Genomic DNA, 65,575 nt, shown 5'->3' with positions numbered 1-65,575 from the left:
GATTAAGTGATTACTCAAATGAATAACACATCCTTTTGCAAGTGTGATGGTTTCTAATCCCTTAACAAATCTTAGGGATATGGAAAAATTGTGACAAAGATTTGGCAAAATGCCATTCATTTATTTGTGTAAAAAGTTCTTTGGTACCTACCTATAATAATAAAATATAGGAGTAGAATTGTTGATGATCTCTATTTCACTTTACCAAAAAATGAATCATCTAGTGATCTAGTCATCTAATTACATTAAATGATATAATTTAAAATGTTTTTAAAGCTCCATCCATCTATTAAGAGGTACAGTCCAATAAAGTTTTACTTTTTATGTAGGTAGTGATTCATCAAAATCTAATTTATAGTTATATTGTTTTCATATCCCAGTTCAATAATTATTTCCCTGATCTCCCTGACTTGATCAGTTCCCCCATCATGTCTCAGGTCCTGTATCTTACAGAGCTTAGATAGCTGCAATTTTGCATATGTTTATAAAATTATTTCATTACTGTCTATATCACCAGTAGATGGTAAGCCCCATCAGAAAGGAGTATCTTTTTTACTTTTTTTCCCCTGTGTCATTATATTTTCAGAATAGCTTAGTACCTGAAACACTGTAAGAATTTGGTAGAATTTATTTGCATAAATAAATAAATAATGAGTGAGACACTCATGAATCTTGGGCCTGAGCTGCTATTTCTCCCCTTAGGCAGTAGCAGTGACTGACTCATCCAGTAAGTTCCAGTTCCTTCACCCCTCAACCCTCCCCAGTGTCCTGCAGTTGTCACCAGAGACACCACCCAACAGGATGCTAGCAAAGCTCATCCCTTTCCTAATCACGGCCTTGATTCTGGGAAGCTGCCTCGGAAGCAACAAGCCCAGCAGTGAATTCAGAAACCAGGACTGGAAACAGAGTCCTGCCATTACTTTATCAGAGTTTACTAAGATAGTGAGACTATGAATTAGCTTCTTCCTCTCCTTTCCTTTCTTTCCTTCCTTTCTTACCAGTGGTTCTCAAGTCACCCTGAGGACTTGTTAGACATGCAAATTTCTAGACCCTATCCTAGACCTATCAACTCATATCTCTGAGAATGAGGCATGGGAATCTGCATTTTCCAAGCAGATTCTCACTGTTTGATAAATACTGCTTTGTTATAACCATACTAATTCTAAACACCCAGGTGGTGCTTGTTTCACAGGCTAAAATTATACTCATAGCAGGGGCAGTGAAGCTTAATAGTGCTAGCCAATTCAAGTGTTCTTTCAGATGATATGTGCCAGGCCCTGAACTAGGTGCTAGGGAGACAAAGATGAGTAAAACTAGACATGGTCTCTTTTCTGGTGGCGCTTAGGGTCTAGCGAAGAGCACAGGCATTAACCAGAGACTCACAAATGTAACATTACAACTGGGATGTATGCTATGAGGGGAAAACACATGACGCGCTAAAAGCATATGTTAGAGGGACTTGACTTAGTCTAGGGAGTTATGTTACACAGGGAAAGTGGCATTTGAAATAAGATCTGAAAGATAAGAGTTAATTAAGCTAAGTCGGATGGGGAGCAGCAGAAGGGGTAAGGGAAGCAGAACTTTCTGGACAAAGAGACCGTCATATTGCAAAAGTCCTGTAGTGAGAGGCTTAAGCCAGTGTTTGGGGTAGAGGAAGCATAGATTGAGATGCAGCCTGGGAGGTGAATTAGGGGCCAGACCATGAAAGGCTTTGAAAGTCATGTTAAGGGTATCAATTTATATATCTTAAGAACAATGGGATCTCATTTTGAGTTGAAATTAGATAACATGGTCAATTTTGCATTTTGAAAACTTCTCTCTGGCTGCTGTGGAGAAAGATTGAGGGCAGCAACCCTAGAAGTGTTGTCATTATTGTTATCTTATGGATAAGAAAATGAGCTTTAACGAAAATAACTTCCTCAAGGTCACGCAGCTAGTAAGTTGTGAAAACAGCTTTCAAACACTTATCTCCCTGACATCAGAGTATAAACTTAACTACACAGTGCTGTCTCTCCAGATCAAGGTAATAAACCCCAAAATAGAGTTAGTTACAATGATTTAAGGAAGGAAGAAACAAAGAGACTTATCTCTGACTCATTCTGACATTGCCTTGGTCATGACTGTCAGAGATCAAGGAGGGAAGCATAGGGTAGCTGAAGTTCCATGACTTAATCCAAACTTCAGTTACCTAATCTGTAAAATGGTAATAGTAATAATATGTACTTCATTGCATTGTTTCAGGATTCAATCAGAAAAAGAAGGTTAAATTCTTACCATACTATAGGTTAGTTAGAAGCCAACAAATGTTGATTATTATTACTATTATTATTATTACCTATTTTTCTTTATGACTGTCCACCCACCCACTGCAGAAATCGATGGCATCATGTTACCTAACTGCCAATCAAGAAACAAAGATGCCCATGACTAGTTACTGTCCTTTGCTTCTTTGCACAATCAACTTGTTTCTAGACTAGCACACCAAATTTGGGATATCTCACAAATAAGCCTGACAATAATATCCTGACCTCAGATCCATGGCATGTATGACTTCAATTACTGTATGAGCTTTGTATCATAAAGAGTAGATTTAAATATTTTTAATTTCTTAAGTAAAATTGCAAAACTTTCCTTGAATATTATCAAAGACTGTAATGGTCTGTTGTCTTTGACATACAAAGAAGATAAGCTATTAGCAGGGAATGACACTTGGGTTATTTATCTAAGTAGATGTCATGTATTTTTAATGCTCTGTGGTATTGAATCCTTTATAAATATGGGATATCTTCTCAAAGCAACTAGCCAGAGTTACGGAGGCAAAAAACATTATCAACATCATCATTAGCAAAAAACAGCAGATGTGGGCCTCAAAACCATGAAGCTTGAAGCCCTGAATTATATGTGTAATTTTCCTGGCTGTTCTCCAGGTCCAATTCCCATTTTTACTCTTTTTATTACAGGTACATCCCTGACCGTCTTACCTGGTACTCTGCCTTATCCAATGTGCATTTCTTCATTGCCTCCTTTTAGTCAACCAAGTCTTCCCTTTCCACCCCTTGGCCTTTACAGCTTAGTCATTACAAACTAGCATATAAAAGTCCAAGCATTTACATTAACTGCACCAAAAGGTAGTCAAATATTTTAGGAAATGGAAAGTTATCCTCACGGTGACAAAGGGAAATTGTTTCACCTTCGGATTTAACTCCCTCTTTGAGAGTTACTTACTGGGCTTCTGTTGTATGTGTGCCCAGCACTATGCTAAAGGGCTGAGAGGGCTGAGGAGAGGCAGAGAGTGCAAAAACGGGAATGAGCTGCAGTCCTTTTCAAGAAGATTGCAACTGTTGGTGAAAAGGACATGCGTGCATTTACACAACAACAGTTATAACAGCTAACTTTTATGAAGGGCTTACTCCTGTGCCAGGCAAGGTATATATTCTTTCTTTTAATCCTCTTCGGTTGTATATTAGTCATCTACTGCTCAGTGAACAAATTACTATAAAACACAGTGGCTTAAAACAGCAATAAACATTCACTATCAGTTTCTGCAGGTGAGGGATTTGATAGTGGCTTAGATGAGTGGTTATGGTGTAGGTTATCTCATGAAGTTGCAGTCAAGATGTTGGCTGGGGCTGCAGATATCTGAAGGCTTGACTGGGATTGGAGGATCCACTTCCACAATGGCTCACTTACACAGCTGTCAAGTTGTTGCTGGCTGTTGGCAGGAGGCCTCAGATGTTCTCCTTGTGGGTTTCTCCAGAGAGCTGCTTAAGGGTCCTTATGACATAGCAGCACATTGTACCACATTCTTGGCAAATTATTTTCTGCCTTTTTGCCTATAGCCATACTAGTGGGTATACAGTAGCATCTCATTGTAGTTGTTTTTTTGTTTGTTTGTTTTGCAGTACGCGGGCCTCTCACTGTTGTGGCCTCTCCCGTTGCGGAGCACAGGCTCCGGATGCGCAGGCTCAGTGGCTATGGCTCACGGGACCAGCCGCTCCGCGGCATGTGGGATCTTCCCAGACCGGGGCACGAACCTGCATCCCCTGCATCGGCAGGTGGACTCCCAACCACTGCGCCACCAGGGAAGCCCCTCATTGTAGTTTTAATTTGCATTTCCCTAGTGACTAATGATGTTGAACACCTCATTTGCTTATTTGCCATCTGTATATCTTTTTTGATGAGGTGTGTAAATCTTTTGTCCATTTATAAATGTGTTTTTTTTGTTGTTGTTTTATTATTTAGTTTTGAGGATTGTTTTTATATTCTGGATACAAGTCCATTAACAGATAGATTATTTGCAAATATTTTCTCTGCCAGTGTGTAGCCCATCTTTTCATTTTTTTCAGTGTCTCTTGAAGAACAGTTCTTAGTTTTAGTGAGTACCAATTTATTAAGTTTTTCTTTTGTAGATCATGCTTTTGCTGCTGAATATAAGAAATCTTTGCTAAGCTCAAGGTCACTAAGATTTTCATCTAGTTTTTTCTTTTACAAGTTTTATAGTTTCACCACTTACATTTAGGACTATGATCTATTTCAAGTTAATTTTCATATGTGATATGAGGTTTTTTGTTAGCTGTCAGTTTTTCATTTCACAATATTTCTTAGAGATCTTCTCATATCTGTACATAAAGAGCTTCTTTATTCATTTTTTGAGCCAAATTCCTGCTCTGATGGAGCTTATATTCTAGTTGCAGGAAGATAGACAATAAAACATATTGTATGTAAAATGGTGATATAGGAAGTGTGGGTGGGAAGGACAGTTATAATTAGGGTGGTTAAGTGAGTCTCACTGAGAAGTTGATATTTTAATAAAGACTGAAGGAGGAAAGGGTCTGGGTAAAGCACTGGGTAGGGAGAACAGATGCATAAAAACTCTGGCAAAGGGAACACTAATTACAAAAATCTTAAATCAAGACAGGGCCTGTCATAAGGTAGAAACTGTAAGGAGGCCCCTGTGGCTGAAGTAAAGTGAGTGAAGGGAATAACAGTGAGAAGTGAAGTTAGAGAGGTAAGAGGTATGTGACTTGTAGGCTATTGTGAGGACTAGGGCTTTTCCTCTGAGATGAGAAGCTACTAGAGAGTTTGGAGGAGTGACAAGATCTGGCTTATACTTGAAAGGATCCCACTGATTGCAGTGTTCAGAATAGACTATAAGGGGCAAGGGTAGAGACAGAAAGACCAGGAAGAAGGCTACTGCAATAATTCAGTAAGAAATGGTATAGACATTTCTCCAAAGAAGATATACAGATTGCCAACAAACACATGAAAGGATGCTCAACCTCACTAATCATTAGAGAAATGCAAATCAAAACTACAATGAGGTATCACCTCACACCGGTCAGAATGGCCATCGTCAAAAAATCTACAAACAATAAATGCTGGAGAGGGTGTGGAGAAAAGGGAACCCTCTTGCACTATTGGTGCGAGTGTAAATTGATACAGCCACTATGGAGAACAGTATGGAGGTTCCTTAAAAAACTAAAAATAGAACTACCATATGACCCAGCAATCCCACTACTGGGCATATACAGTAAGAAAACCATAATTAAAAAAGAGACATGTTCCACAATGTTCATTGCAGCACTATTTACAATAGCCAGGACATGGAACGAACCTAAGTGTCCATCAACAGAGAAACGGATAAAGAAGATGTGGCACATATATACGTTGGAATATTATTCAGCCATAAAACGAAACGAAATTGAGTTATTTGTAGTGAGGTGGATGGACCTAGAGTCTGTCGTACAGAGTGAAGTAAGTCAGAAGGAGAAAAACAAATGCCGTATGCTAATGCATATTTACGGAATCTAAAAAAAAAAATAGTAGTGATGAACCTAGGTACAGGACAGGAATAAAGACACAGGCGTAGAGAATGGATTTGACGACATGGGGAGGGGGAAGGGTAAGCTGGGATGAAGTGAGAGAGTGGCATGGACATATATACACTACTAGATGTAAAATAGATAGCTAGTGGGAAGCAGCCGCATAGCACAGGGAGATCAGCTTGGTGCTTTGTGACCACCTAGAGAGGTGGGATAGGGAGTGTAGGAGGGAGACGCAAGAGAGAGGAGATATGGGGATATAGGTATACATAAAGCTGATTCACGTTGTTATACAGCAGAAACTAACACAGCAATGTAAAGCAATTATGCTCCAATAAAGATGTTAAAAAAAAATGGTAGTAGTTTAGACCAGTGTGGCAGCAATGAGGTTAGTGAGAAATGGCTGGCTTTTGGATGCATTCTTAAGGTAGCGCTAATGGGCTTTGCTCATGGTCTTGATGGAGGGTGGGGAGTGGGTATGGGAGCAAGAGAAGGGTTAGGGCAACTCCAAGATTTTGGGCCTGAGCATCTGGAAGAATGGAGTGTTTCTTACTCCTTTACTACCATAGTGTGTCATCAAACATTTTAATCTTTGCCAGGTTGGGAGCTGAAAAAATGGTATCTAATGTAGTTTTTTCCCTATATTTTAATTGTGAAAATTGTCAAACATACAAAAAATTGAAAGAATAGTACCCACTTCACACTGACTTAATAAAGGATATTTATTAGCTCAAATAATTGGCTATCCAGAGATACAATGGAATTCAGGTTTCATTTGACTCAGTAACTTAACCATGTCATCAAGAATTTAGGAAGGAGGGGAAAGAGAGAGAGACAGACAGACAGAGACAGAGAGAGAGAGAGGCTCCCTCATTACACTCCGTAAGAAAAGCGAATAAACGTTTTATTTGCCCCAGCAAATATGTCTCTTTATCTGGAATTGGACTATATGCCCACTCCTGAAAACACAGCTGTGGCCAAGGGATAGGATTTTGCCCAATACCTTAGACCTGGCTTGCGTGTTCCACTCCTAGAGCCAGGGTGAAAGAATCCTCAAGTACACACGGCCTATGCCTGGGGAAGGTGCCCACACTCAAAATCGGAATGGATGCCAAGAGAAAGGGATCAATATCTTCCCCATGCCTTCGTCCCAAGTACTATGGGAATTTTAAACTTTGCCATACTGCACCCCACCTCCCCAGCTGGAATCTCTGAAGAGTGGCCTTTCATTTCTCTAAATGACCTATGGCATTGATTTCCTGCGTTTGTCAAATTTTCAATCATCCTACTTGTTAATTCACTTCCTACAGTTGCTGTCATCTTTTTTGCACTGCTATGCCATCATTTCTCAAGATACTCCGACACATGGCAGTAGTGTTATCAGACTTTTACTGAAGGTTTAGGGTCATGGAGAGGATTATAGCATAGCGCAGAATTCAAAATTGAACCCTGGATGTCAATGCTATTACCTGAAATTTCCCTGACCACCGTGTCTTGGGGACTAGTGATTTTAAAATATGTCTGCAAATTGTTTGATACTTCTCTCTTCAAAAAGTGGAGCCTAATTGCCCTACCCTTGAATGTGGACTGAGAGTTAGTGACTCGCTTTTAACAAATAATATGTGGCATAAGTGAAGACATGGCTTCTGAGGCTAGGTCATCAAAAGAATAAAGCTTCTGGGCTTCCCTGGTGGTGCAGTGGTTGAGAGTCCACCTGCCGATGCAGGGGACACGGGTTCGTGCCCTGGTCCGGGAAGATCCCACATGCCGTGGAGCGGCTGGGCCCGTGAGCCATGGCCACTGAGCCTGCGCGTCCGGAGCCTGTGCTCTGCAACAGGATAGGCCACAGCAGTGAGAGGCCCGCGTACCGCAAAAAAAAAAAAAAAAAAAAAAAAAAAAAGAATAAAGCTTCTACCTGGCACTCACACTCTCCCTCTCTCTCATATCACTCTGGGAGAAGCCAGCTTCCACGTCATGAAGACACTCAAGGATCCCTGGAAAAGTCCCACATGAGAAGGCACAGAGGCCTCCCACCAATAGACAGCATCAACTTGCCAGCCATCACTTAGCAGTGCATACTTTAGTGCCAGTTAAGATGTTAGATGACTAGAACCCCAGCTGACATCTTTTTTTTTTTTTAATGTTTATTTGGTTGCACCAGATCTTAGTTGAGGCATGTGAACTCTTAGCTGTGGCATGCATGTGGGATCTAGTTCCCTGACCAGGGATCGAACCCAGGGCCCCTGCATTGGGAGCATGGAGTCTTATCCACTGTGCCACCAGGGAAATCCCCCCAGCTGACATTTTTTTTAATATTTATTTTTATTTTTAAAAATTCATGTATTTATTTTTTTGGTTGTGTTGGGTCTTCGTTGCTGCGCGTGGGCTTTCTCTAGTTGCGGCAAGCTGGGGCTACTCTTCGTTGTGGTGTGCGGGCTTCTCATTGCAGTGGCTTCTCTTGTTGTGGAGCAGGAGCTATAGAGCGCAGGCTCAGTCGTGTGGCATACAGGCTTAGCTGCCCTGAGGCATGTGGGATCTTCCTGGACCGGGGATCAAACCCATGTCCCCTGCATTGGTAGGTGGATTTTCAACCACTGTGCCACCAGGGAAGTCCCCCAGCTGACATCTTGATTGCAACCTCATGAGAGACACTGAGCCAAGCTGCTCCTAAATTCCTGACCCACGAAAACTGGGAGAGATAATAATTTGTTATGCAACTATAGACAAAGAATACAGGGACTCTCTCATGTGCTCTTCTCTCCAGTCAAAACTGTCACCATCTTGCAGAGGTCCCTCATCTTTCTTTTATCTCATTTGTTTTTTCCTTTACCAGAGCTCCCTGAACCTAGTTTCTAGAGGGAATGCTCAAAATTCCTGTATTTTATTTGGAGAGTAATTGAAGTCTTCTTGGTCTAAACCTCTCCCATCTAGACTAAGCCCAGGGGATCCCACTCTCCCTGACCAAACATACCCATTATGGTCCAAAACCTAGATATTCTGTCTTCCTACCTGGCCAGCTGGTACCAGGTCCACTCAAACAGCTGCCAGCTTTTAGAACAAGTATTCTTGCCCTAATAGAAGAATGCGTGAGCAAAGTGCTACAAGAGCAGAGAGGAAGCACCTAAGCTGACTGGGGGAGCTCATAGAGAGAAGGTGACATTTGAGCTGAGTTTGGAAGGATAAGTAGGAGTTCATTTGGTAGAGAAGTGAAAGAAAGTCATTTAAGCAGAAGTAATAACAAGTACAAGGGCTCAGAGGTAAGAAAAGGCATAATTCTGAGACCTGTAAATATGTCAGGGTTGTGCATGAGAATACCTGTTGAGGAGCTTGGTTGACGTTGGGGGCTAGATCATATCAGGCATTGTAAGCCACATCTATCAGTTAGGAGACCAAAGCTAACAGAATCCCCTGATTCAACTGACTTAAAAATAAGGACAATAATGAATTTAGTATCTCACATAATAAGTCCGTAAGTAGGGCTGCTCCCACGTTGGTTACTTTCACAGCGTAATGATGTTATCAAGGACCCAGGTTTTTTCCATATTTCTATTCTGTTATTCCCAGGCTTGTCCCCTATCCCCCACCCCAACCCTACCCCCGTGGTTGTAAGATGACTAAAGCAGCTCCAGGTACCCATAAGATTACTTCTGGAGGTAGAAAAGGGGCCTTTTCTTCTCTCTCATTATGTAAACTTTTGATTGACATACTCCTTTTAAGATGGAGAAAGCCTTTCCCAGAAATGTCTTCCCTCCTCCTCCCATTCCTCCCAACAGCTGACTTCCCTTTAGTATCATTGGCTAGAATTGCATCATATGCCCAGGCTCAGTATTTGGTAAGGGAATAGGCCACCATGATTGATATAGACCAGTCACAGTTTACTCCCTAGGGCTGAGGTGGGAGCTAGCACTCTTGAAGCACATGGTGAAGCATAGCAGTGTGGTTACTAGAATAAAATTGGGATTCTGTTAACAAGGTGGAAGAGAGATCGTTGGCGTTTTGGCTAGGCAGTCAGCAGAATCTGCCACACCATGCCAAGGAATTTGAACTATCTCCCACTGGGATGGGAAACCACAGAAGATTTTAAAACAGGAAATAGCATGATTATATTTCACTATGTCAGAATAGAGGGGTACTCAAGAGGGGCATGGGTCTGGAGGTAGGGCCACCAGTTAGAAGATTTCATCAGAAGATATTAGAGAGGATTTTAGGCATTTGAATTAAGAACACCTAGTGACTAATTGGAATAGGAAAAGGAAGTAGAAGGGATAGATTCAAGAATGACTTGCATGTAAACTAGACAGCTACATGTCAAAGAATGAAATTAGAACACTACCTAACACCATACACAAAAATAAACTCCAAATGGATTGACCTAAATGTAAGACCAGACACTCTAAAACTCTTAGAGGAAAACATAGGAAAAACACTCTTTGACATAAACCACAGCAAGATCTTTTTGACCCACCTCCTAGAGTAATGAAAATAAAAACAAAAGTAAACAAATGGGACCTAATTAAACTGAAAAGCTTTTGCACAGCAAAGGAAACCATAAACAAGATGAAAAGACAACCCTCAGAATGGGAGAAAATATTTGCAAATAAAACAAGGGACAAAGGATTAATCTCCAAAATATACAAACAGCTCATGGAGCTCAATATCAAAAAAAACAAACAATCCAGTTAAAAAATGGGTAGAAGACCTAAATAGACATTTCACCAAAGAAGACATACAGATGGCCAAGAGACACATGAAAAGATGCTCAACATCACTATTAGAATCAAAACTACAATGAGGTATCACCTCACACCGGTCAGAATGGCCATTATCAAAAAATCTAGAAACAGTGTTGGAAAGGGTGTGGTGATAAGGGAACCCTCCTGCACTGTTGGTGGAAATGTAAGTTGATACAGCCACTATGGAGAACAGTATGGAGGTTCCTTAAAAAACTAAAAATAGAACTACCATATGACCCAGCAATCCCACTACTGGGCATATACCCTGAGAAAACCATAATTCAAAAAGAGACATGTACCACAATGCTCATTGCAGCACTGTTTACAATAGCCAGGACATGGAATCAACCTAAATGTCCATCAACAGATGAATGAATAAAGAAGATGTGGCATGTATATACAATGGAATATTACTGAGCCATAAAAAGAAACGAAATTGGGGCTTCCCTGGTGGCGCAGTGGTTGAGAGTCCGCCTGCCGTTGCAGGGGACATGGGTTCGTGCCTTGGTCCGGGAAGATCCCACATGCTGCGGAGCGGCTGGGCCTGTGAGCCATGGCCACTGAGCCTGCGCGTCCGGAGCCTGTGCTCCACAACGGGAGAGGCCACAATAGTGAGAGGCCCGCATACCGAAAAAAAAAAAAAAAAAAAAAAACGAAATTGAGTTATTCGTAGTGAGGTGGATGGACCTAGAGTCTGTCATACAGAGTGAAGTCAGAAAGCAAAACAAATACCGTATGCTAACGCATATTTATGGAATCTGAAAAATAAAAAATGGTACTGATGAACCTAGTGGCAGGGCAGGAATAAAGATGTAGACATAGAGAATGGACTTGAGGACACTGTGGTGGGGAGCGGGGAGCTGGGGCAAAGTGAGAGTAGCATTGACATATATACACTACCAAATGTAAAATAGTTAGCTAGTGGGAAGCCGCAGCATAGCACAGGGAGATCAGCTTGGTGCTTTGCAACGACCTAGAGGGGTGGGATAGGGAGGGTGGGAGGGAGGGTCAAGAAGGAGGGGATATGGGGATATATGTATGCATATGGCTGATTTACTTTGCTGTACAACAAAAACGAACACAGTATTGTGAAGCAATTATACTCCAATAAAGATCTATTAAAAAAATTAAAAAAAAAATAACTTGCAGAAACCTGCTTGGGTGAATCACAGGGTATTTTGTCAAAGTTGGGAATATGCATGGAGGAGGTTTGGGTGAATAAGGTGAGAATGGAGAGACAGTGAATTTGGTCTTCGACAGTGAGGTACCTACAGGACACATGAAGAGAGATCAGTAAACTTGTAGGGGAGAGCAAAGACCACATTAAATTCCATTAGAGGTTAGGGCAGGATGGAGTGTGGAATGAAGGAGAATTGATGAGGAGAAATAAAGCGATGCAGACAATGGACACCTAGTGTGGGACTGGTTTGACTGATTTTGCTCAGGGTGGGTAGAGTCAAGGATGCCTTGAGAAAATTGCAAATGTAATTGTAGACAAGCCTTTAAAAAGCAGTTAAAAACCTGTTTTGAAATATGGATTTCTGTAATTTGTTTCAACATGTTGAATTACAGCAAATGAGATGGAGAAATGATCTCAACCCATTTTTTTTGGCCTCCTAACTGGAAACCTCAGAACTTAGCCCTGTAGGCTGTTAATCAGATAAGCACTGCAGGCTTTACCATGCCTGAGAGCATATGGAGTGATTGAAGTAATTATTGTCCAAACCAGATGGACAAAGAAGGTATAATGAGAAAGTGTTGGGATTAAAATGTAGGTTTCTTTTCTGTTTTATAACAGTAGTTACAAAATATAAATTAGATGTTTCAATGCACCTTCAAGTTCTAAGTTAATATAGTTCATAAACCATATGAAACAAGTACTATTTAAAACATAAATAGGAATTTTATTTCCACTCAAAAACACTCATTTAGTGGAACACTGGAGTTTGAAATATACATAGATTAGATTTAGAACTGCACAGTTGGCAGGCAACTTCAAGAATTAAAAAAAAAAAACAAAGCCAAAACATTTGTTGAGCTTTTCCTATGTCTACCTTGTTCCAGGCACTGAACTGGGCTCTAGAATAAAATCACCTGGTATTTTGTAATTTTTTGTGGTTAATCCTAAATTTATGCAACTATTATACTCGATGTGGTTTCTGGGGCCTGGATAAAATATAACACTTGAAGCAGAGTAGGGACTGAGGGACAAAAAGAAAATTGAGAATTGAAGGAGAAAAGCAACCTAGGAAACCCAAGATTGGGAAGGTAATGGAGGAAAAAAGAAACAGTCATGAGAGACTGAATACGCAAACTGGATAATGGCCAGACCGTATATGACAATTAAAACTGACCCACAGCCTCTGCAGCAATCAGCCCAGAACCCTCATGACTGGTCAATAACTGTCAGCTTCCCTAATTTTTGCCCCTGCCCTTCCAACTCAGGACCAACTGGTGAAGGTCAAATATGCTCCCCCAAAACAATCACATTAGATGCCTGGCTTCTAGTTAGCCTGCCTCCAGCTTCCCCATGCCATTCGGTGCATACATGAAATCTTCCCTTTTTGTTTTTCCACCTTAAACTTCCCCACTCCCTTGACAGCCTTTGATTCTCTGCCAGATGCCAAGTGATAGCGGTTGACTGCCCTGTTATAGCAGGAATAGAATAAATAGCCTCTTTGTTCTCATTTGGGTGGTCTTCATTTATTTCCACAGTCATTCATTCACATATTTAAAATATATTAGTTGTATTTTATGTGCCAGGCAGTACCCAACATTGCTATGCAAGCAGATAGTCCTTGCCCTCAAGGATATTCTGTCTACTGGGATAGACAGATACGTAAATATAATTGTAATTCAATGTGGTAAGTGAAACAACATATAAAGGAGGTGTAGATCAAGTAAGGCTTTTAGGGGAAGTGACCCTTAAATCGAGTGGTAAGGGTTGAGGACGAGTTGACCCGGTAAAGAGGCAGGGAAGGATACTTAAGGCAGGTGGAGGGGAGGGGTGGAGAAGGCAGAGTGCGAGCAAAGCCCAAGAGGGCAGAAACCACAGAGGTGCGTTGCTGGAGCATGATAAGGGAGGTGCGGAGCAGCAGCAGATGCTGCATGGGCAGGTCGTGGACGGCCATGTGTGTGCCAAGTTTGTAAGGACTTGGATTTCACCCTGTCCAAGCGGCTCCCGCCTGGACATGAGAGAAGGGGCTGGTGTAAGCAAGGTACAAAAACAACATTCAGGAAACATTACCTTTTGTGTATCACCGTTAAGGTCCGGGAGGGCAGGGACACAGCCGCTCTTAATGTTTGGCTCACAGTAGACATTAAATGAATGTTGAATGAATGGATATAAGCGCTGCGGTGTAGTCGTCATTACCCCCCAACTTGTGTTTTTTTCTCATGGGACAACACAGTGGATCCGGGGCATCTGTTTGGGAGGCTGTAGGGAAGGTTTGTGGTGGGAGAACTGCCATTCTGCAGGGCAGGATTTGTGGACACAAAACCTCCGACTGGCTTTAGGCAAGGGATGCACTTGTGTCGCGAACACCCCGAGACCCACGCACCCGAGCCGCTCCGTCCTGAAAACGACCGCAGAGAAAACAGCCAGCAGAGAACTAGCGCCACCGAGAGGGTAGCAGCCGCAAAGTACCTGGACGCCGCTCCGTACTGCTCACCTGTGAGCCACAGCCGGCCCCATCAGGCGGAGCCCCGCACGACGCCCTTCCGGATTGGACGCGCTCGAAATCCCGGGGCGGGCATTAAGGCCTAGCGCTCTAGGGGACTGGCCACCCTGGCGGACCGACGTGCGGCCGACGGAGCTGGTTCGCCCGCGGCCCCAGCTGGGCGGAAGGCGGGCCCCTCTCCGCGGGTCCCCTGTCAGTCATTGGCTCCCTGCGGTTTCCTTGGGGACGTGGCGCCGCCGGCGGCCCAGGCCTCCTTCCGGCTCGGTTAGAGGCCGCGGGGAGCATCTCCGGACCTAGCAGAGCGGAGCTGAGGGAGCCGGCGGGCCGCTCGACCCGTGAGTGTGAGCTCGGGAGGGCTGCGGGGCCGGGAGGGGCGGACCGCGGGTTCCTCGAGGATGTCGCTGGCCCTCTAGAATACCCCGCACCCAGGGAGCCTGGGTAGGGTCCACTGAGCCCCAGGAACAAGAGCATACGGATCTGGAGTGGGAGCCCGGGGAGTGGGTGGACGCCATGAGCTTCTCGTGGTGGGGTATGGGGTCTAGTCTCGTGGGTACTGCTGGAGGTGAGCCGGAACCCCAACCAGCTCTTTCCAGACTGCAGACTTCGGAGATGACTGGGACGAGGAGACCACCTTCTCAAGGCAAAAGGAAAAGGAGGTGACAGGCCTTGAGACCACTGAAGGGAACCCATGGCTAGGTAAGGTTGCAGACTTTATCCTCAGCTGGGAGCTCGGTGGGGGGTGGCTGGGAGACTGTTACGAGTGAGGTTTGCTCTAGGGCTGCATATGGACTTCGCAGCCTGGTCAGCTGGATGCAAAGATCAAAGCTGCATTCTTTTGAAGGCAGATTCAACAATACCTTACAGCTCAGAGCCCCCGGGGTGATAGAGTGAGTGCTTGCTCAGCTCTGGTAAGTGCTAGATTGTAATGTTCTTTCAAGTTTCCACTTGAGTGAAGCTAGGTACCCCTTGAGGAGGTTAAAAAAAACCCAAAAAACAAAAACAAAACAAAAAAAATTTTTTTAATGAACTTTGAAAACAGACCGAGGTCCTTCTGAATTACTAGGGAAAGTGAACTTGACAGTTGAGTATGCTTATCCATACATTATAACACTCTGAAGCTTTCAGAAAAGATTAATGTGGATCTGTGGAGCAACAGGTACCAAATGAGACAGTTGTCAAATAGAGTAAGTGGAGAAAGATGCAGAACAGTAGGTATGGTGTAAAACCAAAGGAATGGAGACACACACACAGACACACACACAGATATATTACCTATATGGTATGTATTTATGCTTGTGTATACAAGAATATCCCTGGGTAACAGTGGTTGCCTCTGAGAGGGAAATGATGGGGTTAAGGCACAAGACTCACTTTCCACTATATATCCTTTAAACTGTTTGATTTTTTTTTTATTGTGTGCGTATGTTACGTATTAAAATATTTTTAAAAATCAGTTGAATAAATTTTCTGACTATCCAGTTTTTTTGACAGCATTCTTGATGGGAATATTACAAGTGCTCTGATTCTTCAGCGTTATGAGATTGCACAGGGAGACTGGTGATCTTTTCATTAACATGAAGTTGGTTCTTTGAACTGCAATCCCAAAGTGCACTCTGAAAAAAGAGCAGAGAAGCCTTTTTTTATTTATATAGTAGAAGCTCCATGAACTATATATGTCCTTTTCTAAAATTCGAGACTAAATGAACATTTAGACTTCTGGGGGCATAAATTTTTTGCCTTTATCAGGAAGCGCTTTAATTCAGCTTAAAAACCATTTTTTAGCACTGGATTGTAGAGACTTTTCTTACTAATGTTTGTCTCATTTCAGGATCAGTTTTTCCTACCTCTGCCCAGCCTCTTGGTACTTCACTGTGCCCACAGTGAGCCCATTTCCCCGGCAGCGGGTGGCATTCCTAGGACTCTTCTTCATATCCTGTCTCCTTTTGCTTATGTTAATCATGGACTTTAGACATTGGGGTGCTTCATTACCACGAGACAGGCAATATGAAAGGTGAGTCAGCTTTACATCACTTCGATTGGCTTTGGTGTTGAAGTCATAAATATTTTGATAAGCTGTTTAACACACTACCACCTTTGACTCTTTTGGGGAATACCGCACTTTTATTAGTAAAACTGCATGCCACTTATTACATAAAGAAGATCTTAAGCCCCATTTAGGCAATGTTCAGTTTTGATTCAGGAATGCTGTTGCTGCATTTTAACCATGAAAGACATCTTTCTGTTTTTTTGTCTTGGTGGGCTGACTTACTGGGTGCATAAATGTTTAGGATTGTTATGTACTCTTGATGAATTGACCCTTTTATCATTATTAAATGACTCTTTATCTTTGACTATATTCTTTGCTCTGAAATCTACTAGTCTGGTATTAATATATCAATAGCAACTTCAGCTTTCTTGTGTCAGTTTTAGCATGATAGATGTTTTTCCATTCTTTTAGTTTTAGCCTATTTGTGTCTTTATGTTTAAAGTGAGCTTCTTGTAGGCAGAGTTTAGTTGAGTCTTTCTTTCTACCCAATCTGGCAATGTCTGCCTTTTATTTGGGCCCTTCAGGCTATTTACATTTATCAATTGTTTAGATTTTAATCTGTCTTGCTATTTGTTTTCTGCTTGTCACATCTGTTCTTTGTTTGTCTTTCCTCTTTTTTTCCCTTCTTTTGAATTGAGTACATTTTTTATGATTCCATTTTAGCCCCTTTCTTGGCTTATTAGATATAACTCTGTTTTTATTTTTTCAGTGGTTGCTTTAGGGTTTAGAGTATACATCTTTAACTTATTACTTCAAGTAATATTATACCTCTTCACACACAGTGTAAGAACCTAACAACAGTGTACTTTCATTCCTCTCTTTCCCCTTGGCCTTGGTGCTATTGTTGTCATATCTTTTACTTCTACATATGTTATAAGCTCCACCATGTGTTATTATTTTTGCTTTAAGCATTCAGTTATTTTTTAAAGAGGTTTTTAAAAATAAGAAAAAAAGACTTGTATATTTACCATTTCTGGGCTTCTTCATTCCTTTGTGTAGATTTCATATTTCCATCTGGTATCATTTTCCTTTTGCCTAAAGGTCTTCCTTTAACATTTCTAGTAGTGTGAGTTTGTGGTTGGTGAATTCTTTAAACTTTTATGTGACTGGAAAAGTCTTTATTTTGTTTTCCCTTTAAAAGAAATGTTCACTGAGTATGGAACTCTAGGTTGATCGTTTTCGTCTTTCATTACTTTATAGATGATGCTTCACTGTCTCCTGGCTTGTCTTAGGAGAAGTCTGCTGTCATTTTTATCTTTGTTCTCTCTGTACATAATATGTCTTCCTCTGGCTGCTTTTAAGGTTTTCTCTTTATCACTGGTTTTAAACAATTCGATTATGATGTGCCTTGGTGTAGTTTTCTTCATGATTCTTTTTTCTTTTTTTAAAGATTTTTTAAAAAATAATTTTTATTTTTTAAAATTTATTTATTTTATTTTATTTTTGGTTGTGTTGGGTCTTCGTTGCTGCGCACAGGCTTTTCTCTGGTTGTGGCGAGTGGGGGCTACTCTTCATTGGGGTGCACAGGCTTCTCATTGCAGTGGCTTGTCTTGTTGTGGAACATGGGCTCTAGGCACGTGGGCTTCAGTAGTTGTGGCATGTGGGCTCAGTAGTTGTGGCTCACGGGCTCCAGAGTGCAGGTTCAGTAGTTGTGACACACAGACTTAGTTGCTCCATGGCATGTGGAGTCTTCCTGGACCAGTGCTCAAACCCATGTCCCCTACACTGGCAGGCAGATTCTTAACCACTGCGCCACCAGGGAAGCCCTAAAGATTTTTTTGATGTGAACCATTTTTAAAGTCTTTATTGAATTTGTTACAATATCGTTTCTGTTTTATATTTTGGTTTTTTGGCCCTGAGGCATGTGGGACCTTAGCTCCCAGACCAGGGATCGAACCCACACCCCCTGCATTGGAAGGCAAAGTCTTAATCACTGGACCACCAGGGAATTCCCTCTTCATGATTCTTATGTTTGTGATTTGTTGATTCTTGGATCTATGGATTGTAATTTTTCATCAAATTTGGAAAAATTTTAACCATTATTTCTTCAAATATTTTTCTATCCTCTCCCACTTTTCCTTTGGTGTCTCCAGTGACATACTGAGCCGTGTGACGTTTTCTTACAGCCCACTGATGCTCTATTCATTTCTTTTTTTTTTCAGTCTTTTTTCTCTCTGTTTTTTCTGGATATTTTATTAATATATTGCCGTGCCTTCCGGTTCATTAGTATTTTCTTCTGTAGAGTCTACTCTCCTGTTAGTTCAGTGTGAACTGAATACCTTTTTTCACAGAAAATATATTTGAATTATTTGATATAGTTTTAATGCCTTGCCAGTTGCATAGAAGTTGCTATTTTTTAAAGGTTAGTTTCTGATTAGGCTACAGAATGAAATGATGACATGTGTTTATCATCTTCAACATAATTTTCTCTTTATTGCTTCCCAGAAAGTATCAGTTAGGAGGCTTTGGGCTGCAAGTAACAGTCAGACCAACTTAAATAATAACAAAGTTTATTGGCTCACATAACAAGAAGTCCAGGGATAGAGGGACCACAAGTTCAACATTGGCTGTCAGGATGGGAGTCTCTGTCTCAGTTGCCCATTTTGTCAGCTTACTAAATGGTTGCATAATAGCAGCCAGGACTACCTGCATCCTCACTCATGTCCTGCAGGAGAGAAATGGGTCTTGCATGCTTTCTTATAAGAGTGAAGACCCTTCCTGGAAACCTCTAGCAACCCTTTCCTTAAATCTTTTTGGTCAGAATTGGGACACATACCTCCTCCCCTTAATATTTCTGGGTTGTTCTGTCCCCAGAATTTCTCATTTCCTATTCACTTTGGTCATTCATTCATTCAACAAACATTTATTTAGCAGCTACTATGTGCTGGGTGATAGGAACTAGGGCATGGAGACTTGGTACTTTTTCTCAAGAAGTTTATATTTTCAAACTTTTCTCATCTAGCAGCACTATTCCTTTGTATTTTTCTTTCTTCCTTTTCGAAGAGGGAACACTTATTTAGATAGATGACTAGAGTTGTCAACAGTTGGTCTTAAGAAGCCTGTAGCTTTGGAAAACTGAGCCCATAATTTGAGTTTTTTAAATGCTTATTGAGATTTTCTTGACATACCTGAGCACAGTTTCTCACTGGAACATAGCATGGTCTAATTATGGAATTCTATGTAGGATAATATGGCTAGAGTAAAGACTGCTAGGCAGTGAGTGGTGATCTATATAGCTGGAGAGGTAGATCAGGCTGGGCCTATTAAGCCATTTTAGGGGGTTTAGACTTAAGGGCAGAGGGAAGACTTTGAAAGGCTTTGAAGAGTGATATGATCAGAAATGCTTTTTACAGAAAGGTCATTTTGATGGCATGGTGGAGAATGAATTGGAATCCTCCAGTAGAGAGATGATGGTGGCCTAGACTTGGGTGGCAGCAATGATGATGAAGAGAAGTAAATGCATCTGAGGGATACTGGGAGGTAGAGTGATCTGATACTTCTTATCTACCACTAAACGCAGGTGGCCAGATTCAATAAATACTTATGCTGAATTAATTGAAACAAGTTAGCCACAGAGCTAAGGAACACACAGACTGTGCCTGTGTAATGAGCTTAACAAAATCCTCACACCCTGTAATGCTCTGGCTGAGCAGCCAGCAGCCATATAGCCTAGAGCTCCTTGTTCTTTAATGAAGTGTTATGTGCATATGGCCACAAATTACTATGTGTCCTTAAACTTCAGTCATGGCTGCCTACATGAGTCATTTAGGAAGCAAACATCTGTTGAGAGCTTGCTGTGTGTGTGACTGTGCTAGGCGCTAGGGTACGAAGATGAATAAAACGTGGCCCCTGAACTCATGCAGTTAATAATCTAGGTAGAGAGGCAGATGTGAAGGAATAATTGTTTCCTGATGAGATAGTAGTTTAAGTATAACTATGTAGAATCAGGAATAAAGAATCAGGAACTGTACATAGTCAAGAATGAGGAATAAAGTTAAGAATCAGAACTTAATAAGAAGAGGCTCATGAGTAACCAATTTTGATATCACTGCGTTCATGTACTAAGAGCTTATGTACTATACTGATAAGAAAGGCTCTCACATAGAGGCTGTTTACTTTTGTTTTACATACTGTTTTTTTTTTGTTTTTTTCAACTTTTTATTTTATATTGTAGTCTGTTAACAATGTTGTGTTAATTTCAGGTGTACAGCAAAGCGATTCAGTTATTCATATACATATATCTATTCTTTTTCAAATTCTTGCCCCATTTAGGTTGTTACATAATATTGAGGAGAGTTTCTTGTGCTGTATAGTAGGTCCTTGTTGGTTATCCATTTTATTTTATTTATTTATTTTATTTGTTTATTTTTGGCTGCGTTGGGTCTTTGTTGCCGCACGTGGACTTTCTCTAGTTGCAGGGAGCGGGGGCTACTCTTTGTTGTGGTGCGCAGGCTTCTCATTGCGGTGGCTTCTCTTGTTGTAGAGCACGGGCTCTAGGGTGCGCAGGCTTCAGTAGTTGTGACACACGGCCTCAGTGGTTGTGGCTCACAGGCTCTAGAGCGCAGGCTCAGTAGTTGTGGCGCATGGGCTTAGTCGCTCCGCGGCATGTGGGATTCTCCCAGACCAGGGCTCGAACCCATGTCCCCCGCATTGGCAGGCGGATTCTTAACCACTATGCCACCAGGGAAGTCCCTATCCATTTTAAATATAGTACTGTGTACTTGTGCATACTGTTGTAATTAGCTCGGTTCTCTCTGGTCTCAGGACACAGCAAATAATAGCAAGTTAGAATGGTGGTAGTGGGAGGGGTGTGATGGTCATTAGATGCGGGCACACTGATGACAGTAATTAATAACGTACTGACATCTTGACAGTGAGGCAAGAGAGAGGAAATTTATTAAAAGTAGACTCGGGGGCTTCCCTGGTGGCACAGTGGTTAAGAATCTGCCTGCCAATGCAGGGGACCTGGGTTCGAGCCCTGGTCTGGGAAGATCCCACATGCCGCAGAGCAACTAAGCCCATGCACCACAACTACTGAGCCTGAGCTCTAGAGCCTGCAAGCCACAACTACTAAGCCTGCGTGCCACAACTACTGAAGCCCGCACATCTAGAGCCAGTGCTCCGCAACAAGACAAGCCACCACAGTGAGAAGCCTGTGCACCTCAACGAAGAGTAGGCCTTGCTCGCCGCAACTAGAGAAAGCCCCTGCTCAGCAGCGAAGACCCAACACAGCCAAAAAAAAAAAAGTAGACTCAGTAACTCAGAATTTCTACAGACCATTTCTATAGTGCTAAACAGTTCTACACATTTTGTTTAAACTATTTTATTATACAGTCTAATTATTTGTGTTAACGATGACCTTAAGTCAGTGGTTTTCACTTTATGTATCCGAATTACTTGGGGACCTTTAAAAAATGCAAATAACTGGACTTTTTCTCAAGGTGATTCTAATATGCAGCCTAAGTTGGGAACCATTGCTCTACAGTTTAGTTATATTTATCTGGGAACGAAGTATTGTGGTATAGGGGAAAGAGATTGATTTTAGAGCCAATCAGCCCATCATTCTCTAGTTGGGTTATCTCAGACAGGTGCTCTATTCTGGGATCTCATTTCTTTAAGTATAAAGTGGAGGTAAAATGCCTGCCTTGTCTTGTCATTTGGATTAAAAAAGAAAAACACCTAGCACTGCCTGGTACATCACAGATATTAGTCTTATTAGTATTATTTGGAATAATCTTGATTTTTCTGTTCTCTAATTCTGTTTTGTGCCCTGCAAATATGCAGTGAAGATAAGGGGAAGCATTATCTCCATTTAAATTTTTTCCTTCCAGAATTTCTTTTCTGTGGCAGCTGTTACTACTTAGGCACTGGTAAGCACTAGCTGATGATAAAATGATTAAACAAATAATTAGGAATTGATGAAAACACCTAACACTCAAGTTCAACAGCTTATTAAAAATTAGGACAAGTGCTTGTGGTTGTGATTTTTATATTACATACATTGAATATAGTCATATTTTTTCCAACTTAAATTGTTCTTAATTCACATGATGAAATTATATCAATATTTTATATAGAAAAAATGTTTTTTTTTTTTTTTTTTTTTGCGGTATGCGGGCCTCTCACTGTTGCGGAGCACAGGCTCCGGACGCGCAGGCTCAGCCGCTCCGCGGTATGTGGGATCTTCCCAGACCGGGGCACGAACCCGTGTCCCCAGCATCGGCAGGCAGACTCTCAACCACTGTGCCACCAGGGAAGCCCAGAAAAAATGTTTTAATTTGAATTTTTTCAGCCATTGGTAGAACCTAGCATATCACTTCTTTTTTTTAATTTTTAAATTTTATTTTATTTATTTTTTTATACAGCAGGTTCTTATTAGTTATCTATTTTATACATATTAGTATATATATAGCATATCACTTCTGAGGTGATATGGCCCAGGATTTTAGAAGCCTGCATGGGGGTTTTCCCTCAGTAGTTTCAAAACTGAAGAGCTGTTGTTTTACAAACATATGCCCACATGGCTTCTGGAAGGAGAAAGCAGAAGGTTTGCATCAGAACTAGAATTTAGGAAAAGGTAAATTTACAGATTGATGGGTGTCAGTAAGGATAGAATCCAGAATTTTTTTTTTAATTTATATTTCTAAAACAAACTTTATTTTTTAGAGCAGTTTTAGGTTCACAGCTAAATTGAGCAGAAGGACAGAGAGGTTTCCCATATACCTCTTGCCTTCTCCCCACAACACGCACAGCAAAGCTGTTTTTAAGAATAATTTTTGTTAGATGTGTTTTAATCAACTATTTGTCTAGCATGTGGCATATAAGATGGGCTCCAACAACTTCATCGTACTTAATTCATATTTTACACCCATTTATTCATTCATCTATTCACTTACTCAACAAACACTGTCTACACTGTGGTATCCAATAGGGTAGCCACTACCCACAGAGGCTATTTAAATATAAATTAATTTAAATTAAATAAAATAAAAATTCAGTTCCTTATTTGTACTAGTCACATTTCGAATGTTCACTGGCCACATGTGGCTAGTAGCTATCCTATCAGACAGTGCAGAAAGGGAATATTTCCATCATATCAGAAAGTTCTGCTGCAAAGTGCTAGTCCTGGATACTGGGTAAATTGTTAAAATTTATTAATAATTTTTAGTATAAGGGGTGCTTTTAGCATGTATTCATACATGTTGTGCAAGACAAACAGTGAACCGTTCTTAAGTGTTCTGTATATTCAGTACATTTCTTTTTCACCTTAATGTTTAATATTGTTCACTTTTTGGTAACCCCACTACTGTCTTTATTAGTGGGGAAATATTTGTCTGGTTGACTTATTGTCCTGAAGAATGTAGCTATTGAAAGGTGGTGCCTCACGTTCCTTTGCCATCTGGGAATAACTGAATGAGCGCTACTGTGTCAGCAATCAGCTCAATACTGACCTTCCTTAGGAGTTTTAATTCTGTTTAAAGCAAGTGAAAAAGAGCCATTACTTATGGTTAGAATAAAAATGATAAACAGATATACAGGTGAAGTTAAGGGAAAAATTCAGAGATTTTGCTGGTGAAATTGAAGGCATTTATTTGCATTTATTCATTTATTCATTTACTTGTCCTTAATGGTGTTTATAATGTTTATAAGCAGAGCTTTAAATTATAAATGTTCCTGACTGATCTGATTAATCTTGTTAGGAGATAAGTAGTAACCTTACAAGATCCTTTTCTGGGTATGTATTGCTATCATCAGTCATGCACAGCTACTTTGGCTATAATGTCATTATATTTGGTTTTGAGCCTTGAACAGAGTTGGGATATGATGACATTCATCAAAGAGGTGGTAGCTCCATGCTGATGGGGGACCACTTTAATGGACTTCTGGCATATTACTGAGTTTTTTTTGAACTCTAGAAGCAGTAATTAGTGTTGATTTTGTAAGCTAGGTAATGGTTTGGTTAGTTATAGCTCTAATGCTGTTAATGTCTTGAGGATAATGGCAACGAAAAGCAATCTCTTCCGTTTCTACCTTGGGTGATGTATATGTGGGTATCTTTCTTTTCATTGACTCAGCAGTGACCAGAGGGAAATCATGTTTCTCAAATAGAGAGGATATATGTGTGTGAGGCGGGGGTAAGTGCATGTGATGGTGAATCAGATCTCTCCTGGGACGGTGGATGTGAGGGATCCAAAGCTTTTGGAACTTTTCTATTGGGCTTTAGGTCTTCTTTAGGGGTTGACTTAGTGCAGTATCAGCAAAGCAGAAGGACCCAGCAATGCAAGTAATTAACCATGATGGCTAAGGCTGGGACTGCAAATCAGAAATGAAAATATCCGAGAAAGGACCAGTGATCCATCCGCATTAGGAGCCTAGACAGAGGAAGACCTTTAGGTGGTTGAAAAGTGTTAAGAAGCCTGATTAGGTGATAAGAGATCAGAATTCCAGAACTTTCTGCGGCCTGAAGCAACTGATCAAGGATTCAAGTGGGAAATGTAACATAAATGTCATCTGGTCCTATCTTTCTCCCTTGTATTCTAGTGTCAGCTGACTTTTTTCTGCCAATACACACATGGCGACTTCTGAGAGAAGAGAAAGCAAAGTTGAGTTGTACCCAAATGAGAGCTGTAAAGTTGCTTATCTTGACAGGAACCAAAGAGGATGACAGGATGCTTTGGAAAGCCATTGAAATTTTCTAAGGAGAACAACTGATTTTGAATATAGCTATACAAAGACACAGATGAATTATTAACAAACTAGCGGCTTCATATTGTGAGCTCTAGGCCCAAGCCAATCAGGATTGATTGATATGTATCAGAGAAATGTGAGGAACATTGTGTCTGTATTGAGGTATGCAGATAAGGTAATAGCTCTTGAGAAGCTGAGAGTCTAAATGGAGAGGTGGAGCAAACAAATATGAAAGAACTCTTAGGGCTCATACTGAAATGTAAGCAAACTGCTTAAAGAGAATGACACTCCACATGTTAGAACAGAAGGGGGAGGCCTTTTTTAGATCATTACAAGAATCAACTTGTTGAGGGGAGGCTTCTTGAGAACCGGCAAGCCATATCAAAGAAGGGAAAGGGGGAGGAATAGGTAGAGAAGCCAAACGGGTGTTAGAAAAAAGGTCACGTTAGAGTAGTGGTTCTCAAAGTGCTTACTGACGCTTGGGAGTCTCTGAGACCCTTTCAGGGAGTGTGTGAGGCCAAAGCTATTTTGATGATAATACTAAGATGTTGTTTGCCCTTTTAAAAAATTGTGTTTAAAAACGCATAACACAATTTACCCATCTTAACCATTTTTAAGTGTATAGTTCAGTACCGTTAAGTATATTCACATGGCTATGAAGCCAATCTCCAGAACTTTTTCATCTTGCAAATCTGAAACTCTATACCCATTAGACAACAACCCCTAATTTTTCCCTATCCCCAGCCCCTGGTAACCACTATTCCATTTTCTGTTTCTATGAATTTGCTTACTTTACAAACTTCATATACAAATACTAGAATTATCTAGTATTTGTCTTTTGTGACTGGCTTATTTCACTTAGCATAATGTCCTCAAGGTTCACCCATGTTGTAGCGTATGGCAGGATTTCCTTCTTTTTTTTTTAAGGCTGAATCATATTCCATTGTATGTATATACCACATTTTGTTTATCCATTCATCTGTCATGGACATCCGAGTTCCTTCTACCTTTTGGCTATGGTGATACTATTTGCCTTTTTCACTGAGTTGACATTTACACTGATGATGCAAAAGCGATGGTGGGTAAAACTGCTGGTGCCTTAGCACAAATCAAGATAGAGCACCAAATTATACTAGTAGTTACGGCAGTCTTCATTGTCACACAATTGCAGTGGGAAGAAAAGTCTAATTCCACTTAAGAATACCTTTTTAATATTCTGTGTGACAAAATGGGAAATAGGAATTAAGCACTTCTGTTGCATACTCAGGTTGTCTCAAGGAAAAGCACTTAGTGTGAATTGTGAGCTGAACACAGTCATGGAATACTAGTTTTCACTTGAAAGAGTAACTGTCAGAAAAACTGTAGATTTCAGATGTGGGTATTTCATAGACATTTTCTTGAAAATGAATGAAGTAAAAACCTGTCACTTTAAGGAAAATAACTGTCAGTATTTATTGCCAGTGATAAAATTTGAGCTTTTAAGTGAAAATTAGAAGTTTGGGAAGTTTGTATCTGCCACTGTGAGTTTGATAGCTTCCCAATACTTAAAAGACTTTTTTGATAAAATTGGTAGTGATATTCATTAATGTGTGTGGTTTTTTGGTAGAATGAAATGTGTCAACATTAAGAAGATTTGCATAGCTCAGCGAACCAGTATTTTCCAGTATACGATGTGACAACATTACGCATGGGTAAAAGCAATTTAAAGTGAAAGACCAGTGCATTTTAATGTAACAGTATGAAAAGTTCTTAGAGTTTAGATTCCACATTGCAACCAACCTTTAAGAAACTCCACTTGTCAAGTTTCAGTGTAGTACCAATGATCTAAAAAGTACTCTTCCCTTTTCCAACAACATACCTGGGTGAAGCTTGATTTTCTTCATATACTTCAATCAAAACAACTTATCGTAACAGATTGAATACAGAAGCAAATATGAGAATCTAGTTACCTTCTATTAATCCAGACACAAAAGAGATTTGCAGAACTCTAAAACAATGCCACTCTTCTAACTTTTTTGTTTTAGAAAATAGTTGTTTTTCATAAAATATGTTAATATGTAATGAGTTTGCTATTGTGTCTAAATAAATAAATAAGTATTTTTAAATGTTCTGTTTTATTTTCTAACATGGTAAATATAGATAGATGTACCACAAAAGCTCTTTGGGGTCCAGTAATTTTTTTAAGGCTATAAGGGGTCCTGAGCCCCAAAATTTTGAGAACCAATGTACTGGAAAAAGTTATTCATTAAGCAGGAGGGGACAGGATCCAGAATCTTGTCAAAGAGAAGTAGAAGGGGTGGTTTTCAGAGAAGGAAAGCAGATAAAGATCTGTGAAGTAGAAAGATTGCTGATGAGAAATGAAAAGTCACTTCGGGCTGGAGATGGATTATCTTGCCTATTTCTTTTCTATCTGTGGCACACAGATGTCTGCCCAGCTTTCCTGTGATAGAAGTGAGCTGTTATGAGTTGACTGGTGGATTGTGAGCCCATTTCAGCCCAATCATTTGATTAGAATGGGAAAGTCTGTGGTGGAATGGAATCTTTAGGACTGTAACCTTTCTAGTGTGTAACAGACTTTTACCATCTGCTTCACTTCCTGCAACTCACTCTCATATCAGATCCAGAAAAAAGTTCTACCTGACCCTATCCTAAGCAATAATTTACAGCATTGTATTGAAGCTCAAATATATGTTCTCCTCTTTTTAAAATAATGCATTGTGTGTTATAGAATAGGAAAGGTACTCAGCTTTACTTTTTTGATTTCAGAACTGTTTCTACACAGTCTTCTTTTCATCAAGTTTGCTTTTCTGTCCAAAGTAAGGAACTCTGTAGTCTGTGTAGCAATGTGAAATCACCAGTAAACACAGGCTAGATTGTTCTGAGAGGTATGACACATGGCTTACTTTTCTGGATTTACTGTGAAGGGAATGTTACCTGCAATGCAAGACCCCTCACTTGCATGGGCCCCTTTTGTATTTGTAATGTTGAATATTTTGTGTAAAAGAACCTTCCTCTCCCATTATATTAGTTTCAGGCTTCACAAAAGCTAGTTCTAAAGGGTTCTATGTAAGGGTCTTGGGGATCTGGGCATTACCTCTAAAGACAATGTTGGATGATAGGGCAGAAGGGAGTTTAGGTGTATTACTTGAAAAAATTCACAACATTACTTTCAGAATATTCGTTCAATTATTAGCTCAACCTATGGTAATATTTATTCAAATTTAAAAGAATCTAGAAGGCAAAATTTTAGTCTGCCTACCATGCATTATATATTAGCATCAAGAAAGAGCTCTCCGGGCTTCCCTGGTGGCGCAGTGGTTGGGAGTCCGCCTGCCAATGCAGGGGACACGGGTTCGTGCCCCGGTCCGGGAAGATCCCACATGACGCGGAGCGGCTGGGCCCATGAGCCATGGCCGCTGAGCCTGCGCGTCCGGAGCTCCGCAACGGGAGAGGCCACAACAGTGAGAGACCCGCGTACCGCAAAAAAAAAAAAAAAAAAAAAAAGAAAAAGAAAAAGAAAGAAAGAGCTCTCCTTTTTTGAGTAATAAGCTAAAAGCCATTCTCATTCTCACCGGGCTCCTCTTCAGGTGAAGCCTTTGAAGAGGAGTCATCAGTGACGTTTGTACTTTTCAGACCCGTACGCTCTGAGGAAACTTTAATATTATTTAAAGCCTCATCACTCAGAAGAAGGGTTTTATCAGCTTTTAGCCTTCTTTTCTTTCTGGATATTTCAGCCCTTTTCTCCAGAGAGTCTTCTGCTATTTGTTCTCCCAATAGTTATGTAACAAGCACAGCACTGTGCTAACTGCTCAACATACATTTTTGCCTCTCTGAGAGTAGAGACTCCTAACTACCCTCATTTCACAGATGAGGGAACAGCTTGAGAGAAGTAATTTCCTGAAGGTCACAAAACATAGAAAGTGCTAGAGCTGAGACTCAAACCTTGGGATTTTGGTGGTAACATCTTTACTTGTTCCGTCTTCCTGCTGTCAGCCAGATATCATTCCGCCATATTCTTCATGTTTATATACAGAAAGGATAGATAAATAGAGAAGAAATTATTAGAATTACTTTAGTTATCTAGTGTGCATAGCAAACCACCCTCAAATTTAGTGGCTCAGTATTTACTCAGGCCTAGAAGCCCTTTAATGCTTAGTAAAAGATTTGCTACCCTGGCCAGTTTCAGAACTAACCCCAAACTTAGGGGAGTCTTTTGGTTACCTAATTTCAGTATAAACCAGCTGTTGCCTCATATACATCAGTAAATATGGTCAATATTGTTTCATTCCTTTGTTAGGATGTGTAGTCCCGTGTGCCTGGCACATGTAGGCACTTAATGAAGACTCACGAACAGATGAATTAACTGGTGGTGCTATTTGCTTAACACTAGTTTCTCTTTTTGCCCGGCTTAGGTATTTGGCTCGAGTAGGAGATCTTGAAGCTACTGACACTGAAGACCCAAATCTAAATTATGGACTTGTTGTGGACTGTGGCAGCAGTGGCTCTCGGATTTTTGTTTATTTCTGGCCAAGACATAATGGGAATCCTCATGACTTGTTGGACATCAAACAGATGAGAGACCGTAACAGCCAACCAGTGGTTAAAAAAATCAAGCCAGGTACTAAATGGAATATATTTCATTGTCAGTCTCTTTTATCTGCTACAGAAATGAGAGGACAGAAGAGAAGAGGGGGAAAGAAAGCTACCCTTTTCTTCCGGAGGTTCTGGATAATGGGAGGGATTCATTGCTACCCTTCTCTTATGAAAGAAATGTTTAGGACCTTAAACAGAACCTTATGGGGTATCAGTCTTCTGAGTCTATGTGATCTGCTCTTTAAAGAAAGTATTTTATCTTACTTAAGGAATCTCTGCAATGGCAGACACTCCAGAACATGCCAGCGATTACCTTCGTCCTCTGCTGAGCTTTGCTGCTGCTCATGTGCCTGTGAGGAAGCACAGGGAGACCCCCCTTTACATCCTATGCACAGCAGGCATGAGGCTTCTCTCCGAGAGGTGAGATGCAGGAGAGTGGGTGGCCCAAGAGTTGAAAGTGCAGTTTCATACATTATTCTCTGTGGTTCCCTGGTCTGAAGGCAGGATGTGGGTAACAGCACACAGAGTTGCCAGGTGGCACTAAAAGACTTCTTGCTCAAAATAGAGCAGAGCCACTCCTACACCCCGTTATTTCACAGTCAGTTGATCACACCTTCATGTCGTTTGCTTCTTTGGGATCAATATCTATTTGGGATGGTTGTAATGATTCTTAGTTTTGATTGAGGGTTGGGAGCAGTGGTGATGTAATAAATTTGGATCATGAGGCCCCTAGAAGGGGAGCATAATTTCAGAAGGGTAGTAGGAGGGTCACCTGAGGGGCTGGGTACCTGGGGTCTAGTAGGAGGGCTCTGGTACGAATGGGGTTTTCTCTATAACTTTGCCTGGCTCCCTGATGATAGTTGGTGCTACTTGCAAAGCTTAGTCTCCATTGCTTTAGACCACTTTTTTCAACCCCTGCTGGTTAAGTCTTTTCCACTTGACCTTGGCAGTTTAGCCTGGCTTTTTGCCACCTGATCCTTCTTCCTTCACTGAAAGAGGAGGAAGACGAAGAGGCAGCAGCTATGCTTAGGTCAGACCCCTCCTTGTTTGTGATTTCTCCCTTTTGACACCTCCCTGACCCCTCCATACTTATTATGGTCTTGAGGTAGGAATGAGCTCCCTTAACTTGAGCACCCATCCTTCTGCAATGTTCACAGTCTCATAGTCATAGGGTATTTTTTATTAGCTTAAATGTTTTTCCTTGATAAATAGCAGTTCCCTTTTCCACAAAGTTTCATTTCATGTACTTGGCCAACAGCAAGGAAAACCTCTGCCATGTGTGTAGGGCTCCATTCTGCTTGTGCCAGACATGTATGTCAACACTTCTTCCAGTTGACTACTTTCCTTCTGCTCAGACACAGAGTTACTGGTTTACTGTTGAGAAGCAGATTATTTTATGTAGCCATTTGTCAATCTGAAAGGCCTTCTAGCTCCTTGTTTTCCCATACATCTTGATCTTTAAATTTTTTTTTTTTGGTTTGTTTTTACTTATTTTTAAAACTAAAGTTTAAAATGTTATTGCTAGAACCTTACATCATTAAAGGAAATCTTAAAATCAAAACAAAGAAGTTATAATTCTACTGCCCTATCAAAACTGTTTCATTTTGTCCTATTCCTTTCTCTCTGTATATATCTATGTGTAACTTCTACAAAATTGTAATCATACTACACGTGAAATTTAGAATTTTTGTTTTTGACATAAGTAATACATCATTCAAACTTTTAGAAACCATGTGAAGAGTATGGATGACATAGGTGGTGCCACATCACAGGGCTGTGAGTGGACTAAGGTCTCAAAAACAAGGAAGGAGGGTGGAGGGCCAGAGAAAAAGCTGACTCGGAGGTCAAAAAGGCAGAGCCAACCAGCAGGGTGATGAAATGGCCACATTTTGTGTGTCTGGAGCAAAGGAGAGGATTGCCTCATCTCCTGGCACTGCCCAGCCTTTCCTCTGTTTGTCAAAGAAGTTTCTATTTAAACAAAATCAACTATGTAGCTCCACCCCATTTGTCTAAGATGTTCCCTGTCATCGTGGAAGCTCTGAATATTAGTATTTATTTTATCTTAAGAATTTTTAAAGAACTTGCCTTTAACTTTTTTTTTTTTTTTTTTTTGCGGTATGCGGGCCTCTTACTGCTGTGGCCTCTCCCATTGCGGAGTACAGGCTCCGGACGCGCAGGCTCAGCGGCCATGGCTCACGGGCCCAGCCGCTCTGCAGCATGTGGGATCTTCCCGGACCGGGGCACAAACCCGTGTCCCCTGTATCGGCAGGCGGACTCTCAACCACTGCGCCACCAGGGAAGCCCTAACTTGTTTTTTGATCAGCTCTTTTAATAATGCCTAGATCTACCCTGGGCTTATGAAATCATTGCTACTTCTAAGGTAGCTATAGTTGTTGACGTAAGTGTAACAATCACTGCAAGACCCTGTTTTGTATAATTAATGCTTTGTTAATTTATTAGCATTTGTGAGCAATATTCAAAATGGGTTTGAATCCCCTGGACTGTATTTTGGATTTATTAGCACTAGGTTTTATTTTTTTGCCGAAGGCCTAGACTAACAGAATTTGTTCCACTGCCTTTTTAGTTTGTGATGGAAATACCTTTAAAGAATTACAAAGTGATAATTTAAGAAAAAAAACTTTATTATGGGAAATTTCAAATGCATATAGAAGTAGAGAGAATGATGTAATGAATCCGCATTTACTTGCCACCCAGCTTCAACAATTGTCAATGTTTTGCCATAAAATGTTTTTTTTAATAAAGAAACAATATTGAATTTTAGAAAATGAAAGTTCTGTCCTATCCTGTGTAATACATGAAGAGTGTTTTGTTTATTAACATAAATTGGGATCATATTATATGTACTGTTTTGTAACCTGTTGGAACTCAAAATATATTGGGCATCTTTTCATGTCAATACATATAGATATAAATTGACCTCATTTCTTTTAATATCTGTGTACTATTACATTGCGTGACTATCCCATAAATTATTTAGCCAGTCACTACTGATATACGTGCATTTAGGTTATTTCCAGTTTTTCATTGTTATAAATAATGCTGTAGTATTTTTTCTCTCTGTATTCTTGGGGTTTTTTTTTTTGCGGTACGCGGGGCCCTCACTGCTGTGGCCTCTCCCGTTGTGGAGCGCAGGCTCAGCGGCCATGGCTCACGGGTCCAGCCGCTCCGCGGCATGTGGGATCCTCCCGGACCGGGGCACGAACCCGCGTCCCCTGCATCGGCAGGCGGACCCCCAACCACTGCGCCACCAGGGAAGCCCTCTCTCTGTATTCTTATCTGATGATTTCATTGCAATAAATGTCTTAAAATGTAGTTGCTGGGTCAAAGGTTAAGCACATTAAAAACTTTGATACCTAGTCCCAGATTGCCCTTTAGAAAGGTTGTACCAGTAATTTATATTCCAAACAGCAGTGTGTGTTGGTACCCATTCTTCCATGTCATCACCAAAACCAGCAAGCCCTCTTCTTTGGGTAGTTTAGAACCATATCCAATAAGGAGGGCAAAATAGCACCTCTAGTTCCCCATATGAAATTGTTATCATAAAAATTTCTTGTGTATAACAATGACGTTATATATTGGAAGATTATTACTTTAAATGTAATTTTCACTTTCAAGTGCTAATAACATTCTTCACCAAGTCATGCTGGCAACCAGGATAGCCAGCAGAATATTTTTGTAATGAGTAATTTTAAAAATCCAAGATAATTGCTCTTATTTTTAACGAGCATTGTCTCTAGATTTATATGATTAGTTCTAGCTTTGTTTCTTTGCTTGTTTTTATCTGATAATACTAATAACATAAAACTTTAGAGGACAAAACAGCGCTGTAGATACTAAGCTTCAAGCGTCATCCCCAAATTATGACCTTTGGATTTTGATCCTGGTCTTGGTTTTCCAAATGATAAAGATTTTTATAAAGAAAAAAAATCAACCTTGAAATATGGAAAAGGAGGTTTAAAAGTTCATTGTTAATGTAAAAGATCATGTAAAAATTTGTGGGCCAAACAGTGCTTCTTATGTGGTGATGTGAGACACTTTTTCTGTATTGTGTGAGATCTAAGGATGAGATTGTGTTCCTCAATTTAACAGCTTCCTTTCATAGTGGTTAGGAATAACGTAATTACATCTGTTTTATAGATTATGAAACTGTGTTTCAGTTTCCTGTAGCTTATCCATACTTAGCCTGTGAGAGGCATAGAACCATAGTCTCATCTTTTAATACTATTTGAATTGTAACATTGTATAAAGGATAAGTATTACTGTTACCATATTGCCTTTTAAGAAGGAGGCTATACTTTTTTTTAAAATAGATCTTTATTGGAGTATAATTGCTTCACAATACTGTGTTAGTTTCTGTTATACAACAAAGTGAATCAGCCATATGCATACATATATCCCCATATCTCCTCCCTCTTGCATCTGCCTCCCACCCTCCCTATCCCACCCCTCTCAGTCATCGCAAAGCACTGAGCTGATCTCCCTGTGCTATGCTGCTGCTTCCCACTAGCTAAATATTTTACATTCGGTAGTGTATATATGTCGATGCTACTCTCACTTTGCCCCAAGCTTCCCCCCACCCTGCCCGCCCCGTGTCCACAAGTCCATTCGCTATGTCTATGTCTTTATTCCTGCCCTGAGGAGGCTATACTTTTCAGTAATTTTAAACCTTTGAAATCTCGAAGGGGGTACCAAACAGAAGCAGGGATCAAGTGTCTTGGGTAGGTGAACAGTGAGGTCTAACAAGGCTAAGTAGAAGGTCAAGTTGAGGTTGTTTGTGAGAAGAGAGTTTAACCATTAACTCAGGTTTTTTGTTCTTTATTGCAGGAAGCAGTTGGCTATCTTGGCTGATCTAGTGAAAGATTTACCTCTGGAGTTTGACTTCCTCTTTTCTCAGTCTCAGGCAGAAGTGATCTCTGGGAAGCAGGAAGGTATTGGGCCTTGAGGAGTAAAAGCTTGCACTTGGGGTTTGTAGTTTTGGGGTGGAGTTGAATGCATGTTCTCATGTAGCCCAAATGTGGCCTGTATGATGAATTATGTTTCAATTTCTTGAAAAACAGAAAATCTTTTGTCTTCTAGTTGCAGTTCACATAAAGGAAAAGGTTCACCTTTTTCAATCTCAGTATTGCCTTTTTCAGTCCTAAAATTCCCGTTTGGTTTTACTCCATTTCTTTGCTGAGACTTTCTATCTTTCCATTCATTGGAAGACTGCTCTTATTTCCTGGCTGTATAGCTGCTTTATTTGATAATTCCAACACCTGTGTCATCTCAGGGTTGGCATCTTTTCCCTTGAGATTGGAAAGGTTGAGATTTTCCTAGTTCTTTGTATGACAAGTCTTTTTTTTTTTTTTTTTTCTTTGCGGTACACGGGCCTCTCACTGTTGTGGCCTCTCTCGTTGCGGAGCACAGGCTCCGGACGCGCAGGCTCAGCGGCCATGGCTCACAGGCCCAGCCACTCCGCGGCATGTGGGATCTTCCCGGACCGGGGCACGAACCCGTGTCCCCTGTATCGGCAGGCGGACTCTCAACCACTGCACCACCAGGGAAGCCCTGACAAGTCATTTTATATTGTATCCTGGATATTTTGAATATTACATTGTTAGACCCTGGGTCTTGTTTCAATCATAAAGAGAATGTTAATTTTTGTCTTAGCAGACTGGTTAGGTTCAAGCCTTAAGTTCTGACCTGGCTTCTGTGGGCTGTGATTCTGCTGATTCATTTTTCAAAGCTTTGGCATGGCTATTTGGATTTGTCCCATGTGTGTGCCAGCCAGTGGCCCGTCTGAACCTGGGCACAGCCCCATACAAATGTGTTGACTAGCCAGTATGTCAGTTCTCAAAAGCTTTGATATGTTGTTTAGAGTCAGATCATGCATGTGAGTCCAGGAGTTCCTACACCAGTTTATTCCCCACTCTCCACAGTCTCCCCAATACTTTCTGGTTCCCTGAGGTTCACTTTCATGGTCCTTAGGTCAGAAAGCCAGGGATTTAATTTGCCCACTCTGCCATGCATTTCCCATGACTGCATCTATATCCAAGGCTAAGTGGTAGAGGACGAAGGGAGAAAAAAAAAGCAATAGGGATTTGCCCCAGCTCTTGAGGCTGTAGCTGCTCTGGTCAGAAAGAAGGATTCACATCTCTCACATGCCTGGTTTAGGCATCTACCCAGTCTCTACTTCTGCTGTTGCAAGATGGCCTGGGGTAGGAGAGAACAGAATTTTTTAAAAAGCAAGGAATTTCTTGCCACTCTTTCTGAACCTTTGGAGTCCCCTTTTCTGATCCTTGGACCACAAAGCAAGGTCTTGAAGTTCTTTCTGTCCACATCTGGTGTGTACTTTTGTATTTCAAGCTGATTTTGAGTCCAGGCCAGGTAGTATCTGAGGGGGAAAAATGGGAAACTCACTGTGGTTTTGGTGGTACTTTAAAGTCTGATCTCTGTCCCAGTGTGCCCACTATCATTTACTTTCAGAGTTCTCAGAAAGCTGCTCCAAATATTCTATCCAGAGTTTATACTTGTAGTCAGTAGGGAGACAGGGTGAGTGTGCTTGCCCAGAACTAGAACTCCAAGATTTTTATCTTTTTACATTTATTTTTATACATTAATTCCTATTCATTGTAAGAAATTTAGAAAATGCAAATAATTTTAAAAGGGAAAAACATCACAAGATAAAAGATTTTAAATTCATACACTGAGAGTGTGGAATAAAATACTGTTATCACTTTTTTTCCAAGAAAAGGAGGAAAAGAGCAGCCCTGGGAGAGGTATATACATGCTATAGCAGTAGAGAATTAAGCAAGGGCTTTTATATTTCTTACTTAGGGGTTTATGCATGGATTGGAATCAACTTTGTTTTGGGAAGATTCGACCATGAGGATGGTGAGTAGTATTGTCTTCTTATGACAGTTCTAAGGGCTGAAGGTTTATGTCATAACCTATCAGTAGCATGTAAGTGCTAATTTTGAGTTTTCTTTCTTTTTTCAAAACTTAAGATGCTTCATTTCCCAGTCGTAATTTGCTTTCTTTTATTTCTTTTTAACTTTTTAATATGGAAAGTTTCAGGCGTTCACAAAAGTAGAGTAATTAATAAAATGAACCTCCATGAACCCATTACCTAGTTTCAGCAGTTATTAACAATTTGCCATTGTTTTGTTCCCACACTCCTTCCATACAACACAGGTTTTTTTCCCTACTGGATTTTTTAAAAAATATCTTTATTGGAGTATAATTGCTTTACAATGTTGTGTTATTTTCTGCTGTAACCCTACTGGATTTTTAAAAGCAAACACCACACATAATCACCTTGTCTTCATGTACTTCAGTAATACCTCTAATAGATAAGGAGTTTCAGAACAAACCAACAAAAATATCCACAGTTCCATTTTTATTTGATTTTTTTCTTTTTTTTTTTAAATTGTTTTGCTGTACCATGCCATGCAGCTTGTGGGATCTTAGTTCCCCAACCAGGGATTGAACCTGGGCCCTCAGCAGTGAAAGCGTGGAGTCTTAACCACTGGACAGACGGGAATTCCCCCTCAGTTCCATTTTTAAACTTAACAAACTTAACAATTCCTAATATCATGTATTGATAACAACCATCTCATGCCTAGGTAGAGAGTTCCCCGATTGTATCAAGAATATTTATTTGTAGTTGTCTTGTTCAGATCAGAATCTGAACATAGATCACAGATTACATTTGATTGATAGGTCTCTTTTAATCTGTAACAGTTAACCTTCCCCCCAAACTCTTTTTTCCAAATCATTCAACAAACAACAACAACAACAAAAACCCAACAACCAAAAAACAACCAAAACTGGGTCACTTGATGGAATGAATTTGCCACATTCTGGCTTTGGTTGACTGAATCTTTGTGGGATCTTTAACATGTTTTTCCTCCCCTCCCCCGCTTTTGTTCTGTAAACTGGAGGTTAGGTATAGAAGCTTGATTAGACTCAGATTCAGTTCTTTTGGCAAGAATAAATCATAGGTGGTGCTGTTCCCTGCTGTATCACATCAGGAGTTTTGCAATATCTGGTTGTCTTACTTTTAGTCATGTTAAGACTGAACAGGTGTTCAGGATTCAGGTATTGTCAGTCTGATCTGATCTGTTATAAAAATTTTCTATCCACTTTTCACCTAATGGTTATAGCAGCCAATTGTGATCATTACTTAGATTTGTTTTCTCATTAGAGGTTGCAGAATGGTGATTTTGCTAATTCTGTCATTCTTTCTGCATTTAACAGTTAGGATTTTTATATAATGAAATTTTCTTCATTAGCCATTTGGTTATCCTGAAATATAGTTCCTACGGGCAAAACAGAATGAACCTTTGATTCTTTGCTTTTATTTATCAAGTTTTTGAATAATGAGCTGGTGTCCTAGCAACTTCCGAAGGTAACCAGTGAATTTTTTTTTTCAGTATCCTTATGAACTTGAGGATTTTAATTTATCTGATGCATTGCAGTCCATCACATCATTATTCTTTTTGGTGCTCAAATTTTACCATCATTGGCCGGTAGGAGCACATTTAAGTTGGCTCTTGTACCCTTTTAACATGATCCCGGTAGTCTTTTCTGTTTCCCTGGCATATTGGCATACGATGGTATTCTATGCTCATCTTGTATTTTTTCTACTCTTAGACCCTAGCATCAGCCATTTTATTTTAAGGAGCCCTTGTTTCTTTTAGTGGAAAATGATGTTTAGAGATTGTGGTCTAGACAACAGCGGTGCTCATTGCTCCTGGATTATCATCGCTTCTAGGCCTTTTCAGTGGACAGAGCTAGGAAATTGTATTTTTTTTAAAAGAAAAATAAATCATGATCTCATAGTGATAGTTCTGCTTCATATTTAAGATTATAAGATTATTGTTTAATTTCTTTGATTTTATATTAAAATCAAATCCTTTTTCTCTTATGCTGAATATTTGTTCCTAAAGCTATTTACATAAACATTTATTTAACTTTATTTCATAATATATGTTTAATTGTTTAAAAATAATAATGTATTACCAATAAAACTACTAGAATGCAGTTTATTTGTTTCTTTTGTCATTAAGATATATTCTACAAGAGATACATAGTCAAAATACCATGTTTTAAGTCACTTAAAGTAATTCTTTGTATAATATATAGTTGGTACAGTTAGATTAATTTATCTCAGTTTGCTTTCAATTTTTTAAGGGATTTCTGGGGTTTTTTTCCCTTTAAACTTAATTTTGGCTTTTAATTACTAGACCCCTTCTGTTCTCTTATTTATTTCAGAATCAGATGCCGAGGCTCCCCAGGAATTGGCAACAGGACGCAGAAGGACAGTAGGGATACTGGATATGGGAGGAGCCTCTCTCCAAATTGCTTATGAAGTTCCTACCTCAACTTCTGTCCTTTCTCCACAACAGGTATTTTACCTTTTGGGGGAATTCAGTGGCTAGGAATGCCAGTCTTTGAGAAGGAAGGGCACGATGTTTGGACTTAGACCAAATGGCCTGGGTCCAAATGTTGGTTCAGACCATTGCTAGCTTGTGTTATCTTGGGTTGGCTACCTCTCTGAGCCTCAGTTTCCTCGTGTGTAAAAAGAGAATAATAATAGTATCTACTTCATAAAGTTGTGAGGATGAAGTAATACCACGTGTATAAAGCACTTAGCAAGCTGCCCAGCACGTAATAACGTTTAATACATTTTAGCAATTATAACTATACTACTTATCTGGAAGAGTTGCCTGAGGATTAAGCATGATAATATAAATCCTGGAGTACAGTATTTATTACATACGTGTTAATTAAACGTTATTCCCTTTCCTTTACTGATGATTCCATCCTTGTGCTTCTGTTATTCCTTACCTGACTAGAATGTAAAAATGTATTTTGAGGGAGAAGTTTCATCATACAGAGGAAAAAGAAATAAAACATTTTTTAGCACCTAGTATGTGCAAGAAATAAGACATGTTACACTGCCCCCAAAAGCTTATAATCTATCAGTGGAGACAGCCTGTGATAACAGGCAGACCATGACAGTGTTGTAATTTGATCTAAACCAGGGTTTCTCATCATTGGCACTATTGGCATTTGGGGCTGAATAAGTCTTTGTTGTGGAGGGCTGTTCTGTGCGTTATATGATGTTTAGCAGCATCCCTGGCGTCTCTCAGGTGCAGCAACGCCCGTACTTCCCCCAAACTCCCAGTTTTGACAATTAAAAGTGTCTTCAGACATTGCCAGATGCCCCTGGGGGTGCAAAATCACCTCTGGTTGAGAACCTTGGGTCTAAACAGAGAGCCACAGCAATGTGGGAACTGGCAGGGTCAACCCCATTTGCAAAGGCTTGAATAGGAGCCTTCCATGCTGCCTTTGTGGAAAGTAAGGTATTTACCTGGGCCTTGGATGATAGCAGGCTTTTGCATAGTGGAGGTTGAGGGAAGGCCATCTGCATGGAGGTGACAGTATGCACAAAGGCACAGAAAACAGCAAAGAGCCCAGAATGTCCAGGTGATGATGAATAGCCTGTTGCAGTATGGGATTTTCAAGTGTGGTAATAGGGAAGGCTGGGAAGATAAGATGAAGTTAGATCATAAGGAGTCTTGGGTGCCATGCTAGGGGATTTGGCTTTTTTATGTGTAGACAGTGGGGAACCAGCAAAGGTTTTTGAGTAGGGCAGTCATATGGGCCTAAGTTTCATCATCTGTGAAATAATTAAACTCTGAAGGTCCCCAGCTCTGAATTTTGTGACTATATGTTAATTGTGTGACTGAGTTCCAATCTATTTTATTTTCTTTTTCTTTTTTTTTTTTAAAGTGAAAGCTTTGCTTATCTGCGGGTGCCTGACTTACATCCTCCCCTATGTGACAGAGGATGTCACAAGCCTGCATCTGACATTAATTAATTAATTTATTTTTGCTGTGTTGGGTCTTTGTTTCTGTGCAAGGGCTTTCTCTAGTTGTGGCAAGCGGGGGCCACTCTTCATCGCGGTGCAAGGGCCTCTCACTATTGCGGCCTCTCTTGTTGCGGAGCACGGGCTCCAGACGCGCAGGCTCAGTAGTTGTGGCTCACAGGCCTAGGTGCTCCGCGGCATGTGGGATCCTCCCAGACCAGGGCTCGAACCCGTGTCCCCTGCATTAGCAGGCAGATTCTCAACCATTGCACCACCAGGGAAGCCCCCCAATCTATTTTTTAAGAAAATGATTTTGGTGTCAGGAGAAAAAACTGTAGGTTGGGGAACCTTGGGTGAGAAGTGCTAAAGAGCTAAACTAGACAGTGTAAGTGGAAATGGAAGGGAGGGGACAGATTTCAAGGGATATTTTGGAGTAAAAAAACAGTGTAACGTGGTGATGTGGGTAGGGCAGGAAGGGATGGCCAGATGCTAAGGGTCCAGCTTAGGTAACTGGAAGGGTGAAGAACCTAGTCACTGAGAGAGAGAGACCACAGGGGAAAGGGCAGGGTTGATGCTAAGCACACAGGTATGGTTTGGGTGAGAGTATCTTTCTGGTCTCTAGCTCTGAAGTCCTATCACCAAGCAGTTCAATTTTGGGTATGTTGAAAATGTGGGTTTGGCATTCAGAAGAGATTGTCTGTGGTGGGGTTGCAGATTTGGGGAACTAGGTCATGAGACTGTTTAGTCTATATTTGTTAGTATGTATTCAACAGGTAAAATGAAGGCATGGTTCTGATACTAAGGAATAAGTGACAGGTGGCATTGAGCCTTAACGTCTTAAACAAATGGCTTTTTGTGTGTGTGCAGACTTAGAAAGCAACACTGGTATAGAAAGTATATTTGCAAGCAACAAATTAGATGTGTACATAGCAATATAATGGATCTTTGTGCTTAGTAAAGAAAGGAAAGAAACAAAGAGACATAACACAATAGTACTTTAAACATTTTAAATAATCCTAAATATCTAATTTTTTGTACCGTTCACAAAGTTGTGCAATCACCACTGTCAAATTCCAGAACATTTCATCACCTCAAAAAGAAGCCCCGGGCTTCCCTGGGGGCACAGTGGTTGAGAGTCCGCCTGCTGATGCAGGGGACACGGGTTCGTGCCCCGGTCCGGGAAGATCCCACATGCCGCGGAGCAGCTGGGCCCGTGAGCCATGGCCGCTGAGCCTGCGCGTCTGGAGCCTGTGCTCCGCAATGGGAGAGGCCATAACAGTTACTCACCATTCCCCTCTCCCCAGCCCCGACAACCATTAATCTTTCTGTCCCTATGGATTTGCCTATGGAACCATAAAATATGTGGCCTTTTATGTCAGGCTTCTTTCATTTAGCAAAAGTTTTCAAGGCTTATCCATGTTGTAGCAGATATCAGTACTTTATTCCCTTTTTGGCTGAATAACATTCCATTGTGTGACCATGACACATTTTGTTTATCATTCATCAGCTGATGGACATTTAGGTTGCTTCCAGTTTTTGGCTGTTATGGATAGCGCTGCTATGAGCACTCATGTAACATTTTTGTGTAGACATGTTTTCAGCTTTCTTGAGTATATACCTAGGAGTGGAAATGCTGGGCACAGTAGCATTTTCAGAAATTTAAAATAAATACATTCAAAACAATCCCATTTTGCAACAATACATGCAAGCACTACATATTAAGCACATTAGAATGATTGCCTGTGGCAAGAGCCAGAATGGCAGTGAGTATGAGGATAAAAGGAAGTAAATAAATAAAATAAAAGTGGGACTTTGCCATGATAGTGTGCCATGAACTGAGGAATATGACTAATTCAACCTCTGTACCTGAAGTCAAAAACAAAAACAGAGGTACAATAAAATTGAACTTTTCTAATCCTCACATCTGTCACAGGGAATATTAAGGCATCTTAAATAGTTTTAGAAAAAGCCATAGAATAGATCTCATGATGATCTCTCAAATTCCTTAAATTTATTTGTCAAAGGATTTTTTTTTTTCTTTTTGGCTGAAGTAGAAAAGGATAGCAAAGGGAGACACACCAGGCTTCTGCCTCAAAAAACTAGGGAGACACACCAAGCTTCTGCCTCAAAAAACTATGTGTCTCCGGATTTTTTTTTTTTTTTGATTATAAAAATAGTACATTCCCATTTTGGAGAATTGGAAAATCAGAAAAGTACATGCCAGATAATGACATCATCTGTAATGATTCTACCTTCTGTCTAACTACAGAAAGTATTTTAGTCTCTAATTTGTTATTTAGTCTCTGATTTGTTCCTTTTTGTATAGTCTTGTCATTTTATGTCTTTGTTTAAAATAATTCTGTGAGGTTGAAAGAATGCTACAAGACGTTTTAAAGAGTAGTCGTAGCAGATGAAATCTAGTGTATTAGCAATGTCATACCTTTCTAGAAGTCAACCGAAAGTAAAGTTCCCTTTACATCGTATTACAGGAAGAAGCTGCGAAGATCTTGCTGGCCGAGTTCAACCTGGGCTGTGATGTGCAACACACTGAACATGTGTATAGGGTTTACGTCACAACCTTTCTGGGATTCGGGGGCAACTTTGCCCGGCAGCGCTATGAAGACCTTGTGATGAATGAAACTCTTAACAAAAACAGGTATGTTTGACATGGGATCTGTGATTCTGAAATAGAATGTTGTCAGGCTGCAGGTATTAGGAAAAAATGGTTACATCCTACTAGATAGATACGTCCTTGCTTCCTCCTTTCTGACCACCCCTGCCAATGGGGTAGCATCTTTTAGAGACCCTCTATTAGTAGTCCCACTTGATCTGCTTGAGAGTGCCTTCTACTCTTTGTTATTAAGACTCAAAAATGTACAGTGGCTTATTGTGGTGACTTCTTGCTGCGCCCATCTTCAGACATGGTACCACAGGATAAGTGAGATCAATTAAGTCACCAGTTTAAGTTGTGCAGTGCAGTGTAGCTACTGGAAGTTCATTTTATCAATACATGGAAATGCGCAGGACATGTTTTCTGAATTACAGTGGAGTTGCATCTTACGTGGGACTTAAGGTTCCATAATGTGCATAAAAGATTAAAAGTATCTTAATCAAAATTAGCCTTTAAAATAGTAGTTAAAACTAGCCTTTAAAATATTCTCTTTAAGTCCAGAATCGACATTTTTTCCTCTAGCACTGGACAGACCACTGATTCTTCATTGTGTACCAGATGAAGTATTTAGACCATAATGTACAAATAGTTGTGGGTTTTTTAGCACTGAAAATTATTTTTATCATTATGCACATTAAAGGAAAGCATAATAGAGAGCAGAGTTCTTTTCCACCATAAAACTATTTACCCCCATTTGTTTAGCTGGAAACAGTGGCTTGAAGAGCTACTGGTTTATCCCGTTTGTAATAATTTCTCTACAGTAGTCAATTGCCTTCTATTGGGAGCATGTTAAAGAAAATATTGTCTCATAAGTGTTTTTTGTTTTTCTGAGTCTAAACTCCTAAGAGTAGAATCCTGTTATCTGGATGATTGATGAAGGCATTAAAACCAAGCAGTGTGTTTGTATTCTGAAAGTACTCTTAAATCCATACAAATGTTGCTTGGGTTATGGAGTTCAGATCACTCCTGCTGACACTACGGCATCTGAAGAACAATTACTATGAAAGTTTCACGCCAACTTTAGCCACTGTGCTTCCTCTTCCATTTCCTTCCTTTGTTGTTTTGCTGCTCTTTTATCTCTGTATCATGTTTTTTGCTGCCTCGGAAGAGGCTGCATCTTCTTCTCATGCATTGGTATTTCTTTTTACCATGTATCTAAGTTACCTAGTTCAGAAGATTGATTACTCATCTTGTGTATCTGCTAATCTGTAGAGAAACCTGTGCTTCCTGGGGTGTTAAAACTTAATGTTTCTCTCTTTTTAATAATTTTCTGAGTTTTCCTTATAGGTGGTGTCACATCTTTAAAGTAGGTTCCACTTGTTCCAAAGCATTTTGTTGTGTTGCCACATTACCATTCCCTCCTTCAGTCTCTACACTTGTGGGTGCATCTTCATCCCAGGAAGTCCACTCTTCAACATTTGTCTTAGGAACTGATGAGTAATTAACTGTAGTTGGCCAAGTTATTTGGTCTCTACTTAATTTCCATCTTTGGCCAGATCTGCATATTAATCTCTTTAGGAATGAGAATACTGTTGCTAGACAAGTACAGACTTTAGTTAACCAGAGCTGTGTGATGGCCATGGTGGGAATCAAAACCTGCCCCTCCCTTCCCCCTCAGAGCTGGGCATGTACTCGGTCACTTTTGCCACCCATCGCCACTGCACCACTGCCATGGTCCCTGCCTCAGGACACTCCTCAGCCCTTCCCACTTCACCTCCTCCCAGTTGTTTTTTTAAACATTAGAATTGCGCTCAGAATGGTGAGATCTTTTCACTTTTAAGAGGCAAATGGGAATGAAGACCAGAGGGAGAACAGCAGATTCACATCTCCAATTTCACTATACATTGGGAAATATACATGTTGACTAAAAGGTTGAACAAAATCACTGCCATATTTCTTTCTTTTTCTAAATTGAATTTGCATAATTTAAATGTTCACGTGACACAACTACGTGGTAACACTCCATCCTTGTTTTTAGGGGTGTCACGTAGAAGAATAACAAGATATCTGGGAAGCATCTTAGAGGAGGCTGAGTACAGTACTGATGTGTTTTGTTTGTTTTTGTCATTGTGACAGGTTGCTGGGCCAGAAGACAGGTCTGAGTCCTGACAATCCATTTCTAGATCCCTGCCTGCCTGTGGGACTCACAGATGTGGTGGAAAGGAACAGCCAGGTCCTTCATGTCCGAGGAAGAGGGGACTGGGTGGCTTGTGGGGCCATGCTGAGCCCCCTGTTGGCTCGCTCCAGCACCAGCCAGGCCTCGCTGAATGGCATCTACCAGTCACCCATTGACTTCAACAACAGCGAGTTCTACGGTTTCTCCGAGTTCTTCTACTGTACAGAGGATGTGTTACGCATCGGTGGCCGCTACCACGGGCCAACGTTTGCCAAGGCTGCTCAGGTAAATTATTAATAATAAAGTGACTCATCCTGGCAGCAGCCATTTATTGTACGCCTGACTTTGTACCAGATGCCGTGCGAAGGGCTTTGCATGCATGATCTCACTGGATTCTTGGCAGGAGCCCTGTGAGCCCTCATTTTACAGATGAGGAGGTGGACTTAGAGAAGTTAAGGAACCTGCTGTGCTATACTGCCTTCTAATTAATTAAGCTTAGGTTTCCACGGGTGTCCTACTACCCAAATTATCACCCAGGTCTAATATTGTCATGGTGGTTAATGGTTTTTCCTCCAACTTTCCAATAGTCTTAATTAATGTTTGTGGCCAAAAGTGTCATCTCCAGGTATTTTTCCCTTACTGGTTGTTCCCAGGTGTAATGTGCTTTTGGAGATGATGTCACACAGGTGGGCAAGTCCACTTTCATTTTCTTACCTTGAGTTTTAAGGATGGTATAGGGTCACTTAGAATATTAAAAAGATGTTGCAAAAAGCAATGATAGTGCATTTAAATTGCAGAAGAAGTAAACAAGCACTTAGAGCACATTTAGGACTTAAGCATCTTATAGGTTTAAAACAGTAGTTATTTGGACAGGTAAAAGTTTAGCTAGCTTTCTACAGTGTCTGCTTTAATTTGGATTCATCTCTTTTTAATTTTTGTATATCTGTCTCTTTTATTTGTGGTACGCGGGCCTCTCACTGTTGTGGCCTCTCCCGTTGCGGAGCACGGGCTCCGGACGCGCAGGCTCAGCAGCCATGGCTCACGGGCCCAGCCGCTCCGTGGCACGTGGGATCCTCCTGGACCGGGGCACGAACCTGTGTCCCCTGCATCGGCAGGCGGACTCTCAACCACTGCACCACCGGGGAAGCCCTATCTGTCTCTTTTATCAGAAAAATTTATGGGGAGATCTGTCCTCTCTTATATTTTTTATTCTTTCCCTTCTGCTTTCTTAGAATTCTCTAAGGTTCGCTTGGTATAAGGCTTCCAAAAGGAATAATATCTGCAGTGTTAGTACTATTCTGTTCTCTAAAGGCAGTCCCTAAGAAATAGTGAGGAAAACCTGGTTTGTATTTGCCCTTGCCTCTAGGAATACCCTCATATTCCCTTTCCTTTCCAGCGTCCCCTAAGCATCCATAGCCTGAATCTTTCTCTCATTTTAAAACTTCCTCAAATCCTATTCCCTTGAACATCAAAGGGCTCAGGTTATTACTTGCCCAAACTGCTAGTGGCTTAATATGTTTTCTTTCCTAGGAAAAAGATGATTTCGTTCGCCCTTTGTTTTTTTTAACTTTGACTCAACTGTTATCGTCCCAGTGACACCTTCCTTGGCCATCCTATACAAAATTGCAGCCCTCCTCAATATTACCTATTTCCCTTTCCTGCTTTATTTTTCCCATGAGCACTTACATCATCTAACCCACTCTGTGTATGTATGTGTACATGTATGTATGTATGCATGTATATTTGGTTATTGTCTGTCCCCCACCACTGGAAAGTAAGCTTCATAAGGAACGAAATTTTTGTCTGTTTTATTCACTGCTGGATCCCCCTGGCACCTAGAATAGTACCTGGCATATAGTAGACATGCAGGAAATGTTAGTTCACTGAACAAACCAAAAGGAATGATTCCTTTGGTGAGAATTACAACACAGAGGCAGGCCAGTGATAGATCTTTTTTTTTTATATATAAATTTATTTTATTTATTTTATTTTTGGCTGCATTGGGTCTTCATTGCTGCAAGCGGGCTTTCTCTAGTTGCGGCGAGCGGGGGCTACTCTTCGTTGCGGTGCACGGGCTTCTCATTGCAGTGGCTTCTCTTGTTGCAGAGCACAGGCTCTAGGCGCACAGGCTTCAGTAGTTGTGGCACATGGGCTCAGTAGTTGTGGCTCACGGGCTCTAGAGCGCAGGCTCAGTAGTTGTGGCGCACGGGCTTAGTTGCTCCGCGGCACGTGGGATCTTCCCGGACCAAGGCTTGAACCCGTGTTCCCTGCATTGGCAGGCGGAGTCTTAACCACTGTGCCACCAGGGAAGTCCCAGTGATAGATCTTTGACCATTTTCTGTTCCACCTGTTTGACCTACTCATGTCAGTCCTACATAGGATAGAATGAAGCTCTGTTTGGCTTTTGATGTTGCTACTCCTGGTCCTAACCTTACCCATATCTGAAGCCTAAGAGGCTCAGGAGCCATGTCAGGCAGGCTTCGTAGTGAACGTGGAGGCAATAGGAATAAAAAGGACTATCCCCAGGTAACTCAAGTCACTCAGTGGCCTGAGTTCAGGGACTTGCCTTGCCCAGGACCTGGCACTGTGTTTGGTGAATGAATATGCCATTTCTGTTTTCCTTTGTCAACTAGTATCCCACAAGTAACTTTAGAAATGGAACAGCTATGACTGTGGCGGATTTACAGTTTGCCTCCCATTTCATGTTGCACCATTTCTCTGTGGTTGTTCCAGGATTACTGTGGCATGGCTTGGTCAGTACTCACTCAGAGATTCAAGAATGGCCTCTTTTCATCACATGCAGATGAGCATCGACTCAAGTAAGTAACTTCCTTTTCTCCCTTAGATGTGGCCTTAAAATGTATGAACGGGACTTCCTTGGTGGTGCAGTGGTTAAGAATCCGCCTGCCATTGCAGGGGACGTGGGTTCGAGCCCTGCTCCGGAAAGATCCCACCTGCCACGGAGCAACTAAGCCCGTGCACCACAACTACTGAGCCTGCGCCCTAGAGCCTGCGCGCCACAGCTACTGAGCCCACACGCTGCAACTACTGAAGCCCATGTACTCTAGGACCCGCACGTCACAACTATTGAGCCCCCGTGCTACAGCTACTGAAGCCTATGTGCCTAGAGCCCATGCTCCACAACAAGAAAAGCCACCGCAATGAGAAGCCCAAGCACCGTGACAAAGAGTAGACCCCGCTCGCCGCAGCTAGAGAAAGGCTGTGCGCAGCAATGAAAATGCAACACAGCCAAAAAAGTAAAATTAAATTAAATTTTTAAAAAAAGTGTATGGGGCTTCCCTGGTGGCGCAGTGGTTGAGAGTCCGCCTGCCGATGCAGGGGACACGGGTTCGTGCCCCGGTCCGGGAGGATCCCACATGCCGCGGAGCGGCTGGGCCCATGAGCCATGGCCGCTGAGCCTGCGCATCCGGAGCCTGTGCTCTGCAGCGGGAGAGGCCGCAGCAGTGAGAGGCCCGCGTACCGCAAAAAAAAAAAAAAAAAGTGTATGAACAATGAATGAAAGAGAGCGAGTGATAGTACAGATTGGATTTTATGTTGAAGGAGAGTTTGGTTACTTCAGATTTTGATTTTCTGAAGGGTAGAGGCCAAAATAGTGAGCTTATTTTAGTGAAGCCAAGGGAAACTGGTGGTTACCAAAAAGTGTTCTCTCCAAGTGGTTTTAAATTAAAAGTGGTGGTCTTTTTATTTTTAAATTTTTATTAAAATCAAACATGCAGAAAAGTAGAAAGAACAGTAACAGAAACCCACATGTAACTGTCACCCAGCTTGAACACATATCAGTATTTTGCCAGTTTGGTTCATCAGTCCTCCCATTTTGTAAACAAAAATAGAACAGTTTAATGAACTCCTGAATATCTGTCACCCAGCTTCTCTCCTAATAGCTATCAGCTTCCAGCCCTCTTGTTTCATCTGTTTTCCCACCCCACAATTCAGTCATTTTGAAGCAAATCCAAAACATCATATTTGTAGATATTTCAGCATTCTCCCTGAAGATAAGGGCTGTTAGAAGAAAAAGAAAGAAAAAGAAAAGTAAAATGTACTCACAATAGTGTTGTTACATTGCATAGAGGTGTTCTTCCCTTTTGTGTTAAACGTTAACATAAAAGAGGCTCAGATTTGGCTCCACCTAGAGGTGAGGAAGGTGAAACGGGGAAAGAGAGGTCTTTTTGACATCTAGTGGGAATATGCAGAAAGCATTTGAATTCTTTGTTTTCTTCTTTTTTAAAAAAAAATTTATTTTTATTTTTGGCTGCATTGGGTCTTCGTTGCGTGCGGGCTCTCGCTAGTTGCGGCGAGCAGGGGCTACTCTTCGTTGCGGTGCGCAGGCTTCTCATTGCGGTGGCTTCCCTTATTGTGGAGCACAGGCTCTAGGCGTGCGGGCTTCAGTAGTTGTGGCACACAGGCTCAGTAGTTGTGGCTTGCAGGCTCTAGAGCACAGGCTCAGTAGTTGTGGCACACAGGCTTAGCTGCTCCGTGGCATGTGGGATCTTCCCGGACCAGGGCTCAAACCCACATCCTCTGCGTTGGCAGGCGAATTCTTAACCACTGCACCACCAGGGAAGTCCCTCTTTTCCTTCTTTAAAAAAAACTAATTATTTTTTGTCACACAGATATCAGTGTTTTAAGTCAGCTTGGATGTACCAAGTTCTTCATGAAGGATTCCACTTTCCCTATGACTACCCAAATCTGCAGACAGCCCAACTGGTCTATGACCGAGAGGTTCAGTGGACACTGGGAGCCATTTTGTATAAAACACGCTTCTTACCACTCAGGTAAAGTGGACTGACCAAACTGGCATCTTGAGCTCAGAGGATGTTAGTTGGTGCCTCAGAATAGGTTTCTTAAGTAACCTCCCCCTCAAAAAACAAAAAAACCCCACCCAAACTCCCCTTATTACTGCCACGTGAAACTACTATTACTTACCAGGCATGTTGAAACAGAAAGAAGTCTGAGAATTATTGGTCTGGAGTATGTTCTTCTTTGCAATTTCAGGAATTCAGTGGGTTTTTTTTTGGCCGTGCCACGTGGCTTGTGAGATCTTAGTTCCCTGACCAGGGATTGAACCCATGGCCTCGGCAGTGAAGCCACCAAGTCCTAACCACTGGACTGCCAGGGAGTTCCCAGGAATTCAGTTTTGTTTATCTACAACAAATCAATCTTTAGAATTAAGCTCTTACTAACAACTTCTAAGATACTGACTGATGAACTAAAGTTACTCTGGAACTATCTCTATCTGACTAGAGGACTGGGATATGTTGTTCCTATACAGCAATCTTTCCTAATGGGTAGAGTCACTCTAGAGATCATGTCATTGACTTGGAAGGCTTTTTGGTGGGCCAGAATTAGAACAAAGGACCTGAGATGCTTTTAGGGGATGTCTTGCTCTTATGTACCATAAGATATTTGGGATAATTTGTAGGTGCTCTCTCCTCTGGACTATTTTAAATAAACTAAGATGAACCCTTAATCTTTGGTGCCTGTTTCTTTAAACTCAGTATAGAAGCCAGGCGAGTGAGAGAAGTGGGGAACTGGAGAGTATGTGCCCCGAACAAAAGGCTGATTACGTCATGCAGAAGTGCTGTCCCAGCATCTGCCAGCTCTCCTTTGTCGAGAAGCCACAAATCCATATTTTATATGTGGTCTTTCTGTTTGGAGATTCACATCTTTAAAAAACACTGCAGGTCAAACACAATGAAAATGGATCTGGTATCTGGACCATGAGAGAAGGGCTTCTGTTCTAGACAGATCACTGCACTTAGGTTTACATGTCTATTTTTTCTTCGGTTTACAATACAGTTGATTAAGTGACAGCTTTCTCTAGATAAATCCTAAATCCTCAGGAAGCACAGCAACTTTTTTTTTTTTTTTTTTTTTAAGATTTAGATATACTCTGATTTCTTGATTAGATTCAGGGGCCACCCTACTCATTAGCACCATATTTACAAACTGTGTAGGCCAGGGTGGTATGGGGTCACTGTTAAGACTTATTTGACAGATGACCAGTCTTGTCTTACTGTTCATTTCTTTGGCTTCTAATTTTGCCCCCAGATTCTAGAGGGGGTAGGCCTGTGAGGCTCCCTCTAGGCCGGGGAAAGGAAGGTACAGAAGGAATCACACATACCAGCTCTGGGCCTGGGGACATGCTTCAGCTTTGCTTGCTCTGTGGAGCTGGTATTATAGCATGTTTACATGGATGGAGTAAATGGGTAAAACCTTTGGGCCTTTTACATTGGCATAAATATTTCTCTCCTAAACTAACATTTCTTTCCACCTTCTTCCTTAGGGATCTACGGCAGGAAGGTGCCCGACAAGCCCATGGTAGCTGGTTCCGTCTCTCCTTTGTGTACAACCACTATCTTTTCTTCGCCTGTATCCTGGTGGTGCTACTGGCCATCATCCTGTACCTTCTGCGGCTACGCCGAATTCACCACCGACAAAGTCGAGCCTCAACCCCATTGGACTTACTGTGGATCGAGGAGGTGGTGCCCATGATTGGGGTACAGGTTGGGCCATGAGGCTGGACAGGTTCTAGGGGAACTCAAGTATTCAGAATTGCTGCCCATTGAATTCCACCACTTTCTGGTACTGGCCTCAGATGCTGCTTTGCCTGACTTTGTGGATATTTGGCCTTGAAATTTCTACTTCAATACCTACTTTAATTCATTCTCAATATCCATGTCCTCTTCTCTGAGAGAAGCTGTAATTTACTCTGTGAAGAACTAAATGAGAGATTGGTGCTAACAAAGGGAACCAACTTTAGTCCAATTGAAACATGCTTCTACTCCTTTATCTGAGTGATTTGGTGTGCTCCTGGGATCTAGACTTTTCTCCCCTTAAAGCATGAAGTTTGGCATTGGGCACACTGGAAGTCTGGTTGAAACCAAACTTGGAGCATCTGATTCAAAGCCGAAGACATTCTAGCACGTGCAGCAGCCCCTTCTTTCTCTGTAACAGAGATATCACTTATGTGGAGATCCACTGCCTTTAATAGGGATCCAAGATCTTTGCAGTTCAGTGGAACAAATAAGAATTTCCAGGCAACCAAAATAACACAGCTTCTTTGCTTACTCGACAAAGAAGCCATTGTGAGTGTGGTCCAAGATCCCTGACATACTGTTGCTGATGTTAGTTCGTGATTTTAAAAGGTTAGAACCCTTTCTAAATGAATGGTCCATTGACGATTTTAACAATATGTTATCTGATGCCTGGTAAGACCAGGATAGAAAATTTTTCCATGTCTATGTGCCTCACAGGCTGTTTGGGCATTAATTTTTCTTTTTGAACCTTAAGTGTGCTTGTAGGGTTGGAGAGACTGTGATGGGAATTGGAGACCTAGATTTTTCTGGTTTCAGGTCACTGTCCTCTAGGCCTATTTTTTTTTTTTTAACATCTTTACCTCTAGGCCTATTTTTATGAGTCCTTATGTGGGAAGATTAAAAAAAAAAGAGTTCCTTTATTTCACTGCTAAGATCAATATGTATTTTGGGAAGGGATGCATTTGGATTGTTTTTAAAGAAGGAAAGAACAGTATCAGGAGAGTGGACAAAGGCAATAAAATCCAAGCTCTTATTTATTAATGTTTTTCTGAGAAACGGAAGTTCTCTCAGTTTGACTCTTGGAATATTTGAAAAGAAGCAAATCCCAAACTTTGGAATAAACAGATAAATCTGTTAATAATCTACCTGGCAACTTTCAGAATATTTTTTAAGAGATTTCTCAGTCATAAACAGCATTTCCATTAATGGGGAGAGAGGAAAAGCCATAGTAATTACATTTTTATCTCCTACCCTTCAGGAGCTTTGCTTTTTCTCTGCATTTAGCCTTCAAATTGCACAAGGATTTCTTTTTCATCCCCGTGGAACCTTCTTTATACATTAATAACCATTCCTCTATGTAGCCTTAAATGTCCTGCCCAAGAATATGCTCCCAGAGTTAAAACAGTTTTCTTTTTTGTCAACTTTGAGTTCTAGGATTACATGAGTAGGGGAAAGGTCCTTGACTTTAAAGGGAAAAGAAAGTGGAATTCTTAAAAAATAAATTCCATACTGGGAGCAGAAAGGAATTAAGTGCTTCATAAAACCAAGAAAAATAAATCCAAATCCTCCTAGAACTATACTGGGTTGAAAATAAGTATACTGACTCTTGGTTGGTAGGTGAAAAGATCATGAGTCTTGAATTGTTTTCAAATTAGATGAAAATGGTTCCAGCAAAGAGTCTTACAGGTTCCTTTGGAAGTACTTTTTACTTTTCATTAGGGCTTACGTCACAGCTTCCTTTAATTTTTAAGATTTCTAAATTGCCTTGATTTTCTTTGACTTCTTATCTTTGTACTGTGAGTGACCCCTTGCCTTATGAATGCTGCTTATAAATAATGTTATAGTATGTTTTGCTAGCCATTGCCTACTCAGGTAACTCTTTTCCCCTCACCTTGGTTTCCAAATACTATTTTTGGTTTTCTTGTGTGATCTAGTCAAAGATCTCAAAAGCTGCCTAGTTGGCTAACAGTGATCACATCTGTATGCTCAGAATGAAACTGAAGCATGGAGGAGGTGGTGATTAGTCCAATCTAATTAGCTCAAAAGTTATTCTTCATCCTGGCTATGATAATAGCTACCATTTGCAAAGCTTATTGCAAACACTTATTGTGTACCAGACACATCTTTAAGAATTTTATGTATATTATTTACTCATCATGATAACCTTTCAGATTATTGTGTTCTTTTTATAGTTGAGAAACTCAGGATACCTGTTTATCATTTTTTCCATATAAATGTATTTCTTAATTTATTTTAATTAGTCTTTGATTGTTTTTTTGTTTTTGTTTTTTGTTTTTGTGGTACGCGGGCCTCTCACTGTTGTGGCCTCTCCCGTTGCGGAGCACAGGCTCCAGACGCGCAGGCTCAGCGGCCATGGCTCACGGGCCCAGTGGCTCCACGGCATGTGGGATCTTCCCGGACCAGGGCACGAACCCGTGTCCCCTGCATCGGCAGGCGGACTCTCAACCACTGTGCCACCAGGGAAGCCCTGAATTGTTTTAGTGTTATATCCTTTTATTATTTTAATATTATAGGATCTAGGGTTGTCTACTGCAGTGAGTAAGGCATCTTAGAGTTCCATGGTATAAAAATAAGGACGAATTTTTGTCATACCCCTCAGAAAAACTGAGTATTTGCTCTTGGTTCTGGTTCCTGAGCTTCGTCCATTGCTCCCAATTAAAAATTTTAAATCAAATCTCATTAGCTAGAAACAGAAGCCATTTATCCCTTGCTGAGTGCCAGTTATATATATTACTTTCTCAAAATGAAATATTCTTACTTATAGAATCAGACAGTCTATCTTCCCTTTAACCCTGTTTTTGCCCTCAGTTTTAAAAGATTTTTAAAGACTTCTATTTGCATTTCTGCATTTTGAGCGGTTCTCATGTGAAAATAATTATGATTTCATAAAATTCACATTCCACTGGCTCCTTTGAATCTCACCAAGCAGTCTTCCTTATAACAGCAGCAGTGAACCTGAACTGTTTCAGTGCTTTAATTACTGAGATAGGTCACAAATGTCAAAGTCGAGCCAGTGGCTTATAGGAGTGAGGCTTTATTATTATTTATGTTGGCACATCCCATCACTTTTCTCTGAATTCTTATCATGAGAACATAATAAAAATATGTATAATACCCAATTATTTGGCATTACATTCACTTAAGTTGCAGTTAATTCTAAGCCAAATTATACCATCTTTCTCTCTGTACCTTAGCTCCTTGAATTGATTTTCCTTGGTCTAGGAAATTTTAGGCACTTTCCCCCAACCTTGTATTTATTCTTCTAATGTTATCCAAAGTATTCTGCCTCTGCCCTCCTCAGCCTAAGAGCTTTCTTTAACTTCAGAGGCCTTTGGCAGTGATTATTAAAATGTGGTTGAGTCTGCCATACACTTGCTAAGCTAGTCATTTTAGGCATTAACACTTATTATCACCTCGATATTTATATTTTTGAGATACAATAACTTCTCACTGGTATTATCTAGATGCCCCCCTCACCCCTATTCTCATAGTTTTGTGTTCTGCTTTTTGTCAGGGGTGAAAGACAAGTGGGTGGTGTGATTTAGGGCAAAGAACAGCAGGCTTCCAAACAGCAGATTTGGATTTTAGCCCTGGCTTTGTCATTAAGTAGCTCTGGTACCCCAGGCAAGTCACCTGCCCTCTCTGGTTCATTTCTCATCTATAAAACAAGATGGCTGGACAAGATGATCTGAGGCCAGTTCCAAAGGGAGAAAAACTGGCCTAAGGAACTAAAGGCAGAGAAGGTAGAGAAGTGATATAGTAGTTTCAGGAAGAGGATTGTGGCCTTTGGTTTATAAGATCAGGCTGCCCAGAAGAGCCACTGGTCGTTTCCTACTTTATCCATAGTCCCTGACATTAAGGTTGGTGGGAATGGACTTTCCAAAAGCAATCATCATACATCAGTTTCAGAAAATGAGATTTTTTTTTTATGCTACTGACAATTATTTATTGAAATCAGTGCTTAAGAAACTCTACCTGTGAACACTTTGAAATCCCAGTTCAAATCACATTAAACTATTCCATGATTCATACTTTCAACGAATTCAGATTGGTCTGTCCCAGTTTATCCCAACTGGTGAAGTTTTACAAAATAAACATCTTTAGCTTCCTAGAGTTACATTTTTACTTGTTTGACTTATTTGCTGATTTTTATAATGTGCTTATATGATAAAAAATTCTATGAAAGTGCTAGGACTATTGGTTAGAGATTACTTTTTTTTTTGAATTTTATTTTATTTATTTTTTTATACAGCAGGTTCTTATTACTTATCCATTTTATACATATCAGTGTATACATGTCAATCCCAATCTCCCAATTCATCCCCCCCCCGCAAATTTCCCCCCTTGGTGTCCATACGTTTGTTCTCTGCATCTGTGTCTCAATTTCTGCCCTGCAAACCAGTTTATCTGTACCATTTTTCTAGTTTCCACATATATGCGTTAATATACCATATTTGTTATTCTCTTTCTAACTTACTTCACTATGTATGACAGTCTCTAGATCCATCCACGTCTCTACAAATGACCCAGTTTTGTTCCTTTTTATGGCTGAGTAATATTCCACTGTATATATGTACCACATCTTCTTTATCCATTCATCTGTCGATGCGCATTTAGGTTGCTTCCATATCCTGGCTATTGTAAATAGTGCTGCAATGAACATTGGGGTGCATGTGTCTTTTTGAATTATGGATGTCTCTGGATATATGCCCGGTAGTGGGATTGCTGGGTCATATGGTAATTCTATTTTTAGTTTTTTAAGGAACCTCCATACTGTTCTCCATAGTGGCTGTATCAATTTACATTCCCACCAACAGTGCAAGAGGGTTCCCTTTTCTCCACACCCTTTCCAGCATTTGTTGTTTGTAGATTTTCTAATGATGCCCATTCTAACTGGTATGAGGTGATTCCTCATTGTAGGTTTTTTTTCTTTTTTTTTTGTTTTGCAGTACGCGGGCCTCTCACTGTTGTGGCCTCTTCCGTTGCGGAGCACAGGCTCCGGGCGCACAGGCTCAGCGGCCATGGCTCATGGGCCTAGCCGCTCCATGGCATGTGGGATCTTCCTAGACCGGGGTACGAACCCATGTCCCCTGCATCGGCAGGCGGACTTTCAACCACTGCGCCACCAGGGAAGCCCCTCATTGTAGTTTTGATTTGCATTTCTCTAATAATTAGTGATGATGAGCAGCTTTTCTTTTGCTTCTTGGCCATCTGTATGTCTCTTTGGAGAAATGTCTATTTAGGTCTTCTGCCCATTTTTGGGTTGGGTTGGTTTTTTTTTTTTTTTTTTACTATTGAGCTGCATGAGCTGTTTATATATTTTGGAGATTAATCCTTTGTTGATTCGTTTGCAAAAATATTTTCTCAGAAATATTTTCTCAAAAATAAATATTTTCTCCCATTCTGAGGGTTGTCTTTTCCTCTTGTTTGTAGTTTCCTTTGCTGTGCAAAAACTTTTAAGTTTCATTAGGTCCTATTTGTTTATTTTTGTTTTTATTTCCATTACTCTAGGAGGTGGATCAAAAAAGACCTTGCTGTGATTTATATCAAAGAGTGTTCTTCCTGTGCTTCCTCTAAGAGTTTTATAGTGTCTGGTCTTACATTTACGTCTGTAATCGATTTTGAGTATATTTTTGTGTATGGTTTTGGGGAGTGTTTAATTTCATTCTTTTACATGCAGCTGTCCAGTTCTCCCAGCACCACTTATTGAAGAGACTGTCTTTTCTCCATTGTATATCCTTGCCTCCTTTGTCATAGATTAGTTGACCATAGGTGCATGGGCTTACCTCTGGGCTTTCTATCCTGTTCCATTGATCTATATTTCTGTTTTTGTGCCAGTACCATATTGTCTTGATTACTGTAGCTTTGTAGTATAGTCTGAAGTCTGGGAGCCTGATTCCTCCAGCTCCGTTTTTTTCCCTCAAGACTGCCTTGGCTATTTGGGGTCTTCTGTGTCTCCATACAAATTTTAGGATTTTTTGTTCTAGTTCTGTAAAAAAAGGCCATTGGTAATTTAATAGGGATTGCATTGAATCTGTAGATTGCTTTGGGTAGTATAGTCATTTTCCCAATATTGATTCTACCAATCCAAGAACATGGTATATCTCTCCATCTCTTTGTATCATCTTTAATTTCTTTCATCAGTGTCTTATAGTTTTCTGCATACAGGTCTTTTGTCTCCCTGGGTAGCTTTATTCCTAGGTATTTTATTCTTTTTGTTGCAATGGTAAATGGGAGTGTTTCTTTAATTTCTCTTTCATATTTTTCATCACTAGTGTATAGGAATGCAAAAGATTTCTGTGCACTAATTTTGTATCCTGCAACTTTACCAAATTCATTGATTAGCTCTAGTAGTTTTCTGGTGGCATCTTTAGGATTCTCTATGTATAGTATCATGTCATCTGCAAAGAGTGACAGTTTTACTTCTTCTTTTCCAATTTGTATTCCTTTTATTTCTTTTTCTTCTCTGATTGCCATGGCTAGGACTTCCAAAACTATGTTGAATACTAGTGGTGAGAGTGGACATCCTTGTCTTTTTCCTGATCTTAGAGGAAATGCTTTCAGGTTTTTACCATTCAGAATGATGTTTGCTGTGGGTTTGTCATATATGGCCTTTATTATGTTGAGGTAGGTTCCCTATATGCCTACTTTCTGGAGAGTGTTTATCATAAATGGGTGTTGATTTTATTTTATTTTTTTCTTGCGGTACACGGGTCTCTCACTGTTGTGGCCTCTCCCATTGCAGAGCACAGGCTCTGGACGTGCAGGCTCAGCGGCCATCGCTCACAGGCCCAGCCGCTCCGTGCCATGTGGGATCTTCCCAGACCGGGGTACAAACCCATGTCCCCTGCATCGGCAGGCAGACTCTCAACCACTGTGCCACCAGGGAAGCCTCATGGATGTTGAATTTTGCCAAAAGCTTTTTCTGCATCTATTGAGATGATCATATGGTTTTTATTCTTCAATTTGTTAATATGGTATATCACATAGATTGATTTGCGTATATTGAAGAATCCTTGCATCTCTGGGTTAAATCCCACTTGGTCATGGTGTATGATCCTTTTAATGTGTTGTAGGATTCTGTTTGCTAGTATTTTGTTGAGGATTTTTGCATCTATATTCATCAGTGATATTGGTCTGTAATTTTCTTTTTGTGGAGTATCTTTGTCTGGTTTTGGTATCGGGGTAATGGTGACCTCATAGAATGAGTTTGGGAGTGTTCCTTCCTCCGAAATTTTTTGGAGGAGTTTGAGAAGGATGGGTGTTAGCTCTTCTCTAAATGTTTGATAGAATTCACCTGTGAAGCCATCTGGTCCTGGACTTTTGTTTGTTGGAATATTTTTAATCACAGTTTCAGTTTCATTGCCTGTGATTGGTCTATTCATATTTTTTATTTCTTCCTGGTTCAGTCTTGGAAGGTTATACCTTTCTAAGAATTTGTCCATTTCTTCCAGATTGTCCATTTTATTGGCATACGGTTGCTTATAGTAGTCTCTTAGAATGCTTTGTATTTCTGCGGTGTCTGTTGTAACTTCTATTTCATTTCTAATTTTATTGATTTGAGTCCTCTCCTTGTTTTTCTTGATGAGTCTGGCTAATGGTTTATCAATTTTGTTTATCTTCTCAAAGAACCAGCTTTTAGTTTTATTGATCTTTGCTATTGTTTTCTTAGTTTCTATTTCATTTATTTCTGCTCTGATCTTTATGATTTCTTTCCTTCTACTAACTTGGGGTTTTGTTCTTCTTTCTCTAGTTCTTTTAGGTATAAGGTTAGATTGTTTATTTGACATGTTTGTTGTTTCTTGAAGTAGGATTGTATTGCTATACACTTCCCTCTTAGAACTGCTTTTGCTGTATCCCATAGGTTTTGGATCATCGTGTTTTCATTGTCATTTGTTTCTACGTATTTTTTGATTTTCTCTTTGATTTCTTCAGTGATCTCTTGGTTATTTAGTAACGTATTGTTTGGCCTCCATGTGTTTGTGTTTTTTACATTTTTTTCCCTGTAATTGATTTCTAATCTCATAGCATTTAGTCACAAAAGATGCTGGATATGATTTCGATTTTCTTAAATTTACTGAGGCTTGATTTGTGACCCAAGATGTGATCAATCCTGGAGAATGTTCTGTGTGCACTTGAGAAGAAAGTGTAATCTGCTGTTTTTGGATGGAATGTCCTATAAATATCAATTCAATCTATCTGGTCTATTGTATCATTTAAAGCTTGTGTTTCCTTATTAATTTTCTGTCTGGATGATCTGTCCATTGCTGTAATTGAGGTGTTAAAGTCTCCCACTATAATTGTGTTACTGTCAATTTCCTCTTTTATAGCTGTTAGCAGTTGCCTTATGTATTGAGGTGCTCCTATGTTGGGTGCATATATATCTATAATTGTTATATCTTCTTCTTGGATTGATCCCTTGATCATTATGTAGTGTCCTTCCTTGTCTCTTGTAACATTCTTTATTTTAAAATCTATTTTATCTGATATGAGAATTGCTACTCCCGCTTTCTTTTGATTTCCATTTGCATGGAATATCTTTTTCCATCCCCTCACTTTCAGTCTGTATGTGTCCCTAGGTCTGCAGTGGGTCTCTTGTAGACAGCATATATATGGGTCTTGTTTTTGTATCCATTCAGCGAGCCTGTGTCTTTTGGTTGGAGCATTTAATCCATTCACGTTTAAGGTAATTATCAATATGTATGTCCCTGTTACCATTTTCTTAATTGTTTTGGGTTTGTTTTTATAGGTTCTTTTCTTCTCTTGTTGTTCCCACTTAGAGAAGTTCCTTTAGCATTTGTTGTAGAGCTGGTTTGGTGGTGCTGAATTCTCTTAGCTTTTTCTTGTCTGTAAAGCTTTTGATTTCTCTGTCGAATCTGAATGAGATCCTTGCTGGGTAGAGTAATCTTGGTTGTAGGTTCTTCCCTTTCATCACTTAAAATATGTCATGCCGCTCCCTTCTGGCTTGTAGAGTTTCTGCTGAGAAATCAGCTGTTAACCTTATGGGAGTTCCCTTGTATGTTATTTGTCATTTTTCCCTTGCTGCTTTCAATAATTTTTTTTTGTCTTTAATTTTTACCAATTTGATTACTATGTGTCTCAGCATGTTTCTCCTTGGGTTTATCCTGTATGGGACTCTCTGCGCTTCCTGGACTTGGGTGGCCATTTCCTGTCCCATGTTAGGGAAGTTTTTGACTATAATCTCTTCAAATATTTTCTTGGGTCCTTTGTCTCTCTCTTCTCCTTCTGGGACCCCTATAATGCGAATGTTGTTGCATTTAATGTTGTCCCAGAGGTCTCTTAGGCTGTCTTCATTTATTTTCATTCTTTTTTCTTTATTCTGTTCTGGAGCAGTGAATTCCACCATTCTGTCTTCCAGGTCACTTATCCGTTTTTCTGCCTCAGTGATTCTGCTATTGATTCCTTCTAGTGTAGTTTTCATTTCAGTTATTGTATTGTTCATCTCTGTTTGTGTGTTCTTTAATTCTTCTAGGTCTTTGTTAAACATTTCTCGCATCTTCTTCATCTTTGCCTCCATTGTTTTTCCGAGGTCCTGGATCATCTTCACTATCGTTATTCTGAATTCTTTTTCTGGAAGGTTGCCTATCTCCACTTCATTTAGTTGTTTTTCTGGGGTTTTATCTTGTTCCTTCATCTGGTACATAGCCCTCTGCCTTTTCATCTTGTCTGTCTTTCTGTGAATGTGGTTTTTGTTCCACAGGCTGCAGGACTGTAGTTCTTCTTGCTTCTGCTGTCTTCCCTCTGGTGGATTAGGCTATCTAAGTGGCTTGTACAAGTTTCCTGATGGGAGGGACTGGTGGTGGGTAGAACTGGCTGTTGCTCTGGTGGGCAGAGCTCAGTAAAACTTTAATCCCGTTGTCTGCTGATGGGTGGGGCTGGGTTCCCTCCCTGTTGGTTGTTTGGCCTAAGGTGACCCAACACTGGAGCTTACCTGGCCTCTTTGGTGGGGCTAATGGTGGACTCAGGGAGGGCTCACGCCAAGGAGCCAGTATATATGGCTTCTCAGAACTTCTGCTGCCAGTGCCCTTGTCCTCACGGTGAGACACAGCCACCTCCCACCTCTGCAGGAGACTCTCCGACTCTAGCAGGTAGGTCTGGTTTAGTCTCCTACGAGGTCACCCTCTTTCCCCCAGGTCCTGATGTGCACACTACTTTGTGTGTGCCCTCCAAGAGTGGAGTCTCTGTTTCCCCCAGTCCTGTCGAGGTCCTTTAATCAAATCCCACTAGCCTTCAAAGTCTGATTCTCTAGGAATTCCTCCTCCTGTTGCTGGACCCCCAGGTTGGGAAGCCTGACGTGGGGCTCAGAACCTTCACTCCAGTGGGTGGATTTTTGTGGTATAAGTGTTCTCCAGTCTGTGAATCACCCATCCAGCAGTTATGGGGTGCCCCTCCTACCGTCTCATTGTGGCTTGTCCTTTATCTTTGGATGTGGGGTATCTTTTTTGGTGAGTTCCCGTGTCTTCCTTTCGATGCTTGTTCAGCAGTTAGTTTTGATTCTGGTGCTCTTGCAAGAGGGAGTGACAGCAGGTCTTTCTACTCCTCCATCTTGAACCAATCTCCAGAAAATGAGATTTTTAAACCTGAGACTTAAGAGATTTCTGGTTAACCCCCATGATTTTACGGATGATGAAATTGACACCCAGAACAGTAGTAATACAGTGAAATGATCATTGACAGAATCTTCTTGCAAGACTGTGTGTTTCAACACAATATATATAATACAGCTGACTGCAACTAACCATGTGCAATCTTTATAACTGCTTCTGATACTAATTTGTGATTGCTCAGATTTAGGAATAAAATATGAAACAAATGCTTTGTTAAAAATAGTATCAGGTTTTCACTACATCCATTCTAGCTTCATTTCTTTCAATAATTTAAAATTTTAGACATCTCTTTTTTAAACAGTTTGCTTAATTTTGTACAATTTTCTTAACCACAGCATCCAAGCAATTCATGTTATGGTTACAATCTAAATTATTTAAGATATAAATGTTTATTAGAGCTACCTCATTAAGGAACTTGGTTGTAATTATTGGGCAGTTCCTAGACTCCCTTACAGAAACAGAGTGCTGTTTCTTCTTGCTGTTTTTAGACTTCTTTTCAAAGGAATTCAGAACTAGCATCTAATTTCCCTTTTTGCTGTGGTATGTGATGAAACTTCAGTTGGAATTAAGGTAGAAGTAGCAGCAAATGTTTCAAATTCTCCCAAACTAGTCTCAGGTTATGCTAATTTCATAGTCCTGCCGCTAGGGCCATGTGCTCTGACAAACTTGTGAGGATTTGTTGGTATTATAAAATATATTTGTTAAAAAATGAGGACTCTTTTTTTTTAATATCCGAATACACTTCCTTTATATTATTACACATTTCCTTTTCCCCCTAATATTTCATTATTTCTCAGTACCATTATTAGAGGGACAGAGGAGGAATACATCCATTGACCATTTGGTTTCTCTGGAAGTCTGAGCAATAATACCGTTTTATTTGTAAAATTGAATCATTACCCATACTTTTAAAGGGCTTTCTACTTTTAAAATGTATTCAATCGTTGCTTGCCATTTTTATAAAGACCAAAATGGAAAAAAATTTCAGAATCACAGGATGATTATAGCCACGAATGCATCACTTCAGGCAAGCTGAGCCTCTCCTTTTTAAATAGTGCAGCCACTCATATGCCCTGTGGCATCCTACCACTCCTCTCCACTCTCCACTTCTCCAGTGTAAAGTAGCCCTGATACTTTCCTAAGCAGCCCCTCCTACAGAGCACCTGCCAGAGTTTAGCCTCTAAAAACTGCTGATGGTGAAGGCTCTGGCCCTAACTAGCTTCATAAAAATCTTTCTCTGCTAGCAAGGATCCCAAACACTTTGATTTCTGGAATTTGTCATTATGCTGTGTTTGAAATTCTTATCCTACAATTCCCCTTTAGTTGCAGTCCTGAAGTATATGCCTTGTCTCTTCCATGATTTCTGCCTTGAGCATTGGATCCTGCAGTGTTGAAAGACATCTTTTTATTATGATCCACAACTAAAAACTTTTTGCTTTAAAAAACCAAAGGCTGCCTGCATGGCATCACTTTTGGGGGTTGCTAAGCTTGTATGTTTTTCTGACACTTCACATTAAATAATAGTTTTACTGAACAGTTCTTGAAATTCTGATAAATACTGTTAAATCAGTGTTGAACAAAATGTGCAATGCATATTAGAGAGGGGATGCATTCTTATGCAGGGACATGGGTATATATGTGAAATATGCCAGTATACAACCCACCATTCATGCCAGGACTGGAAGGATTGCTGAAGATAAACTGGCTATCCTACTATTATGATCATCAGTGTTGGTCTTTGCAGCCAGCATCACTTTAGGCAGTGGCTAATTATTACCCCTGCCAAAATGGACAGCATTTGTCAGTCTAAGTTAAAGACAAAGCTATTCTGGGTTGATTAAGAAAGCCAGGTGTATTAATCTCCTTTGATATTTTAAAAACAACTGACAGAATTGTTGAGAGACTTTTGAAAATATTAAGGGAAATCCATTTCATCTTCTAGGTATGATGACTTATTTTGAAAGCAGTGTCTGGGACATCAGTTTGTAATCATCCATTTTCCATTCATTTGTGCAATATTTGGTATGTGTCTGGTGCTGGGAATAATGCAAACAAAAATCATTCCGATAATATCCATTCACCAGGAGCTCACAGATGGGCATAATAGTTGTATCACTCAATGCAACCAGATCTGTTTTTCCAAACTTACTCATCTTTAATAAAAGAAACAATGAAGTAAAACATCTGCAACTTAAACTTATTGAATTCATTCACTGCTCCTTTTTTGGAGGGAACAGTAGCAGCATTAGCATGTGGTTCTTTGAGTTGGATCAGGCTGTCCTCTGCAGGCTCCGTTATTAACTAAGAACAACCTTAATTTGGGGATCAGGAGATGATGCTATGGCAACCTGCCCCAGTGACTGCAGCTCCCCTTCTTTAGAGAATTCTATCTAGAAGAGGTGATACCCCATTAGCACACTAACGGGATCAACAAAGCAGATTAAATGAGATGATAGGGTGGGGTGGAAATTTGGAGGGGATGGGAATAAACTGGTCAAAACTTTCTAAGGTAACTAGGCTACTAAGGCCTAGGGCAGTGGTTCACAAACTTTGCACATCAGAATCACCTGGGGAATTCGCTTATTACTGCTTTCAGAGATTGTGATTTAATTGGTCTTTGCTGAGGCTGGGGATAGGATTCTGAAAGATTCTAACATGAGAGAAGTTGGGAACCAGCTCCAGGGGGCAGGACTTTTTAAGAATCAAACTGTCTAATTGTATTTTGCTAAGAACCATTTGAGGATGATACACTGTTAGTCACACTGAAACCCAGAGAATATTGGAGTTGAAAGGGAACTGAGATCATTAGTCCAGCGATTGTACAGGGGCAAATCTTAGGTCATTTATGGCTCCCAGATCTGTTTAGCCTGCATAATGTTCTAAAAGACTTGAGAGCATTCACATAAAAATCTGGATGTTTAGTTTCTTTGAAAAATCAGATCTGACAACTCTGGACCTGCAGAGCAGCAAGAGGCCAGCACTCAGCAGCAGTGTAGTCCCTTATTCAGGTACGTGCTCTCCAGTTTGCCACTCAGCACCAGCCTGACCCTCGTGGGCATTTGATTTGGTCCAGTTGACTCTTGCCTTCTACAAAACTAAAAACTAACTTTTTGCAACTTTCACCCACTGCTCCCAGCTCTGCA

The 65,575-nt window shown here is 40.5% G+C and overlaps 1 protein-coding gene and 1 pseudogene across 1 annotated transcript; one reads left to right on the top strand and one right to left on the bottom strand.

Annotated features, from left to right (window-relative positions):
• The first annotated feature begins 15,433 nt into the window (after positions 1-15,433).
• Positions 15,434-51,762, top strand: ENTPD7 (ectonucleoside triphosphate diphosphohydrolase 7). Its single transcript, XM_065894437.1, has 12 exons — positions 15,434-15,447; positions 16,064-16,246; positions 29,383-29,588; positions 29,833-29,983; positions 34,409-34,512; positions 36,401-36,457; positions 38,840-38,973; positions 42,929-43,095; positions 45,187-45,511; positions 47,960-48,045; positions 49,858-50,019; positions 51,531-51,762. Exons 1-12 carry the CDS (start codon positions 15,434-15,436, stop codon positions 51,760-51,762), a joined length of 1,821 nt encoding a protein of 606 aa, XP_065750509.1.
• On the bottom strand, positions 44,120-44,691 carry LOC136136525 (receptor-binding cancer antigen expressed on SiSo cells pseudogene; annotated as a pseudogene).
• Positions 51,763-65,575: the final 13,813 nt, after the last annotated feature.

Source organism: Phocoena phocoena, chromosome 16 (assembly GCF_963924675.1).
Source record: "Phocoena phocoena chromosome 16, mPhoPho1.1, whole genome shotgun sequence".
Lineage (NCBI taxonomy): Eukaryota > Metazoa > Chordata > Mammalia > Artiodactyla > Phocoenidae > Phocoena > Phocoena phocoena.
This window is presented reverse-complemented; position numbering and strand designations above follow the sequence as displayed.

Bases quoted from the DNA above. Each gene is read 5' to 3' on its own strand.
- ENTPD7 (XM_065894437.1), top strand. The intron at 29,589-29,832 runs GTACTAAATGGA...ATCTTACTTAAG, and splicing joins GGTTAAAAAAATCAAGCCAG to GAATCTCTGCAATGGCAGAC. The intron at 36,458-38,839 runs GTGAGTAGTATT...TATTTATTTCAG, and splicing joins AAGATTCGACCATGAGGATG to AATCAGATGCCGAGGCTCCC.